Source organism: Cervus elaphus, chromosome 18, assembly GCF_910594005.1.
Source record: "Cervus elaphus chromosome 18, mCerEla1.1, whole genome shotgun sequence".
Lineage (NCBI taxonomy): Eukaryota > Metazoa > Chordata > Mammalia > Artiodactyla > Cervidae > Cervus > Cervus elaphus.
Genome location: NC_057832.1, coordinates 30,926,255 through 30,998,343, shown reverse-complemented (window position 1 = coordinate 30,998,343; position 72,089 = coordinate 30,926,255). Strand labels below are relative to the sequence as shown.

At 37.8% G+C, this 72,089-nt stretch overlaps 1 long non-coding RNA gene across 1 annotated transcript; it reads left to right on the top strand.

Moving 5' to 3' along the window:
• Window positions 1–39,709: 39,709 nt before the first annotated feature.
• Window positions 39,710–55,329, top strand: LOC122674095. Its single transcript, XR_006334896.1, has 3 exons — window positions 39,710–39,843; window positions 41,105–41,107; window positions 55,318–55,329. It is a non-coding gene; the product is annotated as an uncharacterized LOC122674095 (long non-coding RNA).
• The last annotated feature ends 16,760 nt before the right edge of the window (window positions 55,330–72,089 follow it).

The window sequence follows — 72,089 nt, the reverse complement described above, 5'->3', positions numbered from 1 at the left end:
TAGATCCCCTCCCACAGGCTTAGACTGAACACATGTGATTCAGAAGGTCAGAGTATAGTGTATTTTGAAATCTTAAGAGCTGATAAAATTTAAAAAATCCATTTGCTATCTGAAAAACAATTTACATTTTAAATACCTTTCTATTTGAATTACATTGTAACATCTTTCTTTTTCAATTACCTAGCCAGTAAAATTAAATGCAAAAACAAATTTTACTGCAACTGTAATTGTAACAGGTGGCCTGGATTTTACCTCCTACATAGTTCTAAATTTAATCAATACATCTCCAACACCAGCACTAAAATCATATTACTTTCCTTATGTAAGCCTTGTAAGATTTCAAAACTGCAACAAACTATTCTGGCTATTCATAGAAAAATGAAACCTAAATGTATTCCTTTTACTGAATTTCCCTGGAAACTATTAAATATAAAGGCACTGATTTTCTCATATTTATCTTTATATCAAAGTGGAGCCACTTACAACTTTGTAAATATGTCATTAAGCATACTGTGAGAAACTGCTGAAATGATAAGATAGACATTTGGAATCTATTTTTCCTTTTCCGTAAGAAGCAGGAGTATTAGCTAGTGATTAGTAGTTTCCATGACTAAATCCTTTCTTAACGTCAGTTATAAATTTAGTAAGCTAAAATTAATCCTACCAATATAGGTAAGGGTAGACTAAGGAAAACATGGCTTCAATTAAATGCTGAGACTTGTAAAACTTTTTTAACTTTAAAACATGATGAAGTTTAGTTATTCATTTTGGCTCAATGGTGAATGAGAAAGGAAGAATTAAAAAAAAGTTACCAACAGAATGAAAAAAATCTAAGTATCCTGAATCCTTGGTGAGTTTCCTGTTATAGCTGCAGTTGTGGTACCTGATCCTTACTCCCCCACATCCATAACATCCCCTAAAGAAATATGCATGCAAGGAACAAGTTCAGACAAATGTATACAAACTGTTATCATTAATAAGACTTTGGACCCAGAATTCAATGCAATCTCTAGGCAAGTTAGACTCAAAGTGTCACCAACTGGGCCCCTATTCAAAGAGAAAGGAAACCTAGGTCAATTTGTCATATTAGTTGAATGGAATTTCAACAGAAATAATAAGGACAGTGAAGCTGAAGAAATTTTCCTTTTGAAAACTGGAATACAAGCAGACTGCTGCCAAAGAAGAACAAATTTTGATTCTTTTACTTATCACGTGAAATTGCCCATTGCCTCAAATGTTGGACCAATGCATTTCCTGTACTGAGCCCATCTCTAGCAATACTTTTCTGTCTTGAGGGTAAAGAGTTTTGAACATCTAACGATGAAAACATAGCAATAAAAATAGAAGTAAAATTGAAGTTTTTTTAAGAAGCCTTTGAGAAGGATTGACTAGGTCTAAATAGTCAATCAGGGGGAACAATCTTATATTCTCTTAAATATAAAATTTGTATTTCTGTTCTGAAAATTTGCAAACACTCCTGTGCATCTCTGTGTGAATAAATGAGATGAGGATGTTTATTTCATATTTTTTAAAAAAAACATTTTTTTCTTTATTTTTTTGCTTGCAGCAGGTCTTCATTGCTGCACCCGCCTCTAGTTGCAGTGAATGGGGGCTACTCTTAAAAACTGCAGGGCACGGGCTTACTGCAGTGGCTTCTCTTATTGCAGAGCACAGGCCCTAGACGCATGGGCTCAGCAGTTGTGGCACACAGGCTTATTGCTTCATGCCATGTGGAATCTTCCCGGACCAAAGATCCAACCCATATACCCTGCATTGACAGGTGGAGTCTATCCATTGTGCCACCAGGGAAGTCCTCATAAACGTTTTAATGAATGTTTCTTTGATGTTTCCTCCAAAACTTACTGAAAGAGGTCAGGAAAAGTTTTTTCTTCAATTTGCTTCAGTTCAATAGAAGACCACTCTCCATGCTAAACTAAGACATCATCCGTATTCCATCTTGCATGTCAGGTTGTGTTCACATACAAGAGGCAATTACAATGAGCAGAACTCCCTGGCATCTCCCTGGTGGGTGGATATTACGGTCAAGAAACAAATATGTATTATTTTAATCCACTTAGATTTTAGAATTGCTTGTTATTCTGGATAATCTGGAATCCCTATTCTGAAGGATACACAGAGTACAAAGAGAGGGAAGTTCAATTACCCACAAGATAATGTATTCTTCATTTTTCACTTCATACAAGAATAATCATATTAGCCCCTTGGAATAAAACTCTTGATGCTAGAAAGAAATTAATTTCTCACTCAATATAGAAAAACATCACTTTAAAGCATTTCTGTCTGTTCTACTCAGATATAACCAGAGAGGTCTCATTAAGATACCCAGTTGGAATGTAAGTTTCTTTGTTAGTATATGAAGCCAGAGCTTTCTTCATCTGGAACTCATGCAGATTTTTAAGCATATCCTAACTTAGACTACTCAAACTGCAAATCTCTAACATGATCCAATTTTCCAAAGTTCCATATAGACAAAAGGAAATGCAAGAAAATCATCACACTAGTTCAACATCACCAATTCTAGAAAACACAAACATCCCAGAATCAATTCTAATGACTGCAGTTACTTACTCTCTGTAGACTTATTTGACCATTACTGAATATTTTCTAAACTAAAATAGTGTGGCCCAAAACCACTTATAATTACTACAATTCTGGGCAGCTTCTTGGCCTATCTTAAGCCACCATTGCCTTTCAAAGGAAAGCAAATTCAGCATCTTTTTGCTAAAATGATCTGAAATGAGGAAGGAGGAAGATTGTGTACTTTCATCCACAAATATTTTTCTGATTCTGGTTTTGTAATTTTATATAGTGTTTAGACTCTAGTCTCAAACAACACTGTTATTCTCTGCCACTGATATTAAGGAAGATAGTGTTTTATTTTTGTGAGAAATGGAGAGACAGAAAAAGGAAGAAGTTTTCCTGATTTCAACCCTTACTGTATGTAAATTGAGTCAGGCTTTCTATCCAAAGTTCATCCCTGTTCATAGAGACAGAAATTCTAATTATGATCCTACAATTTTCATATCTAAGGAGACAAACAAAAGACATCACTATTAAAGATTCTTCCTTATGCAAGAGCGCCAAAATATATCTTGGTCATTTTGCTTTTTTACTCTTTATACACACATGCATGATTATGAGCACACACACTCACACACATGTGTGTGTGCCCTTGCCTAAGAATCTAGAATCTTTTGCTTATGTAAAGAACAACCTTAACATGTAACAACCATGTGTTTGGGGTATCTCATTAAGACTGCACACAGGCTGAAGGGATCTCCCATTTTAGTCCCACCAGGTGTCTCTACTCAGAGCTGAATGAAATTACAAAAAGAATTCAGAAAGAGGTACAGAGGACACAGTCATGTCATCTGGGGCAGTCAGTTCTTTGCCACCCACAGCATGTAAGCATCACCAATTAAGAAGCTAGTATCCTTCCTGTTGGAGTTCTTCTCTTTTTCTTCTAAGGTTAACACAGAGCTAAATGATTTTTAGAACCTGATCCATATCGGTCCAAGGCAGCTGTGATGGTAAAAATCTCCCACATGGGGTTTTGAAGATTTAAGTGTGGCTTGCCTCTACGGGTCCCTTCTGCACATTCTACATGGAAGACTGGCTAATAAGCCAGTAACTGGCAAAGGAACCCTCTCAATAAAGAAGACATTTTTTTTTTCTCACACAAAATTTCACTCTCCAGACATCCCATTTACTGTCACATCCACTTCAGTATGCAAACTAGTGGTGGACGTTAGTTCTATCCTCAAGCTGGAGAGAGAAAAAGTTGTCCCAGATTTCAAATGACCATCAGATACTAAGAAAGAGAAGATAATATTCTGGCACAATGACCAATGCGTGTCCCATTACAGCTATTCCCTTTGTGACTCACAGGAAGTTATAAACAAATACTAGCTCTTTACCATTAGTTGCTACTTTAGCACTGAACCCATGTGAGACATTCCATTCATCATTTCTGGTGAACTGGGGTTTTCCAAGTGATGCTAGTGGTAAAGAACCCGCCTGCCAATGCAGGAGATGCAAGAGACATAGGTTTGATCCCTGGATCAAGAAGATCTCCTGGAAGAGGAAATGGCAACCCACTCCAGTATTCTTGCCTGGAGAATCCCATGGACAAAGGAGCCTGGCGGTCTATGGTCCATAGGGTTTCAAACAGTAAGACATGACTGAAGTGACTTAGCATGCAGCATGGGCTGGACCTGATTCCAGTTAAAAATAGCCTCCAAATATTTTTAATGTTAACAGAGTACAAACTGATTATTTATTGGTTAAAATGTTCAAAATGTCTTTTAATCTTGATCACTTTCAACATATTTTTCCTAACTGATATGGTAAGGTAGAAAATAAATCCATTTTTCCAACTTTAATTTAAATTCCTGCACTTGGTATCCAGACAGTCATAAACTAGGTTTATCATAGTAATAGAAAAGCAGATGAGGAATCATCAATTGATGTGAACTCTGGGGTGGGGGGAGCTAACATTTTAATCACTTATCAAAAAGACTGTTACTATTGACCAGCTTGCATATACTTCTTACCTTATAATGTCATGCTGGATTTACAGATTTTTTTTTTTTTTTTTTTTTGCACCCAAGTAGTACCCAAACCCTCTGTCAACTCTTATTCAAAAACATTCATTTGATCTTTAGAATGAGCAACAGTTTTTTCAAAAGTCATAAAGATGAATTATATGTTTGTTTTATATACATTCCATTATAACTATTCAGAGTGTTGAAATTTAATTTCTTCTTTACCACCACCCATTCAAACTAGACCTTGGGCTCCTTGTTTCAGGGAATGGACATCATAGGTAAAAGACAAAGAGAAAGAGAGGATAAATATGCTTGGCCTTTGTACTCATAAAAGTTGAGTTTCTGGTAATTTTAAAGGTTTTCAGGCATTTTCTGACCATAAAGGTTGAGTCTGACAAACCATCTTTAGCATCACTCCCCGCCAAGGTGACAAAACTGCCCTACTATAACCTTTTATCATTAGTTAGTCCAGTGATCAGTACAGCGAGGCAAAACTCTCTGGGGAAGTTGGTTTAGAGTTCCTAACTTTTATTTCACTTTGGTCGCTTGCAGGGCACAGGAACATGAAGCAATGACAGTCAAGTATACATGCCAGGAAAGGCTAATAGGCAAGGCCCTAAGAAGAGACCCAACTGCAAGCTACCAACTTCACATTTAGAAATGTGGGGAAGGCGAGTGAAGTCTGCTGAGACCTAAAACTGCTTACGACAAGAAGGCAAAAAAATGACTGGAAGAGAAAATCCATTCCCCTAACTTTTTAAAAGCACAGTCAGTCACTAACAAACATGGTTGGTTCAGCTTGAGTTTTGGATTCTTGCCAAGAGAAAAGAGCAATTTCTTTCCTTAAGAGATGAGAGCTAGAAGACAATGGAAGAAACAAACATGATTCCATGCAGACCAAATCAAGCCTTCACTCTGCCACAAGCATATCTCATCAAAATCAGTCTATAGCCTCCCTTACCACTGGCTGCACTGTATCAGTATCACTATTATTACATATTTTCATCTTCTTGTTTTGACACTGCTTTTGAATCTCTTTCCCCTACTAGCTTGAAAGCCGTAGAATGGGGAAACTTTTCTTTACAAATTCTAACTAGGGTTTACAATCCTCATGGTCTTGTCCTGAGATACTCAGATAGTGGAGAAATGGAAAGCCAAGGGTTTATTCTAAACATATATTTATCAGAGATAAGAAAATATTTCTCATAAGTACTTAAATATTTCGAATGCCTTATATTTCCTTTCATTTTCATTTCTCAGAATCTGATGGGCTGATGGAAATGAGAGAGAAGCTTTACAAAAATGTCAGAATAATACACTGGATCCCACAATAATAGTGGGAGACTTTAATTGTGACTTTTCCTATCCACTCACACCTATGGATAGATCAACTAAACAGAAAATTAACAAGGAAACACAAACTTTAAATGACACAATGGACCAGCTAGACCTAATTGATATCTATAGGACATTTCACCCCAAAACAATCAATTTCACCTTTTTCTTAAGTGCACACAGAACCTTCTCCAGAATAGATCACATCCTGGGCCATAAATCTAGCCTTGATAAATTCAAAAAAATTGAAATCATTCCAGTCATCTTTTCTGACTGCAATGCAGTAAGATTAGATCTCAATTGCAGGAAAAAAAAAAACTACTAAAAATTCAAACATATGGAGGCTAAATAACACACTTCCGAATAACCAACCAATCATAGAAGAAATCAAAAAAGAAATAAAAATATGCATAGAAACAAATGAAAATGAAAACACAACAACCCAAAACCTATGGGACACTGTAAAAGCAGTGCTAAGGGGAAGATTCATAGCATTACAGGCTTACCTCAAGAAACAAGAAAAAAGTCAAATAAATAACCTAGCTCTACACCTAAAGCAACGAGAGAAGGAAGAAATGAAGAACCCCAGGGTTAGTAGAGGAGAGAAATCTTAAAAATTAGGGCAGAAATAAATGAAAAAGAAACTAAAGAGACCATAGCAAAAATCAACAAAGCTAAAAGCTGGTTTTTTGAAAAGATAAACAAAATTGACAAACCGTTAGCCAGACTCATCAAGAAACAAAGGGAGAAGAACCAAATCAACAAAATTAGAAATGAAAATGGAGAGATCACAACAGACAACACTGAAATACAAAGGATCATAAGAGATTACTACCAGAACCTCTATGCCAATAAAATGAACAACTTGGAAGAAATGTTCAAACTCCTAGAAAAGTATAACTTTCCAAAACTGAACCAGGAAGAAATAGAAAATCTTGACAGACCCATGGAAATCGAAACTGTAATCAGAAATCTTCCAGCAAACAAAAGCCCAGGACCAGATGGCTTCACAGCTGAATTCTACCAAAAATTTAGAGAAGAGCTGACACCTATCTTACTCAAACTCTTCCAGAAAATTGCAGGAGAAGGTAAACTTCCAAACTCATTCTATGAGGCCACCATCACCCTAATTCCAAAACCAGACAAAGATGCCACAAAAAAAGAAAACTACAGGCCAATATCACTGATGAACATAGATGCAAAAATCCTTAACAAAATTCTAGCAAACAGAATCCAACAACATATTAAAAAGATCATACATAATGACTAAGTGGGCTTTATCCCAGGAATGCAAGGATTCTTCAATATCTGCAAATCAATCAATGTAATACACCACATTAACAAATTGAAAGATAAAAACCATATGATTATCTCAATAGATACAGAAAAAGCCTTTGACAAAATTCAACACTCATTTATGATAAAAACTCTCCAGAAGACAGGAATAGAAAGAACATACCTCAACATAATAAAAGCTATATATGACAAACCCACAGCAAACATTATCCTCAATGGGGAAAAATTGAAAGCATTTCCCCTAAAATCAGGAACAAGTCAAGGGTGCCCACTCTCACCACTACTATTCAACATAGTTTTGGAAGTGTTGGCCACAGCAATCAGAGCAGAAAAAGAAATAAAAGGAATCCAGATAGGAAAAGAAGAAGTGAAACTCTCGCTGTTCACAGATGACATGATCCTCTACACAGAAAATCCTAAAGACTGTACCAGAAAATTACTAGAGCTATTAATGAACATAGTAAAGTTGCAGGAAATAAAATTAACACACAGAAATCCCTTGCATTCCTATACACTAACAATGAGAAAACAGAAAGAGAAATTAAGGAAACAATACCATTCACCATTGCAACAAAAAGAATAAAATACTTAGGAGTATATCTACCTAAAGAGACAAAAGACCTATACATAGAAAACTATAAAACACTGATGAAAGAAATCAAAGAGGACACAAACAGATGGAGAAATATACCGTGTTCATGGATTGGAAGAATCAATATTGTCAAAATGGCTATTCTACCCAAAGCAATATATAGATTCAATGCAATCCCTATCAAGCTACCAATGGTATTCTTCACAGAACTAGAACAAATAATCTCACAACTTGTATGGAAATACAAAAAAACCTCGAATAGCCAAAGCAATCTTGAGAAAGAAGAATGGAACTGGAGGAATCAACCTGCCTGACTTCAGGCTCTACTACAATGCCACAGTCATCAAGAAATGTATGGCACATCAAGACAGTATGGTACTGGCACAAAGACAGAAATATAGATCAATGGAACAAAATAGAAAGCCCAGAGATAAATCCACGTACCTACAGACACCTTATCTTCGACAAAGGAGGCAAGAATATACAATGGGAAAAAGACAACCTCTTTAACAAGTGGTGCTGGGAAAACTGGTCAACCACTTGTACAAGAATGAAACTAGAACACTTTCTAGCACCATACACAAAAATAAACTCAAAATGGATTAAAGATCTAAATGTAAGACCAGAAACTATAAAACTCCTAGAGGAGAACATAGGCAAAACACTCTCTGACATAAATCACAGCAGGATCCTCTATGACACACCTCCCAGAATATTGGAAATAAAAGCAAAACTAAACAAATGGGACCTAATGAAACTTAAAAGCTTTAGCACAACAAAGGAAACTATAAGCAAATTGAAAAGACAGCCTTCAGAATGGGAGAAAATAATAGCAAATTATGAAACAGACAAAGGATTAATCTCAAAAATATACAAGCAACTCCTGAAGCTCAATTCCAGAAAAATAAATCACCCAATAAAAAATGGGCCAAAGATCTAAACAGACATTTCTCCAAAGAAGACATACAGATGGCTAACAAACACATGAAAAGATGCTCAACATCACTCATTATAAGAGAAATGCAAAACAAAACCTCAATGAGGTACCATTACACGTCAGTCAGGATGGCTGCTATCCAAAAGTCTACAAGCAATAAATGCTGGAGAGGGTGTGGAGAAAAGGGAACCCTCTTACACTGTTGGTGGGAATGCAAACTAGTACAGCCGCTATGGAGAACAGTGTGGAGATTTCTTAAAAAACTGGAAGTAGAACTGCCATATGACCCAGCAATCCCACTTCTGGGCATACACACCAAGGAGACCAGATCTGAAAGAGACACATGTACCCCAATGTTCATTGCAGCACTGTTTATAATAGCCAGGACATGGAAGCAACCTAGATGCCCATCAGCAGACGAATGGATAAGGAAGCTGTGGTACATATACACTTTGGAATATAACTCAGCCATTAAAATGAATTCATTTGAAGCAGTTCTAATGAGATGGATGAAACTGGAGCCCATTATACAGAGTGAAGTAAGCCAGAAAGATAAAGACCAATACACTATACTAACGCATATATATGGAATTTAAAAAGATGGTAACGATAACCCTATATGCAAAACAGAAAAAGAGACACAGACATACAGAACAGACTTTTAGACTTTGTGGGAGAAGGCGAGGGTGGGATGTTCAGAGAGAACAGCGTTGAAACAAGTATACTATCAAGTGTGAAACAGATCACCAGCCCAGGTTGGATGCATGAGATGCGTGCTCAGCGCTGGTGCACAGGGAAGACCCAGAGGGATGGGATGGGGAGGGAGGCGGGAGGGGGGATCGGGATGGGCAATCCCATGTAAATCCATGGCTGATTCATGTCAATGTATGGCAAAAACCACTACAATAGTGTAAAGTAATTAGCCTCCAACGAATGAAAATAAATGGAAAAAAAGAAAAACAGAAAGAAAAAAAAAAAAAAAGGAAATGGCAAATACTGTGTTGGCCAAAAAGTTCATTTGGATTTTTTTGTAGCATCTTACAGAAAAAAACTAAATAAATTTTGGCCAGCCCAACAGACGTCAAATACTTGATGTTAATTTCTAAAAATAGATTACATTATCTTCATTTCATAGTTGAAGATTCTTAAGTTGACAGAAATATGACAGAACTGGAACAAGCATATCAATATCTGAAAAGGAGACACCGATCCTATTTAAATGAAGAAGTTGGTTTTCTAAAGTCCAATACACCCTGAGGGATGGGATGAGGAGGGAGGTGGGAGGGGGTTCAGAATGGAGAATACATGTACACCCATGGCTGATTCATGTCAATGTAAGGCAAAAACCACTACAATATTGTAAAGTAATTAGCCTTCAATTAAAATTAATAAATAAAAAAATACACTGGGAAAGGTGGATACACTATTGTTTTGTTTATTTTTATTTGGTTCAAGTAGCTACTAACTAGAGATGCTCGAAATGAATCTGTTTTATTGTAAGCCTGATTGCCTACACATCCCTAAATTATTCTATCACACAAATGACAGCTTATACTTAATGAAAGGGGCCACTTATTTAACTGCTGATTATTTCTGAGAAACCATTTTAACCTACTTCCCTATTTAAATGAAAAGGGGGGGGGGATATACTTTCACAAATCTTCAAAGGAATGCATTTCTGCTTTTCATAGAAAGGAGAGTGGGATGAATATAGCAAGGCTTTCCTCCCACACACCCATGTTAGGCCTAGAGATTAAGGTATATAAGTACTAATAAAAAGCATCTTCTCCTGGGTATATATGCTGCTCCAGAGACCACCAAGAGAGCTGAGAGAGTGGTGACCAGATGTAGAAAGTCACGAGATCTCAGTACCTGTGTTGGTTTCCCTGTATCACTGCAAATGGCCCTGACTTTCCTGGGGAGGTTGTACTGTTGATGTTCAGAGAGGAAGCTCAGATACAATTCTCTGAGGAGTAAGACAGTTTTCTTCTTTTAGGGCAAGATAATAGGTTTTATCCCTTCCCATAATTCTAAGCATTCTTTGCTTATGCTATTTCTAAGTGTGGTGAAAAGCTATTTAAATATGACTTTGATAGTGATAAACTTTCCACTGACAAATATAATCATGAATCTCTCATGCTTTGTATATATAGACTGAAACTATCAACAAAATCTAAGAATTTTCTTGCTATAGGTGGATAGTGTAGATTCAGTGTTAGTCATTATTTTCTTAAAAAAAAAAAAGAGGTACTTGTTCCCGTATTAGTAATTTGCAGTTGATTATGGAGGTAATTTGTAAAATTATGGAGATCGTTTCCCTTTTTTCCCCAGTGTGTGTTTTATACTTACTTAGAGTGTATCTTAACTCACACCAGTCAGATTTCAAGTACTCAGTTGCCACATGTGGCTTAAGGCTACTATATTGGACAGTACAGCTAGTTCTATGGAGTCACAGAAGTCTGTCAAAAGAATTTGTTTGGGTTTACATTGGAGTTACGGTTCCTCATACATTTTGCTTGATCTTGAGGAACGTAAATTTATCACTTAGGCTATAAGACTGGAAGCTTTTAAAAAGTTTTCTGCATTCTTAAGTTACTTAATATCACTGAAGTCACGTTAAATCTAGGGCAGATTCAAAGATATGTGATAATCAGTGCAGGTACATTGTGTGTGTGCGCGCTCAGGTGGTTAGTCACGTCCAACTCTTTGCAACTCACCTAAGAATTATTTCCCACTGTCAGCCTGAGTCTAGATACTTGTATAGCAGTCTCTCTTATTTTGCACTAAGGTGCCTTCTAATTAGATCAGTTGGATAAAGTAACAGTCCACTCTTGATCTTTCCACCTACATTTGTTCAGCTGATTCCAAAACAAGATTTGTTCTCAGTCTTCCCCTAAATTCCTTTTTCTTAGCAATCCTAGAGGGTAACTGTCTTCCACTCCCCAGAGGAATGTCTTGGTGGAATTGATTACAAGTCAAGTTTCCTCTTAACACACAACTCATGAACCCCATCCAATCATCCTGAGCCACCATTTTTCTCCAGCAGCAGGTTCAGGCTGGTCCACGGCATAGAAGAAGCCAGCAACTATTCACTGTGTGATCTGGAGGAACCCTCAAAGCCCTGGCTGGTTCCTAACTGGGCTTCCCAGGTTAGCACTAGTGGTAGAGAACATACCTGCCAATGCAGGGGACATAGACATGCAGGTTCGATCCCTGAGTTGGGAAGATTCCTCTGAAAGAGGGCATAGCAACCCACTCCAGTATTCTTGACTGGAGAACCCCATGGACAGAGGAGCCTGGCAGACCACAATCTATAACGAGTCCTCTCATTAAAAAAAAAAAGAAAGAAAACAAACAAAAAAAACCAATTCTAATACCCACCACTCTGATCTTCTCTTCTAGATCCAGACTTTACTGAAAAGGCAAATGTGGGGTAGTATATTCAACTGATTGGTATTAAGCATCATCCAGATACTGATAGATACAGAACAATTAATTTTAGATTGAGACAGGACATTAAAAAGAAGACCACCTCTCTAAATGCTATGATTACTCTTCTTGACTAGAAGAATCAAGACAGCAATAATCATCTGGAACACATGTGTGCTAAGTCATTCAGTTGTGTACGACTCTTTTTGATCCCATGGACTGTATCTTGCAAGGCTCCTCTGTTCATGGGATCCTCCAGGCAAGAAGACTGGAGTGGGTTGCCATTTCCTTTTCCAGAGGATCTTCCTGACCCAGGGATCAAACTCACATCCCATATATCTACCTGCATTGGCAGGCAGGTTCCTTACCACCAGCGCCACTTGGGAATAACTGGGATACATGTAGGGACACAAAACAGAGTGACCAAAAAATACATGAAGGAATATCATTATCATATAATTTTTTATCGGGCTGCGTTTTCCCAGTAAATCCAATATGGGGGATGTTTTCAAAATATTGAATGTGTTTACTCATTAGGAGTATCTGTTCTACCTTACAGACTAGATTCTAATAAACTATATTCTAATATTCCTAAAGGGAAACTTATTTAAGGAATTGAATAAATAAGCTGTGGTTTAATACAGAAAAAAGTGAAATAATTCAGTCTACTTTAACCTAGTGTTACTTTGGAAACGAAGTAGCCAAATAATTTGCTATACAGAAAATTGGGCATTTCTTTCTTCTACATTTTCAGAGAAAATGCTCTGCCCTCTATTCTATTATTTTTACATTGAAAGACTGAATGCTCACTTTGGGAAAATGTTCAGAGAATCCTCTCTTAAGATATAATTTCAATGTGTCAGAAACTATAATTTGTGTCAGAGAACAAAGTGATAAGGTTCATTGCAGGATTTTAAATACATTCCTGATGGTTTCTCAGTCCTTTTTTGAACTATTTTAGTGCAAAATGTTATTTATTTAATCAAATAGAGCCATTACTCACAATGGGAAATACATAAGCCTGTCTCTGCTAAGAACAGGAAAGAGCTTCTAGGATAAAGAACAGAACAGTGCTGGTATTTATGAGTGCAGATTTGAAAAGCACTGAACTAAACCAAATGAGTCTGACTCCCTCTTCTACGATTAAGCTCACAAAATGGAATCTGTAGCCAAATGCCTTTCTAGGGAGCTCTGCTCTTCAGAAGCTCCACAGCTGCTCAAGTAAATGAATATCTGCAATGAGTTTTTTGTTGAAATCACAAAACTGCACCCCAGGCTGCTGTAGATTCTTTGCCTGTTCACTTACACAGGAGACATCAACCTGTTGGATGACATGTGGGCTGGGGGAGCATGCTTATATTGGGAAATGTGCTCAGAGCATCTTTATAGAGTGAAGGCATGGTAGTAATTAATGTTGCTTCAAAAAGGGAGTTATTATATGTATGGAGTGGTGCAACAACAGAAGGTAAGAGCTACACCAAATAAAATGATACAGTAGCTAAATCTCAGGCTCTGAAATCTGCTAGTTCAATTTCAATTTGGCCACTTGCTAACAGGATGAGAGCAGTCACAGTTCCAGGGCTGTTTTATGTATTAATCGATACAACTGTCCCAGGTAGCCCTTCAAACAGTTATTATTCTTCATTTGAATGGATGGTGAGGAAACAGATGTTGAGAATGGAACTCTCCCACAGGTAGGAAGGGGGAGCCTGGTTTTAATGTGAGTTGGCCACTGCAGAATCTGGGCTCTGAGCCAAGACGTGGTATGGGCAATGGGGACTGCTTAGTCTTATTTCTGTCAATTAGCCCTTGCTTTCTGTTTTATCACCTGTAAAACAAAAAATAAACACAAGACCATCTAATGGGGTTAAATGAGATCATGAATATAAGTGTAAAAAATAATAATAGAAAGAAATTTCAATTCGAGTTGAGAGATCAGAAGGGGGAGCTCTCACACTTAGAACAATAGATGGCAGAGCCCAACTCATAGAAGTGTGTGGGTGCTCAGTCACACCTCCCATGGACCACAACCCGCCAGGCTCTGTCCATGTAATTCCCAGCGAGAATACTGGAGTGGGTGGCATTTCCTACTCCAGAGGATCTTCCTAACCCAAGGATCAAACCTGCATCTCCTGCATTGGCAGGCAGATTCTTTACCACTGAGCCAATTGGAGAATAAAGATTCCTTTCTTCCCCGTCAAGGACTCTGGCAATGAAAAGCCATGGATTCTTTGCTATTATTGTTGTTGTTCAGTCACCAAGTCACATCTGACTCTCTGTCACCCCATGGTTTGCAGCACTCCAGGCTTCCCTGTCCTTTACTATCTCCTGGAGTTTGCTCAAACTCATGTCCATTGAGTCAATGATGCCATCCAACCATCTCCTCATCTGTCGTCCCCTTCTCCTCCTGCCCTCAATCTTTCCCAATGGGCTGGCTCTTCACATCAGGTAGCCAACGTATTTGCTATCGCCCTCCTAAATTCCTTTCTCCTCTGTAAGATTGCTCTTTTTCCCTTGCCATGGTAGGACTTGTATGTGGCTCCTCATGGTTACAGACCCTCAGTTGCAATTCTCTGGTGATCCCCAATAGATTCATCTTTGCTGGTGAAATTTCTGGCAGTCTATCTCAGATCAAGATAGTGAACCGAGCACAGTGCCTGAAACCCAATACCCAGGAAATGTAGTTTTACCAAAGGTGTGCCTCCCTCCAGTCAGGCTCTGGAGAACAATTATTTTCTAAATGTTAATTAATCAAGACAGCTAAATCTGTTTATTGGCTCAAACTTTCACTGCATCTCACCTTAACAGATTTGATCAGTATCTCAAGCAGGTGTCATTTGAGATTGCAATTGTTAATCATTATCATTCCATCTATGATGGTGAAAATATCATCATGATACATGGGGTGATTTATAATACAGCAAAGACTAAATTGCTCAGAAGCATGAGCCAAAGCCCTCAACAGGTACAATGACTACCTGGACTGATCTGCCACATTTAAATCTTATTAAAGGGCAGGATCTGCCAGGTGGCAATCTTGAAGCATGCTGATATAAGCCAGCACTCTGACTACATAAATTCCAGCAAAGGAGCTGAAGGGACTGGGTACTAGTTATGTGCACCTGCTCTTTCACCTTTAGACAAATGCTACAGAGCAGCAGAAAGAACTTGTCCAAGGAAGACATTGTGAGAGGCCATTATTAACACATACACCAGAAAGTGTTTAGTAAAAGATATTAGGTTTTCCTATTACAAATGATTTAGAAAAGAAAAAAAGTTAAGACCTGTAAATAAACAACATACACACATGGCATTCAACGAACAAGTGCAGATGATGAGAAATTACTTTATAAGATAATCCATTCCCAAATTTAGATTATCCTCTATTTAAATGATGATATAATTTTATAGACTATTTTCAGTCTTTAGGGAGGAAGGTGATTGGTGGCTAAGAGCACTGACTCTGGATCCTGAAGGCCTAGGCTCAAATATTGGCTCTGTCACTTATTACTACCTTATTTTAATTAAATTACTTAAATTCTCTTTGCCTCAATGTCAACTGTAAGTGACAATAATAATAGTACTTACTTTTAGGTTGTTATTAAGATTCAACAACTAATATACAAAACATGGAATCTAAGAAACAGAACAATACCTGGCTTTTTACAAGTTCGTTTTTAAATAAATTTATTCAACAGCTTTTAGTTTATATCTTAAAAGAAAATGTTACTAATAGGTGGTGAACTTTCTATTAGTAACATTTCCTTAAGATGTGAACTAAAAGCTGTTGAACAAATTTATTTTATTTTAAAAAAATGGTTTGTGAACTCCCTGGGCTTCCCAGGTGACCCTAGTGATAAGGAACTCACCTGCCAATGCAGGAGATGCAGGTTCAGTCCTTGGGTTGGGAAGACTCCCTGGAGGAGGGAACAGCAACCCACTCCAGTACTCTTGCCTAGGAAATCCCATGGACAGAGAAGCCTGGCAAGCTGCAGTACCTGGGGTCGCAAAGAGTTGGACACAACTGAAGCGACTTAGCACCATGAATTTACTACCGGCACATTAATACATTGATAAAAATATGTCAACCTGTCAAGGTCACCAGGGTGCTATTTACTTCTCAAATGTTATTTTGCAATTTTCTAAATAGCTTCCTCATAACAACACACACACCATTGGGGAAAAATAAATTGCCAAGTGAAACTTGAACAGAGTAAAATAGTAATCAAATTTATAGAGACAGAAAAACCATTGAAACTTTCATCTATTATTCTTTACTGATAAATCAAAGAGCAATGTAAATTACTCATATTAACAGAATCAATAAAGATAAATGTTAAGCGGTTCTTGTAGGATGTGACTATCATTAAGTAAGTATTCCATTACAAATTAAGGAATTACTATCTAGTCAGCAGTCTTGAGAAAACAATATCATTACACTTTGAAGGGAAATACAATTTAGGTTAACAACACAATGTCAGTACTAAAGAAAAGTCAAATTAGCAAGCAAAGAAAGCAACATTATTTTTCTCTTCTGTTATGTAGCTGATTTTGTTCTGAAGCAATGCATTTAGCAAAATGAAGTAATTTGGAGAGAAAGAATCTCATATGAGATATGAATTCTGATGACAAACATAATAACTTTTTAATTAATTGTTCCGCTTGAAATTGACCCATAAAAATAGCAAAGTTGCTTATTTTCATTCTAAAGACCACAGACCAAAGCAATAACTAGGATAGAAACCAATTATTTTCACATATCAACCAGACCAAAACAGGAAGTAATGATATTAAAATGAATTAGTCACAATATATCACAAATCCAACTTTGTAAAGAATGATTGTTCAATAACTGGCTTGCAAATTTCCAGAAGCTACAATTTTGTAACCATATTAGCATGCAACATTAGTACCATTTTTTTGTAATGTACATTTTATGACCTACCTGGCCTTTAAAAATCATGAAATGTGTTAATTAGTGATTCCACAAAGAAAATAATAAGATCCATTATTATAAATCCAAATTCTTGGTTTTGACAAATTTCAACAGAGAAATTTTCACTATGCTTCTTCAGTATCATAGACTGACACTTGCCATGAAGGTATACTTTTTTTACACATTGAGGTTCATGCATATTCAGTCATGTCCAACTCTTTGTGATCCCACGGACTGTAACCTGCCAGGCTCCTCTGTCCATGGAGATTCTCCAGGCAAGAATACTGGAGTGGGTTGCCATTTCTTCCGCCAGGGAATCGCCCCCACCCAGGGATTGAACCTGTATCTCCTGCATTGGCAGGCGGATTCTTTACCACTGAGCCAACTGGGAACATTAAATTTGTTTAAATCATCTTTAGCAAGACAGAATGCCAGCAGCTTTTAAAAGTTTCATCAATGAATGGAAAGTCTCCTTAAGCAGATATATTAATACCATAAAGAATCACTCTAACACTCTCATGAACTTCCCCGATGACTCAGAGGATAAAGAAACTGCCTGCAATATAGTAGACAAAGGAGACACGGGTTCAATTCCTGGATTGGGAAGACTGCCAGAAGGAAGCATGGCAGCACGCTCCAGTAGTCCTGACAGGAAAATCCCATGGACAGAGGAGCCTGGCGGGCTACAGCCCAAAGGGTCACAAAGAGTCAGACACAAATGAGTGACTAAGCATGTGGGATAGCAGCATCCATGGTTCTGGGAGAAGTGTGTAAAAAGATAATTTTTTTTTTGCCAGGATTTACCGAGAACCCCTTATTCCTTGCTTCCATGGCCTAAGCAGGTAGTAGATCAACTTGATAAGGCTCTCTGACAGTGCAGCATGAAAGTATTACATACAAATCTCTTTTGCAAGTAGAACGGGCCAATGCAACAACAGATGAAGCGAGTCTAATGAAATGATGAGGGGCAGGAACAGGACCAGACAGCTTACCCATATGTAAGACATATAAACAGAAAAAAGTATCTCTTGGCCCTGCTTGTTACAGAAACTTGAGCTGCTCAGGGAGTCACCTGTGACCACCTTATCACTGGGAAAGTGATTGGACACATGAATTGAAATATCTATAGGACAGGGGCAGAGTGAGGGGGTCAAAGAAGGGTTAACCAGAAGGCACTGTGATATAAAGAGGAGAAGCTTCACTGAGAGAAAACTGGACACTGGACTTTCACATTTACCAGGGCAAGATGATATCCTGACGATGGTGGAACCTGAGTTTTCTTCCCATCACCTCCATTAAAACAGAATCTGCCAATTCTAGATCACAGGCCGCACCAACAGCTTCTTCACCATTTGGATCAAAGGGGCGCCTCTGGTGGCTCAGTGGTAAAGAATCCACCTGCTAACGCAGGAGACGCAGGTTCAAACCCTGGGTTGGGAAGATCCCGTGGAGAAGGGAGTGGCAACCCACTCCAGTAATCTAGCCTGGGAAATCCAATGGACAGAGGAGCCTGGCGGGCTATAGTCCATGGGGTCATAAAGAGTTGGGAATGACTTAGTGACTAAATAACAACATAGGGCTGAATACATCGTACACTCTGTCCATTGTGGTACACTTTCTGGGCCCCCTTAGCACTTAAGGAGAAAATCTGATCCTGGAGGAGAAAAGATTGAATTGCATGTTATGACCAATCAGTGTGGCCTCTAGCAATGCATTCTGGGGACTGAATGAGAAATTCCATTTCACCCCACTTTTAGAGGTGGTCTTTTCCAGAGACTAACATACTATTATGACCCAAGGGCCAAGTCTGGCCTACTACCTGTTCTGTGTGGTCTGTGTGCTAAGAATGGTTTTAGTACTTATAAACAATTACATCTCAAATGGTTGTATACGTACCTACCTAATATCCTCAGATTTATCTCTTTCCTTCAAAGCCTAGAGTATTTAATACCTTGCCCTCTACAGAAAAATTCTACCAACTTGTGCCCCAGTTCCACAAAGTAATAGTTGTTATCTACTAGCAGAGTTCTTTAGTCAGTTGCTTAGGTCTAGATATTTGTGGCTTTTTATTGATTAAATTTTTTTTCTTTTTCTTTTTTTTCTGCTTTTGCAGTTATGTCTTTTTGTGTGGCTATTTTTTTTATTAGTTTGTTTATTTTAATTGGAGGCTAATTACTTTACAATATTGTAGTGGTTTATGTGATACACTGACATGACTCAGCCATGGGTGTACATGTGTCCCCCATCCTGAAACCCCACCCACCCCCCTTTCCCTCCCATCCCTCAGGGTCATCCCAGTGCACCAGCCCTGAGCACCCTGTCTCATGCATCACACCTGGACTGACGATCTATTTCACATATGATAATATACATGTTTCAATGCTATTCTCTCAAATCATCCCACCCCCGCCTTCTCCAAAACAGAGTCCAAAAGTCTGTTCTTTGTATCTGTGTCTCTTTTGCTGTCTCACATATAGGGTCATCGCTACCATATTTCTAGATTCCATATATATGCATTAATACACTGTATTGGTGTTTTTCTTTCTGACTTACTTTACTCTGTATAATAGGCTCCAGTTTCATCCACCTCATTAGAACTGATTCAAATGCATTCTTTTTAATTGCTGAGTAATATTCCATTGTGTATATGTATCACAGCTTTCTTATCCATTCGTCTGCTGATGGACATCTAGGTTGCTTCCATGTCCTAGCTATTGTAAAGAATGCTGTGATAAACATTGGGGTACACGTGTCTCTTTCAATTCATTAAATGTTTTTATCAGAAACATTATAAAACAGATCTGTACATAGATAGTATTGGAGCCTATAGCTCCTTGACTTTAAAGAAAGGAAATAATTCCTATACTGAGTAGCTTAACAGTAGCCATATTATTAATGACTCTAGGAGACACCAGTTTGAATTCTTCATGTAGCAAATATAAGAATTCAAATGACTATCTGGGTAAAGTAACTAATATTCCAATACTAAGGAGGAATGTTTTCATTTTCCTTTTAAGGTTAGCATTTTCTAACAATAACTTACAGGTCGTTATTGTCCAATGAGTTTTTAAGTTATCATATTGAGTAAAATTTGTGAAATTTTTGTATAAAAACTCAAATAGGTTTTCCTATAGGACTACTCAAGATACCTTCTGGTGAATTATATTGTGTTTTAGTTTTCTTTCCACAAATGTATCACTTCAGTTGAGGGGGCCATTCTACAACCGTTGTTCTTGAGGCTTAAGTAAAGGCCATACCCCTGAATGACAGAAAAAGACACAGGATCTGGGAATCTGGCTATCAGTGGATGGCAATACTGATTGATAACCCAAATAAGCTTGACCTGAAATGTTTTACTGAGTGGTTGGGACAAGGCAGTTTTTAAAGTTCTCTGTCTTCAATGTTCCTACCCTCATTTCTATAGAGAGCCTGGCATTCATATTTTAACAAGCACATTCTACTTAGGGAGCTTTGCCATCAGTTTTATATTTACAATTTTGTATTTGCATATTGTTTTACTGATATAAAGAAGCATTTTTGGCCAACATTGCATCCGTGTGTATTAGAGTGAATAACGTATTACTTACGGTTCAACATTCTTCATGAAACACTCAATTCACCTACCATGAACAAAACATAAATACTGTTGATGGCTTATCAAGTAGAAAAGGGGAAAAAAATGAACAGCACACAGACTTGCATCATGCCATGGACTTCAAAAATACCGTTCCCATTACACATAAATCACAGTTTACAGAATAAAACTCTCTCAAATGCTGCAGTGTAGCCCACAGGGTAGTATGTGGAAGCCAAAAAAGATAAGCAGAAGTTAGTGTGGGTGCTGCATTTACCAAAATGATAAACTGTGCAATTACTTGCTGAAGAACAAATTATGTATAAAACTGAGATGTATTCAGAAAGATTTCCTATACAGGAAATATAAAAGAGAAATTGAAAGACTTTGAGGTAATTATGATCTCAAGAATCATTGTCAAAATTTAACAAAAAGATGAACCTAATTCTGTTGCCGTGGATGCTTTGTCTTCTAAACTTGAGAGCAGACAGCCTTGTTTCATTCATCTTTGGTACTGTGTTTCTCTATCGAGGCCCTGTTTAACCATCTATTAAGTGGAATTAACAAGAATGTTGTCCTCTACCTATTTCATTCTGTGGTTGTGAGGATTAAATGAGTTAATGTATTTAAAACATTACCATCTAGGCAGTGGCAGTTGTCATTAAATGTTTAAACACTGCACCCTGGGAAGGGAGGGTGACCTGATTTGCAGTGTTTGCTGATTTCTATGATATAATTTCAAGCTACCCATGAGACATCCTGGAACCAGGAGTTGAGAAGAGGAGGAGCACAATGGTCTCTTACAAATCAGTAAAGCAGATTCTAGCACACTATTGCATCTAGCCCTTTGTTTGTTTCATTCACACAAAGATGTGTGCTTGTCAGTCAAGATGAATATACTTCACAACTTGTGAATCAGTTTATGTAGGAGTCTGTAATTAGGCTCTCAGAGTAGAATCTAGTCACAGCTAGTCGTTTCTATAATATGGGTTCGGTAATAGAACAGGCAAGCAAACTCTGTGAATGTGAAGAACAAATTACAGCATTCAACAAATACCCACAGAAGTATATTATTTGCAAAGCACTGATGTTTCTGGGATTATCAATAATGACAGGATAGTGTCCCTGCCCTCCATTAGTTTATATCCTTATTGAGGTGGTAAAGGAAAGATATACAGTAGGCTAGAAATATTAAAGGAGCAATCTACAATGCTATTTAAGAAAATGTTTGAGGATGCACCAGCCCACTCTTCATAAAATTCTAAGATACTTCTAGGAAATTTAATTATTTAAATTAATACAAGACCTTGGAGAGGTACATGTTTAAAAAGACTGAGGAAAAAAAAAACAGAAACTCAAGCACGAAAAACAAAAACCACCCTCTTCTTTCTGTAGACTTTTTTATTTTTTTAAACCAATAAAGAGCTGCATCTTAGGGATTATAAATCTGTGCTTGAAACCCCAACACTCACATTCTGTTTATGACTTTGGCCCCTATGCGGAATCCTAAGAAGTTAGTTAAGCAACCCTAAGGGTGGTCCTGATGACTCAATAATAAAATATACACATGATGAAAAGAAATATGGCATCTGTTTTGACAGCTCTAAGATATATTTACAGATTATTCATATTCACTAGGATATTATTTATAAGAGCAAAAGATTTATACAACTTAAATGTTCACATACAGGAAAGTTGTTAAAATAACAGAAAAGAATGGAATAATGAAATATGTATGTGAAGCTATATATATGAAATAGTACTCTATGTATTGATGTGGGGAAAGCTTCAAAATATATTATTAAGTGAAAGCGCGCATAGTGTAAAATAATGGACATATGTGCTATCATTTTTTTTGAAAAGAGGGAAAATAATAATTATTGCTTTGATTATGCATAAAAAAATCATCTTTGGAAGGATTAAAAAAATATACTAGTAACAGTGGCTACTTGTTGGGGTAAGGAATAGAAACAGGGAGAATGTGGAAGATATTTGAGGAGAAATATTTCATTTTGTATTGTCTTTATATTTAAGTTCACATTTTGTGAGGAAATCACCTCCCTTATGTAGATGTCCTTCTCACTCCCACAAGGACTCTGGCTCCTGCTCCAGCCCGCAGGTTTCTCCCCAACCTCACACACACACACACACACACACACACACACACACACACGGATGCCTTTCTCAGCCCCACATAATAATCAAGAACCCTGGCAATTACCAGGAAACTCTGATACAAAGAGTGCTAGCCATCTGCAGGCAGTGTCGCCATCCCACCGGTCAAGCAACAATCCTATGACCACCCATTACCACCTCTCTGAGGGCTGGAAACTGGTGTCTGGTATCTACCACAATATCCAAAAAATATTGTTTATTGGACTAATAAATGAGTAGACACTTTTTTTTCCTGATTTGGGAAGGAAGAAAATTCACAGAATTATTTACACCCTCGCTTATGCTGGAGAAAAAAATCTAATATAATATTTGGAGGAAATTATAGTAGAAGAAAAATCAAGAAGTTTAAAAAATTTCTCAAAATTAGAGAAGTAAAAAATGTGTTTATTTTTCATACAGTAGATTTGCAGGGTAGAGAAGAAAAATAATAGTAATAGTTAATGTTAGTAATGATTACCAACATATGCCAATCACTATGCTAAAAAGATTTATGTAAATTATATCATTTGATCCTTAAATCTATGCATTGAATAGAACCACTTAACTAACTCTCTTCTCTTCTCCCATTATACAACTTTCAGCAATAGTGTACAAAACTTAAAAAAAAATAAGCAAAGTTAGAAATTCCTTTTCCATTAATAGATGGGCACATACAACTTAATCTTAATTGCCCTAGGTCAGAGTTTGTAGCAAACTGTAATGGGAGACATTTAGGTCTGCATATAGGAAAGGACATTCTATTTTTCATGCCCTGATTAACTCCCTAAGTATGGGGATCATACATTTCATCACACTGCCCAATCAGTTAATAAAACTGGGGTCTCATTCTGTCTGGGTAAAGCCATGCCCTCTAAAAATGATCCCTGTGCACAAACAACTGTTGTCCACTGACTCGCTGAAGTCTGAGTCATGTACACATTTGCACATTTATGAGCCAAAGAAAGGGAGCTAGATTGACTCCCTTTTGTAAAAATGATTGGCTTAAACCACCTGTACAGTAGGCCATTGATGTTCTTGATTATCCATATGGAAGCTAGGCTCCTACCCCCCACTTCCACCCTGTTACTACATCCCCAACGAAAACTGAAAGCTAGGGGCTCTTTTAGTTATTTATTTATTTTATTCGGATGCTAGTTACTTTACAATATTGTAGTGGTTTTGCCATACACTGACATGAATCAGCCATGGGTGTACATGTGTCCCCCCTCCTGAATCCCCCTCCACCTCCCTCCCCACCCCATCCCTCAAGTTGTCCCACTGCACCGGCTTTGAGGGCCCTATTTCATGCATCCAACTTGGACCTATTTCACATATGGTAATATATACATTTTTTTTTTTAATATATACGTTTTAATGCTATTCTCTCAAATCATCCCACCCTCACCTTCTCCCACAGAGTTCAAAAGTCTGTTCTTTATTTCTGTGTCTCCTTTGCTGTCTCGCATGTAGAGTCATCATTACCATCTTTCTAAATTCCATATATATGTTTTAATATACTGTATTGGTGTTTTTCTTTCTGACTTACTTCTTGATAATTACGTTTCAAAGTGGTGACTCACAGGTCCCTGAGAAATTTGTCCCTGGGTTGTAAAGCTAGTAAGAGGCTAGAAGAAAATTTGTATCTAAAAGGGGCAGAGAAAATTTATGATTTTAAGTTTTCTAGAGTAAATGCTCTAAAATAAGAGAAGTTAAGAAACTAAAGACAGGAAGCCAGTTCTTTAAAGTTTAATCAAGCTGAGGGAAACTTTAAGGCCATCTTTGTCACTAAGAAGAGAAAACATAAAAATAAGAAAAATAAAAAACAAACAAAAAAAGCACCTAACATTATGAGACCTGTATTAACTGGACTTTTTTACCAAAAAAAAAAAAAAAAATTAGCCAGAGCTAAATCACATGATCCTTTTCACATTTACTGTGGCTCATAGAAGGCACTCCTTTGGCTTCTCCTATATATAACTGACTTCCATATCATATGGCTAATTTCTACCATCCTCTAGAGAGATTAACCTTTAAATACAACTGCCTTCTAGACCTATCCCAACGCATTTCTCCATGATTCTTCACATTAAACCTGCTCCAAATTGAACTAGCTGTCCTCGCATTTTTTCCTTCATTGCTCCATCATCTTAATAGATAAAATATAACTGAAGTACAACTAAGATTATAGATTAAAAGTATTTTGTAATAGTCCACAACCTAGAGAATTAGGTCCAATCCTTAATAGCGTGATTCTAACCTTCTTTTCTAAATGTGTTGTACTTGATAACATCTGCTGATCATAGGCTTGGGTCTTCAGTCTACCAAAATGCCCTTGGAGCTCACTGGTGCTGTTTTCATGGCTTTGTACCCTGGAAGTCTTTTTCTACTGGTCCCAAAAACTTAAATCTAACCCTCTCCTTCTTCCAAACCTCAGATATCCACCCGTAAATCATATTTCATTCCCTATCTCCTTAATACAATATTTGACCCAATCCATGTGTTTTTAAATTAATTTTTATTGGAATATAGTTGCTTTATGCTATTGTGTGAGTTTCTACTGTACAGCAAAGTGAATCATCTACATGTATACATGTATTCCCTCTTCTTTGGATTTCCCTCCCATTTAGGTCACCTCAGAGCACTGAGTAGTTTCCTGAGCTATATAGTAGGTTCTCATTATGTATCTACGTTATATTCAGTATCAATAGTGTATATATGTATCAGTCCCAATCTCCCAATTCATCTCACCCACCCCCCAGCGTTCATGTTTGTTCTCATCTGTGTCTTTATCTCTGCTTTGCAAATAAGATCATCTATACCATTTTCCTGAGTCCACATATATTCATTAAGATATGATATTTGTTTTTCTCTGATTTACTTCACTCTGTATGACCTGATATAGCCACTATGAAGAACAATATGGAGAGTCTTTAAAAAACTAAAAATACAACAACCATAGTTCCAAAAGATATATGGACTCCAATGTTTATTGCAGCACTGTTCACAATAGCCAGGACACAAAAGCAACCTAAATGTCCATCAACAGAGGAATGGATAAAGAAAATGTGCCACATATATACAATGGAATACTACTCAGCCATAAAAAGGAATGAATTTGGGTCACTTGTTTAGATTTGAATGGCCATCTTATTTTTTTAATACAAATAAATAAATAGTTCAGTCTTCCAGTATGTTTGATTTCCTTTCCAGAACTTAAATCATTATTTGCCCTATGTACCTAAATTTAAGATCTTCTGAACTATAAATTGTTTAAAATGTCTTATTTTTATAATCCCTTGTAACCTATCACAATGTCTGGCACATTTTAATTCCAAATAAATAATTGTTAAATACATTAAAAATAAGTCTTTACATTCTATTCATGAATGTAAAGGTGTTAGTCGCTTAGTTATGGCTGACTCTTTGCAACCCCATGAACTGTAACCCACCAGGCTCCTCTGTCCATAGACTTCTCCAGGCAAGAGTACTGAAGTGAATTGTTATTTTTTCCTCCAGGGGATGTCCCCAAACCAGGCATGGAAAGTGAGTCACCTGCATTAACAAGTGGGTTCTTTACCATTGAGCCACAGGGAAGCCAAAACCTCAAAAGTTTTTAGGTCAAAGCAGTAGAAAAATAATAGCTTGAATTACAGGAATTCCTCAGACTCCAAGTCACTAGGTATGGAACTGTATTCAGTTGTACATCATGTGTAGTTTGGAAGGTGAAAATGATTTCTTGATAATTTTCCAAGAATAAATATAAGCCATAGGTGAAATATATTTGAAACAAGATGTGAATCTCATTCCAGATTATTTTTAAAGAATGTTTAACTGGTTTAAGTTATTATTTCAATTACTTCCCAATGATTGGACAAAGGGTGATATTTTAAATCCAGACACATGACAAAGAACGTGACCTTTATTCTGCTGGTGTAGGACCATTTTCCATAAGATCCATAAGCTACCTCAGGTTGGTGTTCAGAGCTACATCCTTGCACAAAGCATAAAGCATATCTGCCCAGATTAAAACAAATTCAAGTTAGTTGCTTTCAACAACTTTAACTAAAGGTGTTAATGGAACTGCTATTTATCTATTTAAACAAGCATGTGGTCAATAAATCTGATTTCTTAAAAGTGTATTTTGTGTCTGACTTACTTTTAAATTAAAAATAATCAAAACTGTGGCAAATGCAATGGAAGTATATTTGAAATTCTAATGGCAGCATTTATATTTATTAAAATCAGAATTTATCATCTAGTAATTCTTCCTTGAAGTAAGATTCTCTTGCATCACGTGCTCAAGAAGCTGTGGGTCAGTCATCTCCTTGATAACTAAGTGACAAAACAATGGTCTACCTCGTGGACCATAAAGAAGGCTGAGCACCAAAGAATTGATGCTTTCAAACTGTGGTGGTGGAAGACTCTCGAGAGTCCCTTGGACAGCAAGGAGATCAAACCAGTCAATCCTAAGGAAATCGAACCTGAATATTCATTGAAAGGACTAATACTGAAGCTGGAGCTCCAAAACTTTGGCCACCTGATGCAAACAGCCAACTCATCAGAAAGACCATGGTGCTGGGAAAGATTGAGGTCAAGAGAAGTAGTGGGAAACAGAGGACCAGATGGTTGGAGGTCATTACAGACTCCATGGGCATAAGTTTGAGCAAACTCCAGGAGACAGTGATGGACAGGGAAGCCTGGTGTGCTATAGTTCATGGGGTTTCAAAGAGTTGGACACAACTTAGCAACTGAACAATGAACAACATCTTCATGTATGTACTTCCAAAATTGTAAAATCTGTCTCTACAAAAACAGGCAGAACACTCTCTAACATAAACCATAGCAAGATCCTCTATGACCGTATAATGTATATATAGTATAGTATAATGGAAATGGGACCCAATCAAACTTAAAACCTTTTGCACAACAAAGGAAACTATAAGCAAGGTAAAAAGACAACCCTCAGAATGGGAGAAATTGATAGTAAATGAAAAAACTGACAAAGAATTAACCTCCAAAATATACAAGCTGCTCATGCAACTTGGTACCAGAAAAACCAACAACCCAATCAAAAAGTGACAGAAGATCTACACAGGCATTGCTCCAAAGAAGACACACAGATAACTAATAATCACATGACTAGATGCCCAACATCATTAGTAGAGAAATGTAAGTCAAAACTACAATGAAGTTATCATCTCACACTGGTCAGAATGACCATCATCAAAAAGCCTACAAGCAGTAAATGTTGGAGAGGCTGTGGGAAAAAAGGTAACCTTCTTACACTGGTGGTGGGAATGCAAATTGATATAGCCACCATGGAGAACAGTATGGAGATTTCTTCTAAAAACCAGGAATAAAGCCACCATATGACCCAGCAGTCCCACTGCTGGGCATACACCCTGAGGAAACCAGAACTGAGAAAGACACAGGTGCCTCTGTGTTCACTGCAACACTATTTACAATAGCTGGGACATGGAAGCAACCTGGATGTCCATCAACACATGAATGTATAACGAAATTGTGGTACATATACATAATGGAATATTCCTCAGCTATAAAAAGGAGCATATTTGAGTCAGTTCTAGTGAGGAGGATGAACATAAAGCCTATTATACAGAGTGAAGTAAGTCAGAAAGAGACAAATACTGTATATTAATGCATATATATGGAATCTAGAAAAATAGAAGTGATGATCCTACTTGCAAGGTAGTAAAGGAGACACAGACATTGTGAACACATTGGGGAAAGGAGAGGGTGAGATGATATGAGAGAATAGCGCTGAAACACATACATTCAGTTCAGTTGCTCAGTCGTGTCTGACTCTTTGTGACCCCATGAATCGCTGCACGCCAGGCCTCCCTGTCCATCACTGACTCCCAGAGTCCACCCAAACCCATGTCCATTGAGTCGGTGATGCCATCCAGCCATCTCATCCTCTGTTGTCCCCTTCTCCTCCTGCCCCCAATCCTTCCCAGCATCAGGGTCTTTTCCAATGAGTCAACTCTTCACATGAGGTGGCCAAAGTATTGGAGTTTCAGCTTCAGCATCAGTCCTTCCAATTAACTCTCAGGACTGATCTCCTTTAGGATGGACTGGTTGGACCTCCTTGCAGTCCAAGGGACTCTCAAGAGTCTTCTCCAACACAACAGTTCAAAAGGTTCAATTTTTCAGCGCTCAGCTTTCTTCACAGTCCAACTCTCACATCCATACATGACTACTGGAAAAACCATAGCCTTGACCAGATGGACCTTTGTTGGTAAAGTAATGTCTCTGCTTTTTAATATGCTCTCTAGGTTGGTCATAACTTTCCTTCCAAGGAGTAAGCGTCTTTTAATATACATTACCATATGTAAAATAGATAGCCTGTGGGAATTCAGTGTATGATGCAGGGAACCAAAACCCAGGGCTTTATGACAACCTAAGGGATGAGATGGGGAGGGAGATGGAATGGGTGTTCAAGAGGGAGGGGACATATGTATACCTAATGCTGATTTATGTTGATGTATGGCAATAACCATCAAAATATAATGAGGTAATTATCCTATAGTAAAAAATCTCCCTCAACAAAATTACAGTTAAAAATGATATGCTAGCCAATCATAAATTGAATGAAATAAATCAGAAAAAAAAAGAAAAGAATCAAATTGATGGCTGATTACAGAACTAATACATCAAGATGTGAAGTCTTTTTGTTTGAAACAATGAGCTAAAGGATTCCACTTATAACAACAATGCTAAATATTAACATATTAAGAAAAATCTTAACAAAGATGTGCAGAACATATCTGGAGAAGAGTTTAAGACTCTCCAGGAAAACATGAAAAGGAAACATGAACAACTAGGCCACTATGAACATGAACAACATACAGCCACTATGGAGAACAGTATGGAGATTTCTTAAAGAAACTAGGAATAAAGTTTTTAAAAACCAGATAATGGTTTTCTCTAATGAGTTGTAATGTTCAATATGATTTCAGTAAAATCCCAACCAGAACACTTTTAAATCACCAAAATAATAGCAAAACTTATGTGGAAATTTATCTGTGTAAATGGCAGAGACCTGAAGAAGAATCTTATGTTACTTTGCTTAAAATTATTATGAAATATTTCATACATATGAAATATTCATGATATGTAAAATATAAAGCCAAATAAAACACTACCCAGCTTAATAAATTAAGCATGAGCCATAGACTTTCTCCAATATTATTCTCTCCCTTATATCCAAGAGATTTCAAAAAGTCACATGATTTGTACTTCCCAATGAACCACTCAATCCTAAAGGAAATCAACCCTGAAATTCATTGCAAGGACTGATGCTGAAGCTGAAGCTCAAATATTTTGGCCACCTGATGCAAAGAACAGACCCTTTGGAAAGACCCTGATGCCGGGAAAGATTGAAGGCAGAAGGAGAAGGGGCCAACAGAGGATCAGATGGTTGTATTGCATCACCGACTCAATGGACATGAGTTTGAGCAAGTTCCAGGAGTTGGTGATGGACAGGGAGGCCTGGCGGGCTGCAGTCCGTGGGATTGCAAAGAGTCAGACATCACTGAGCAACTGAACAGAACATTCCTTCAGACCGTCTCCATCTCCATTGCAAATCCTGTCAGGCTCGCCTCTTACTATAGCCACAGGAGGCAGACAGGACAGTGGAGGCTTTGTCAAGCTGTGTGCAGGTGTGACATTCCTGGTTGGAGTGTAAAGGGAGGCCCCTGACGATACCACCCACAGATGCAGATGTGATAATGCTTCCAAAGAGGAGAGTTTTGAAAGATGTTTTATGAGACGTCTCACAAGGCCCCATGGGATGGAGAACAAGCAAAGTGCAGTAGTAATCTGACTTGGCTGTTTCGCTCACTTGCCCACCCACACAAAGGCAACTAGGTCTTTGTCTTCATCTGAGGTCTCTGGACAAAATATACTAGGCACATAGCCTTTTTTTTTCTTTTTTAAAAAATGGCTATTTATTTATGTTTAGTTTGCCCTCGGCCTGAATTTTCCAAATGATATAAATTCTTTCAGGTGTTTTGGGACTTAATTTATCCTGCAGTGCAAGTTCAGTATTTGTAAATGTGTTATATCCTTCAAAAGAATAAACATTCTCCAATTTTTATGGAGAATATTCTATGTGGTTCTAAATCTGGTCTATAAGGTGTTTTTAACACTCACTTCTCTCACTTTTCTTAGACTCTTTTAGAGTCTGATAGTTTCCCTTCCTCTTTTGATCAGCCTTAATTTTTTTCTTAAAGAAATATATCTATATAAACATACATAGATAGGGATATACACAGATATATATATTCATCTGGTCTTCTCAGGCAGCACACTGGTAAATAATCTGACTGTCAATGTAGGAGACACAGGTTCAATCCTGGGTCTGGAAAATCCCTTGGAAAAGGAAATGCAACCCTTCTAGGCAATATTCTTGCCTAGAAATTTCCACGGGCAAAGGAACCTGGTAGGCTATAGTCTATGGGATTGCAAAGAGTTGGACACAACAGAACAACTGAGCACTTACACATATATTCACCTCACCCCGCAAGTTTAAGAACCACATGTTAAAAATGAAGCACTTTTTCCCCCCTCTCACTTTCTCAGGAAATACATAGGAGAAATGAGAGTGAGTTACACATGTTTTGAACTATTCATTTTCATTGTCAAAGATGTACATTTCATTGTAAAGTGAAAGTGAAAGTCACTCAGTAGTGTCCAATTCTTTGCAACCCCATGGACTATATAGTCCATGAAATTCTCCAGGCCAGGATACTGGAGTGGGTAGCCTTTCCCTTCAACAGGGGACCTTCCCAGCCCAGGGATCGAACCCAGGTCTCTGGCATTGCAGGCGGATTCTTTACCAGCTGAGCCACAAAGGAAGCCCTCTCAATGTGAATACAAAAGCAAACTGATAAAAACATACAGAATAATGAAGACTTACACTTCATCATAATTCCCTTTTGCTTTCCAATATATAAATACTTCCTTCACAATGAAGTATAATCACTAATTATAAACTTGCTACATCAATATTCCTTAGATATAAAGGCTAATTTTAAAATAAAATAATACATATACTAAGATGAGGATGACTGCCAGAAAAAGTAACTATCTGTTCCAAATCAATTACATTGGAGGTATGAATACAGTGACTCAAATTCTCAAGTCAGAATCAACTCTTAGACCTGGATTGTTTTCAAAATGCTCAGTTGTACCCCTCACCCTTACTCTCATCCCCAAGTATATTGCAGTTAACTACTACCATGTCAGCAGGAGTCAAGTCCCAAAGGATTACAGTACAGATTTAAAGGCAAGTAAGGAAAGAAAGAGGCTTCCCAGGCAGCTCAGAGGTAAAGAATCAGCCTGCCAATCAGGAGACAGAAGTCTGATCCCGGGCTCAGGAAGACACCCCAGAGAAGGAAACGGCAACCTGCTCCAGTCTTCTTGCCTGGAAAATCCCATGGACAGAGCAGGTGGGCTACCGACCATGGGGTCACAAAAGTGTCAAACACAGCTTAGCAAATAGACAACAACAGTGAAAGAAACACAGAATAGAAGAGAAAGGGAAAAGCCACATTTCTCAACCATTAGTCTGCACCAGAGTCACCAGGAGGACTTGCTCAACACGGGTAGCTGGGAGGGGAACCAGGCCCAGAGTTTCTGACTCAGTAGGTCTTAGAGGGGCCTAAAATGTGCATTTTTAATAAGTTCCCAGGTGATGTTGATGCTTCTGGTCTAGAAAATTAGTCTAGGCTTGAGAGTAGAACTCTTCGGGTTGTGGTCCACAGACCTGGCTCAGTTTCTGAACTGTTATTACATATCTGTGAAGAGAAAACATTCAGAGTAAGAATGTAAGAGTTTTTAACAATATGATTGAGTAATTCTGTGTCTGTTATATTTAACAATACAGTTTGAAGACATATTTTCAATGTCTTTTTGTTTTAGTTTATTTTTTCCTCTCTAGAAATTAATTTTTGTTGTATTTCATAAATGTATTGTTCCATGCTGGGTCAAAGGCAAAAACCAACTGGTTCTTCTCCACAGATAGTTTGAGGTACAGTGGGCACAGTGATAAGTGATAAAATATCTACTCAACACATAAAGTAGTACATGAGCAGACACGGAAGAAATGTCAGTAGTGAGTACCTAGACCATACATAAATGTTAAGAATGAGTCTCCCATCAGAGAAGCAATGAAAAGATAAGCACCTACAGGAGAGAACCATAACTATCAGAGTTTGAGGGATCATAAAATCACTTAATATAACTCACAATTCTCATAGACACAACTTCCACTGCACTAGTCAAGTTCAATGAGTATAAGCAAATAAAACTGGTAGGCAATGTATTGGGGCTTCCCCTGGTTCAGCTAGTAAAGAGCTCACATGCCAATGCAAGAGACACAAGAGATGTAGGTTTAATCCCTGGATTGGGAAGATCCCCTGGAGAAGGAAATGCCAGCCCTCACCAGTATCCTTGCCTGGGAAATTCCATGGATAGAGATTCCAGCAGGCTATAGTCAAATGGGGTTGCAAAAAGTCAGACACGATTTAGCACACGCTCATGCATGTGCGCGCATACACACACACACACACACACACACACACACACACAGAGGCAATGCCTTATAATCGAAAATTCTATGATGTAAGTATATTCATCCTAACTTTAAAGACTGGAAAACTGAGCTCCAGATCATTCATAGTATTTCTCAAAACTCATAAAGAACAGACCCAATTCTCATTCAAAATCTCTTTCCAGTAAACATTATAAATCCACAGTTTATATGGAATTGAACAAGTAATGGTACGACACATTAGTTTGCTGTCCCCAAAATGTTTTATGAAATTATACTGTCAGTTTATTTCCCAGTAATGTTTGCCAGTAGCAAGATTAGTTTTCACAAGTGAATCCATAATATTGTTCAGCAAAAATCAACTCCTGTGGTCAACTTAGAATGTAACAAACTGATTAGACTTCCTACTTTAGCACATTTTCTAAAGTGCAATCAGTGTATAGAAAGTATGCTATTACTTTCCAATAAACCATAGCATGTTCTTAAACAATTTTGCATTCATCATTTATCTTTTCTCTAAAAGCCTTTCCTTTCTAAAATATAGTTTATTTCTTTAAAAATTCTCCATAAGCAAGAATAAATGTCTTAGAATACATTAATATTCTATGCACATCATTTACACATATTTTTACTTTTCTTCCCTAGAATCATCTAGACAGCAATCTTTAGTGCAATGATCCAAGTAATATGTTACTGTAGTGGAGACTATAATATAAAGTTTCCTGCAATTCTGAGGCTGCAAATGTTTTGTGTAGTGATTTTCTATGATAGTGAAGTAGATTGAACAGAAATAAATAAGCATTGATCTTTCAGAATTAACCATTCAAAACTTTAAAAGATGGGGAGATCTTCACTGACCTTCATCCAGCCTTCTTTTGTGCCTTTTAGCAACCCGGAATTTAATCCTTCCTGTCTTGATTACCTAGTTCAAAAGCTCCACACAATGATGTCACAAGATCCATCCTGACTTCTTAAAATATTAGTAAGTTCATAACAGAGAACTGGCAAATAAGGAGATAAAAATGTAAATCAAATAAGGAAAATGAGATGCTTTGATGTTTACTCCATATTTTCCAATCATAGCAACTATTTTAAAGGGTCACTTTTTCTTTTTTCCCTCTTTAAATTATATTAACATGAAACTCCTTAATATATATATATATATATATAATACTAATATATATATATAATATATATAATGTAGAGTTCAAATCATCAGAAAGCACAGATGTTAAATAAAAACATATTTTTCTGATGTGGATATGGGGAAGTAGAGACAGAATTGATCTAGTGCCCATGTCAAACCACTTGGTAATTATTTTCAGTATCACCTGTATATGTCTAAATGATATAAAAAGGGCAGTTAAATCAAAACAAATAATCTACTACTGAAACTTTGTAAACCCTTTCAAGGGGATAATTTGATATTTACTAAATTTTTTAGAATACAATCTGGAAAATAAACAGAAAAGCCATAAATTCCTAACTTTTTCCAGGAAGTATTACTTAATCTTTAAGAAGATATGGCTTTAAATAATTAATTATTTAAATTGTAGCTCATTTCTACAATATTTTTAATGAACTAAATGGTTTTTAAAACAGGAGATACTAACACAAATAAGATTTCAAATAAGTGTCACATAAATATATACATATGTGATATAAAAGAGAAACACCAAAATCAACAGCAACTCTATTAAAATAGTAAAAATTTTCTCCTCACCTTTATATTTCTTGTTCCTTTCCAGCATAACTATTTCAGTACAATATGCATTTTTATTATTCATATGGTTTAATGCAAATATTCTGTTATGATTACTTAAATTTTAAAAAATTAGCTTTTCCACATTCATAAAACAAAGTGAAAATCTAATAATACAACAGATTACACATTCTAAACATGGGACAAATAACATAATTAGAAAGAATCATATCACTGTCATTGTCTTCAAATATTATCTGTTTCTGATCTAAGCTTTCATGTCTTTTACAGATCTGTAAAATTCCATCTAGTTCATACATTCATTCACTGGTGTATACCCTACAAGCACCCTCTCCAGCATAGTTAATGTCTTCTGTTCACTGATTTGTTACTTGGAAGGATTGTATTGAGGGGGATGGGATGGATGGAGCAGGGTAGTTCAGTGGAAGAGATTTTGAAAATGGCAACAGAAAGAAGAGGTAGGGGAGGCTGGAGTAAATGCTGAAGTCTTGAAAACATCACAGCTGGGAAGTGTTAAATCAACCTTTAATTTGTATCCGTGACAATAAAATGATAAACTCCAAATGTTCCCATTGTGATTTTATAATAATTTAAAGATTTTAGATGTAAAAAGTCAGGGAATACCAACTATATATTGGGGAAATTGAAACAAAGTTAAAATGAGCATTCTTAAATATTTGAAATAGGATGAATTAGTCATTTTGGGAGAGGTTACTTTAGAAAATAAGCCACTAGGAAGAGATGGTCTCAAGTTAGTGAAGTAGGAGGACCCTAAGCTCAACTCCTTCCATGAACACACCAAAATAAAGCTAGATATATAATAACTTTCCCTTTGAGAAATGACCTGAAGATTAGCGGAATGGCTCTTCTACAACTAAGGATATTAAAAAAAAAAAAAAAAACCAAAATGGGTTGGAGGTGTGGAGGTGAAGAGAAATGAACTGGTCATGACCCACAGCACCAACAGGTAAGCCAAAAGAGGATATCGAAAACTAGGGGATATCACAAACTATCCCCAAGGAGCAAAAGGTTCAATCCCCACATTGGGACACCCCAGCCCTGGGGTCTAATACTGAGGAAAAAGTGGAACTTACAACCAGGAGAACCAAAGAGTTGTAAGGGTCTTTTAAAGAATGCACATAATCCTTACTCACTCCAAGTTTCAGTGCAGTGGGAGTAAAGGGAAAAAATTCCTGGTGCTCTAGCTGGACTATCAAGACCACCCAAAATGTCCCATAGCCTGTACCAGTTTTTGACTCTAACATCCCACCCTACCTCCACCAAGACACCTGCCAGCAAACCCAAAGAGAAGTCACAGCTCACAGTGGGCTCCAGCACTAACCCCTCAGGTTCCAGGTCTGCCCCCTTTAAGGCAGCAACCACCAGTGCACCCTGGAAGACGCCCTGCCCTACCACAACTCCAGCTCACCCTTGCTAAGGTGATGGCCCAGTACATCCAGGGTGATGGCCCAGTACATCCAGTATACCCAACCCATACTGGCTTCAGATCCAGCCCTCCTACCAAAGCCACTGGCATACGCAGCCTAAACACAAGGATGCTTCCACAAAAGGATACATCTCCTAGACCAGGTAAATAATTGTTTCGTCTAATTTCATTCAGACCAAAAAAAAAAAAAAAAAAGTCAAACAAAATGAGAAGACAGGAATATATTTCAAACAAAAGAACAGGAGGAAAACCGGGTTGGCCGGGGGGGGCGGGGGGGAATAATGACATAATGAAACAGCAAGTTACCTGATGAAGAATTCTGATTAAATCAATTGTCATTAAAAAAATGAATTTAGGAAAAAACAAGAGAAAGACAGTCACAACCCCAACAAAGAATTAGAAAATGTAAAAAATAACCAGAGGTGAAGAGTACAATGACTGACATGAAAATTCAGTAGAAGGAATCAACAGGAGATTAGGTGATACAGAAGAAAGCATAAGTGACCTGAAAGAAAGAAGAGTAGAAATCACCTAAATTAGAAGAGCAAAAAGAAAAAAAAATTAATCAAGATATTTTAAGGGAATTCTGAGATGTAAGATATACCAACATTCACATTTAGGGGGTCCCAGAACGAGAAGAGAGAGAAGGACAGAAAATGTGTCTGATGAGATAATGGCTGAAATTTCCCTAATCTGAAGAAGGAAACAGATATCCCAGGCCCAAGGAGCACAAAGAATCCCAAACAGGAGAACCAATTACTAGGAATTATATTGAACCGGTAATCAATAAGCTCCCAACAAAAATCCAGGACCAGATAGCTTCATACAGGAATCCTATCAAACATTCAAAGAAGAATTAAAATACAAGCTTCTCAAATTATTTCAAAAAGTTAGAAGAGAACACACTTCCAAACTCATTCCATGAGGTCTCATTATTCAGATACTAAAACCAAACAAAAATCCTACCAAAGGAAAAAAAATTACAAGCCAACATCCTTGAATAACATAGATGCAAATATCCTCAACAAAATATTAGGTAACTGAATTCAACAATATATTAAAAGAATTATATATCAAGATCAAGTGGGATTTATTCTAAGAATGCAAGGATGGTTCAGTATCTTCAAACCAACATGACACACCACATCAACAAGACAAATGATAAATATTATATAATCACCTCAGTAGATACAGAAAAATCAATATGCTGACAAAACATATTTTTTTAAATTAATTTGTTTACTTTAATTGGAGGCTAATTACTTTACAATATTGTAGTGGTTTCTGTCATACATTGACATGAATCAGCCATGGGTGTACATGTGTTCCCCATCCTGAACACCCCCTCCCACCTTCTTCCCCATGCCATCCCTCAGGGTCGTCCCAGTGCACCAGCTTTGAGTGCCCTGTTTCATGCATTGAATTCGGACTGGTGGTCTATTTCACATATGGTAATATACATGTTTCAATGCTATTCTCTCAAATCATCCCACCCTTGCCTTCTCCCACAGAGTCCAAAAGCCTTTTCTTTGTATCTGTGTCTCTTTTGCTGTCTCACATATAGGGTCACTATTACCATCTTTCTAAATTCCACATATATATATATATATATATGTGTGTGTGTGTGTGTGTGTGTGTGTGTGTGTGTTAATATACTGTATTGGTGTTTTTCTTTCTGACTTACTTCACTCTGTACAATAGGCTCCAGTTTCATCCATCTCATTAGAACTGATTCATATATGTTCTTTTTAATAGGTGAGTAATATTCCATTGTGTATATATACCACAGCTTTCTTATCCATTCTTCTGCCAGTGGACATTTAGGCGGCTTCCATGTCCTGGCTATTATAAACAGTGCTGAAATGAACATTGGGGTACATGTGTCTCTTTCAATTCTGGTTTCCTCAGTGTGTATGCCCAGCAGTGGGATTGCTGGGTCATATGGCAGTTCTATTTCCAGTTTTTTTAAGGAATCTCCACACTGTTCTCCATAGTGGCTGTACTAGTTTGCATTCCCACCAACAGTGTAAGAGGGTTCCCTTTTCTCCACACCCTCTCCAGCATTTATTATTTGTAGAATTTTTTTTCATGGTTTATCTTTTTTTTTTCTTTTTCATTTATTTTTATTAGTTGGAGGCTAATTGCTTTACAATATTGTAGTGGGTTTTGTCATACATTGACATGAATCAGCCATGGAGTTACATGTATTCCCCATCCCGATCCCCCCTCCCACCTCCCTCTCTACCCGATTCCTCTGGGTCTTCACAGTGCACCAGGCCCGAGCACTTGTCTCATGCATCCAGCCTGGGCTGGTGATCTGTTTCACCATTCTGACCAGCATGAGATGGTACCTCATTGTGGTTTTGATTTGCATTTCTCTGATAATGAGTGATGTTGAACACGTTTTCATGTGTTTGTTAGCCATCTGTATGTCTTCTCTGGAGAAAAGTCTGTTTAGTTCTTTGACCCATTTTTTGATTGGCTCATTTATTTTTCTGGTGTTGAGTTGCATGACCTGCTTGTGTATTTTTGAGATTAATTCTTTGTCAGTTGCTTCATTTGCTATTATTTTCTCCCATTCTGAAGGCTGTCTTTTCACCTCGCTTATAGTTTCCTTCATTGGGCAAAAGCTTTTAAGTTTAATTAGTTGCCATTTATTTTTGCCTTTTTTTTTTTTTACAGCTCTATTTTATTTAGATAATAGCAGGAAAATCCATCCTCGAAGAAGAGGAGAGTGGACTAGCGCACCAGTGCATGGGGTCGGGGAGGGGGCGGGGGGGAGAGAGAGAGGGTACGCACGCGTGGGAGAGAGAGAGAAAGAGAAAGAGCGTACGCATGCATAGGAGAGAGAAAGAGAGAGCGAGCGAGAACCCTTTGGCTCCTCTTTTTATATGTTTTTTCTTCCCCCTGGGCCTGTCCTATGCAAATTGGGCTTAGGCAGGAGCGCTGTTCTACCTGAAGTCCTCACTCTGGTCCTCAGATGTTCCTTTGACCTTCCTCTGTTCTATTTTCGCAGGCTTTTCACTTCCTTGTCTTTTAGCCACTGCCATTTTGGACTCATTTTCCCCATTCTAACTACCTAACATTCCCCCCTCAAGAGATGGGAGGCCCAATTCTTTGGGAATAGGGGCGTTGAGGTCTTTCTGGCTACTTCCTGCTGAACTGGGATGGTGAGGGGTATTGGGCCTCCCCCTCTTGCTAGTCTCAAGCCTCAGAGTCCTTATAGTGGGGTCCATCTAAGGGTGAGTGATGTTTTCTGTGGTCAGCTGCAGTTTTGTATCTTTGTTGAACTGGCACTGCATGTTGTAGCTTGTTGACCTGGGCAGAGACAGGACAGGTTAGACAATTGATAATGCATGGAGGTGGGTCATAGAAAATCCTGCTCTAATTTATGTCAGAGTAAAACTCAACAACTATTCATGAAAAACTCTCAACAAAGTTGGTATAGAAACAACATATGTCAACATAATGTAAGGCATTTGTGACAAATCTACAGCTAACATCATACTCGATGGTAAAAGCTGAAAGCATTTCCTCTAGTATGAAGAACAAAACAGGATACCCCCTCTTGCCATTTCTATTCAACACAGTAAGTCCTAGTCACAAGACTTCCAATCAGATAAGAAAAAGAAACAAATGACATCCAGATTGGAAGGGAAGAGTAGAACTGTCACTATTTGCAATTGATGTGATAATATTTACAATGAATCCTAAATAACACCACCAAAAAACTGTTAGGAAAAAAAATGAATTTAGTACAGTTGCAGGATAGAAGACTAATATACAGAAGTCTGTTGCATTTCTATACTTTAATAGTGAATGATCACAAAGAGAATTCAAGAAAATAAACTCATTTACTATCAAGTCGAAAAGAACAAAATACCAAGGAATAAATTTAACTAAGGAGATGAAAGACCTGTTGTACTCTGAAAAACGTAAGACACTGATGAAAAAAGTTGAAGACAATGTAAATAAATGGAAAGCTATTTCATGTTATTGGATTGAAAGAATTAGTACTTTTTAAATGTCTATACTGCCCAAAGCAATCTACAGATTCAACAAAATCCCATGCAATTCAAGAAAAATACCCATGGCATATTTCACAGAACTAGAACATATGATCCTAAAATGTATATAGAAACACAAAAGGCCCTGAGTAGCCAAAGCAATCGAATAAAGGACAAATCTGACAGCATCATGCTCTCTGACTTCTAACCATCCTACAAACTATATAATTCAAAACAGTATGATACTGGCACAAAAACATACACATATATCAATGGAACAAAACAGAGTACAGAAGTAAACCCATGCACATATAATCATTTCAACAGAGACAAGAATATACAATAGGTAAAAGAGTGTCTCTTTAATAAGTGGTGTTAGGGAAACTGAACAACTACACATAAAAAAATAAAACTTAAACATTTTCTCATACCATATATAAAAATAAACCAAAATTGATTACAGACTGAAATGTAAGACAGAAAAACTAAAACCATAATGCTCCTGGGGGGTGAGGGTGGGGGGAACATAGACAGTATACTCTTTTACCCTGGAGTAAGAAAATTTTTTATGGGTCTGTCCCTTGAGGCAAGAGAAATAAAAGCAAAAATAAACAAATGGAACCTAATCAAACTTAAGAGCTTTGGCATAGTGAAGGAAACCATTAAACCATTAACTAAACAAAAGGCCACTTACTGACTGGGAAAAATCTACCTACAATATGTCCAAAAAAGGGGTTACTAACCAAAATATTTAAAGCAGGGAGTCCCAGATTCAGGGATATAATGTCTGATGATGTGAGGTGGGGTTGATGTAATAATAACAGAAACAAGGTGCACAATAAATGTAATACATTTGAATTATTCTGAAGCCACTCCCATCCCCTGATCCACAGAAAAACTGTCTTCCATGACACCAGTCCCTGGTGCCAAAAATGTCTGGTAACAGCTGATATAAAGAATCCAGACAACTCACTATGAAAAAAAAAGTACAATAGTCCATTTAAACAATGAGTAGAACAACTTCCCCGGTGGTGCAGTGGAATCCGCCTACCAATGAAGGAAACAAGGGTTCAGTCCCTGGTCCAGGAAGATTCCACGTGCTGTGGAGTGACTAAGCCTCTGTGATACAACTGCTGAACTGACACTCCAGGGCCCGCAAGCCCCGAGTACTGAGCTCTGGTTTCACCTTCACTGTGCTCCACAACAGGAGAAGCCGCTGCAATGAGAAGCTCCTGCACCACAGTGAAGAGTAGCCTCCCCTCACCGCAAGTAGAAAAAACCCCACTCAAAGCAACGAGGACCCAGCCCAGCCAAAAAGTAATTAATTAATTTTAAAAAGGAGCAGAAGACATTAATAGGCAATTTTTTCCCCAAAATAATACATACAGATGGCCAACAGGCACACGACAAGATGCTCAATATCACTAAAACTATAAGGAAATATTACCTCACACCTGTCAGAATGGCTATTATCAAAAACACAAAAAATAACAAGAGTTGGTGAGGATGTAGAGAAAAACAAAACAACATCCTCCTACACTGTTGGTAGGAATGTAAATTGGCACAGTTACTGTGGAAAACAATATGGAGGTTCCTCAAAACACTGAAAATATGACTACCATACAATCTACTCCTGTGTATTTATCTGAAGAAAACAGAAATTCTAATTTGAAAAGATATCTGTACCCCAATGTTCATAGCACCATTATTTACTATACCCAAGATATGGAAACAACCTATTTGTCCATTAATGGATGAATGGATAAAGAAGAAGTGATATATAACAAAATATTATTCAGTGAGAAATAAGACATCTTGCTATTTACAACATGGACGGACCTGGAGAGTAATAAGTTTAGCGAAATAAGTCAGATAGAGGAAAGACAATTACTGAATGTTTTCACAAAAGTATAGCATTTAAAAAAGCAAAACAAATAAATGTAACAAAAGAGAAATAGTCACAGATACAGAGAACTGTGGTTATCAGAGGAGACACGGGTGGGGTGGGGGGTGTCAAAATACGTGAAGGGGATTTGGAAGTACAAAATACCAATTAGAAAATAAGTCATGGGGATGTAAAGTACAACTCAGAAAATATACCCAATATTTTATAATAAATTTGGATAGTATATAATCTACCAAAATGTTTAATACTATATTGTACACATGAAACTAATATAGTACTGTAAATCATCTATCTTTCAAAAAATACAGCCATTCACTTAGCACCACATGACCAAGAAGTTTCAAAAGCACTATACACAGAAAATAAGGGTGAAATACCCAGGCATCTTCTTTAATAGGGGGATAGGCCTAAAGATGTACTTATTTTGTAGTTATTAATGAAAGATAAGAAGACCCTCTTTGAAAGTTTTGTTTGAAGGTCAATAATTAAATGTATGCTCTGAAAGCAGGTCAAGAATGACCAAACTAATCATTTTTTAATATTAATTTTAGAACCAGTGAAGAGAAACCAGTTCTTAATGAAGTACAAAGAAAAAATATCAATGATGTTTATTCTACTTGCCCATCCACTTCTGGGCAACAATTCCCCAAGAAACATTTCTTTCAATGTGTTCATTTTATTTCAAAGAAGGGATACAGGAAAGAAGAGGCTTTATTTTGCCTGTAGCACTGACTAACAAAATAAGAAACAATCCTCTCTGTTTTGTCAGTGGGTTGCAAAGAGCCCACATGTCTGAAGAGATTCAGCATTCACGCATGACAAAGAACATCCTTGAGGGCATGGGGTTGGTGACCACAAAGTGTGTCTCAGCGTATACATCCATGATGACCGTGGAGCTGAGCTCCTGTCATTCCCCAGAAGGAAAGTGCTATGTGCTAAGTCGCTTCAACCATGTCTGGCTCTCTGCAGACCCTATGAACTGTAGCCCACAAGGCTCCTCTGTCCATGCCCTTCTCCAGAGGATCTTCCCAATCCAGGGATGGAACCCACCTCTCTTGAGTCTCCTGCATCAGCAGGCGGGTTCTTTACCTCTAGTGCCACCTGGGAAGCCCAGAAGGAAGGTGGAAGTGACAAATGGAAATCTGAGAATAGATATAATGAAGATAAAATATTACAGTTGCTTCTGAGGCTCCAAATGAGGCTTCACTACTTGGGAAAATGAAGATTTTAATGTTGCCAACCATAGCTACCCATATTTCAAATCGCAGCAGTCTGATAATCCAGTAAGTCACATTTTGGGGGCATCCACCAAAATATACACAAAATTACTGACTTATGTGGATGACATAGCATTTCAAAAAACAGGTCAGTAATAGAGACTCAGATGTAGAGAATGGACTTGAAGACACAGGGCAGGAAGGGATAGGAGTACAGGACGAATCGAGAGAGTGGCACTGGCCTATATACACTATCCCAGGTAAAACGGATAGCTCGTGAGGACCGGCCGTTTACCACAGGGAGCTCAGCTGAGCGCTCCGTGATGACCTAGAGAGCTGGGATGAGGGGGAGTGAGGGGGGGCTCAACAGGGAGTGGACATATGTATACTATAGCTGATTCTCAATAATGACTTTTCAAAATTAAATCAGCACTAGGACTTTTAAGTAATGTTCTGATCATGGGATATTCAAGATGAAGCACTGTTTGCATACCATTTAATTATGGAGGATTAAAAACCTAACCATGTACTTTCTCAGAACCCAAGCTCATAAACCTCACAGAACTTAAGGATTTTTTAAATTGCACTTATACTCCTGAATGGAGGAGGGAATGGTGACCCACTCCAGTAATCTTGCTGGAGAATCCCATGGACAGAGGAGCCTAACAGGCTACATACAGTCCATAGGGTCCAAAGAGTCAGACACGACTGAGTGACTAACACTGTAACTGATTCACTTTGTTGTATGGCAGAAACTAACACAATATTGTAAAGCAATTATACTCAATTAAAAAAACAGCTTTACCAGAACAGGGCCTTGTTATAAATCGATTTTATCAATTAGTGTATAGTTTTATATAAGTAGGTTGCATAGTATAATTTTTTCAAAAACTCCCTGCACATTAATATATTAATCTCTGCAGGCAGAATCACTACAGGCAGATTCTTCACCATCTGAGACACCAGGGTAAGCCCATATGCCATAAGTGTACAACTAAAAGTGAACTTCTGTAATCTGCCCAAGCATAAACATTGTAATGAAATGTGGGTGTGAATATTTTACAGTGATATTATTAATCAGCTTCCCCTCATTTTCCCTATCACCTAGATTTTAAAATTACTTTCATCTTTTGCTATTATTACCCAATTTCCTTCAGAAGAGAATGGTCTTGTTTCTTTATGCCTACATTTTATGGTGACCTTGACGACATATAAAGGGAATGACCTACTCACAGGTGAAGAAAGGTTATGAAGAACTTTATTCCTTAGTTTTCTCCTCCCTGCCTCTGACTGATTTCTTGGAAGAAATATAAATTGGTTTTATACTACTGGGAGAAGACTCATATGAGCATGCTATAAAGCAAACACACAAGTTTTTCCAATAAGCACTACCTAAGCACTGTGGTAATAATTTATTAATTCGTGTATTCAGTCTGTCAGCCAATAAGCATTAGGTGCTTACTGTATTACAGGCTTTGTGCTGGATTCTAAAAATAAAGGATAAATCCAACATAGTTTAATAAAGAAATAAATGAATGAATTAAGAAAAATAGTCAATGAATGATTGATTTGAGATGGGATCGCCTATTTATTCAACAGCATTAAATAGGTAACTCTGAGGGCTGAACAAACGTTTTTCAGTAGGTGGATCAAAGGAAGGAAGAAAACACTGCCTCCAAGTGCAATTTCCATTCATCCAGAGAGATGTTTGACCACAGACATCTGCTTTCATTTGGGGTCCATATTAGAAAGGTAAAGAGGTAGGTGGCTCTTGTTACCTTGTTAAACTGACAAGGTGCTAATTCGTGATTTTCCAATTAAAATGTGCTATTTGTATGTTATCTTTTGCTGCTAAGATGTCTTTTACTTCCAAAGATTCCCTGAACACCTGAAGATTCACCTGAAGTTTTTCTGTTGATGTTGCTGTTCAATCACTCGGTTGTGTCTGACTCTTTGCGACCCCGTGGACTGCAGCACGCCAGGCTTCCCTGTCCTTCACCATCTCCTGGAGCTTGCTCAAACTCATGTCCATTGAGTCAATGATGCCATCCAAGTATCTCGTCCTCTGTTGTTCGCTTCTCCTCTTGCTGTCAATCTTTCCCAGCTTCAGGGTCTTCTCCAATGAGCCATCTCTTTGCATCAGGAGGCCAAAGTATAGAAGCTTCAGCATCAGTCCCTCCAATGAATATTCACAATTTATTTCCTGTTTTTCTGAACAATAACAGAACCTCAAGACAGGGTAAAAGTTAAAAACATACTCGTTATTACGTTGATGGAATAGTAGAAATTGCCCAAGAATTTCCAACCTCAGCATCATTTTACGTGTGTGTGTGTGCTTATGCATGTATATGAATATATACATGTATGTGTATGTATATATATACAGCTTCCCTGGTAGTTCCATGGTAAAGAATCTGACAGCAATGCAATGCAGAGACACAGTTTTGATCCCTGGGATGGGAAGATAACCCTGGAGAAGGAAATGGCAAGCCACTCCAGTATTCTTGCCTGGGAATTCACAAGGACAGAGGAGGCTGGAGGGCTACAGTTCATGGAGTCCCAAAGAGTCAAGCATGAGTGAAGTGACTGTGCATGAATGCATACACATGTATACATCAGTTCAGTTGCTCAGTAGTGTCCAGCTCTTTGTGACCCCATGGAATGCAGCATGCCAGGCTTCCCTATCACCAACTTGTGGAGGCTGCTCAAACTCATGTCCATTGAGTCGGTGATGCCACCCAACCATTTCAACCTCATCCCCTTCTCCTCCTGCCTTCAGTCTTTCCCAGCATCCGGGTCTTTTCCAATGAGTCAGTTCTTGGCATCAGGTGGCCAAAGTATTGGAGCTTCAGCACCAGTCCCTCCAATGAATGTTCAGGAATGACTTCCTTGAGGATTGACTGATTTGATCTCCTTGTAGTCCAAGAGACTCTCAAGAGTCTTCTCCAACACCACAGTTCAAAAGCATCAAATCTTGGGCACTCAGCTTTATAGTCCAACTCTCACATCCCTACATGACTACTGGAAAAACCATAGCTTTAACTAGATGGAACTTTGTGAGAACATGTATATATGTGTGTGTGTGAATATATATGTATATTCCAACAACACAAGAGAAGACTCTACACATGGAAATCACCAGGTAGTCAATACTGAAATCATACTGATTATATTCTTTGCAGCCAAAAATGGAGAAGCTCTATAGAGTCAGCAAAAACAAAACTGGGAGCTGATTGTGGCTCAGATTATGAACTTCTTATTGGAAAATTAAGACTTAAATTGAAGAAAGTAGGGAAAACATGGATTAGGATCTAGGGAATCCCTAGATCAAGTAGGGAAACACTAGATCATTCAGGTGTGACCTAAATGAAATCCCATATGATGATGCAGTGGAAATGACAAATAGATTCAAAGGATTAGATTGATAGAGTGCCTGAAGAACTATGGATAGAGGTTCGTGACATTGTACAGGAGGCAGTGATCAAGACCATCCCCAAGAAAAAGAAATGCAAAAAGGAAAAATAGTTGTCCGAGGAGGCCTTAAAAATAACTGAGTAAAGAAGAGAAGTTAAAGGCAATGGAGAAAATGAAAGATATACCGATATGAATGCAGAGTTGCAAAGAATAGCAAGGAAAGATAAGAAAGTTTTCCTCAGAGGTCAATGCAAAGAAATAGAGGAAAACAATAGAATGGGAAAGTCTACAGATCTCTTTAAGAAAATTAGAGATACCAAGGGAATATTTCATACAAAGATGGACACAATAAAGGACAGAAATGGTATGGACTTAACAGAAGTAGGAGATATTAAGAAAAGGTGGCAGGAATACACAGAAGAACTATCCAAAAAAGATCTTCATGACCTAGATAACCACAATGGTGTGATCACTCACCTAGAGCCAGACATCCTGGAATGTGAAGTCAAGTGGGCCTTAGGAAGCATCACTATGAACAAAACTAGTGGCAGTGATGGAATTACAGTTGAGTTATCTGAAATCCTAAAGATGATGCTATGGAAGTGCTGCACTCAATATGCCAGCAAATCTGGAAAACTCAGCCATAGCCACAGGGCTGGAAAAGGTCACTTTTCATTCCAATCCCAAAGAAAGGCAATGCCAAAGAATGTTCAAACTACCACACTATTGCACTCATCTCACACGATAGCAAAGTAATGCTCAAAATTCTCCAAGCCAGGCTTCAACAGTATGTGAACCATGAATATCCAGATGTTCAAGCTGGATTTAGAAAACACAGAGGAACCAGAGATCAAATTGTAAACATCTGTTGCATTATCGAAAAAGCAAGAGAATTCCAGAAAAAACATCTATTTCTGCTTTACTGACTATGCCAAAGCCTTTGACTGTGTGGATCACAATAAACTGTGGAAAATTCTGAAAGAGATGGGAATACCAGACCACCTGACCTGACTCCTGAGAAATCTGTATGCAGGTCAGGAAGCAATAGTTAGAACTGGACATCAAACAACAGACTGGTCCCAAATAGGAAAAGGAGTACGTCAAAGCTGTATATTGTCACCCTGCTTAATTTATATGCAGAGTACATCATGCCAGGCTGGATGAAGCACAAGCTGGAATCAAGATTGCCAGGGAGAAATATTGATAATTTTAGATACTCGGATGACACACCCTTATGCCAGAAAGAGAAGAGGAACTAAAGAGCCTCTTGAATGAAAGTGAAAAAGGAGAGTGAAAAAGTTGACTTAAAACTCAACATTCAGAAAACTAAGATCATGTCATCTGGTCTCATCACTTCATGGCACAGAGAGGGGGAAACAATGGAAACAGTGACAGACTTTATTTTTCTGGGCTCCAAAATCATTGCAGATGGTTACTTTAGCTATGAAATTAAAAGATGCTTCCACTTTGGAAGAGAAGCTATGACCAAACTAGATATCATATTAAAAAAGCAGAAACATTACTTTGCCGACAAAGGTCCGTCTAGTCAAATGGATGTACTTTATGGAATACATCCATACAGTAGTCACGTATGGATGTGAGAGTTGGATTACAAAGAAAGCTGGGAGCCCAAGAATTGATGCTTTTGAACTGTGGTGCTGGAGAAGACTCTTGAGAGTCTCTTGGACTGCAATGAGATCAAACCAGTCCATTGAAAAGGAAACCAGTCCTGAATATTCATTGGAAGGACTAGTGCTGAAGCTGAAACTCCAATACTTTGGCCACCTAATGCACGGAACTGACTCATTGGAAAAGACCCTGATGCTGGGAAAGATTAAAGGCAGGAGGAGAAGGGGATGAAGAGGATGAGATGGTTGGTTGGCATCACCAACTCGAGGGATATGAGTTTGAGCAAGTTCCATGAGTTGGTGATGAACAGGAAAGCCTGGAGTGCTGCATCCTTGGGGTCGCAAAGAGTAGCACATGACTGAGTGACTGAACTGAATTTATATATATATATGTGTGTGCATATATATACAGCCTCCAGCCTCCTCTGTCCATGGGATTTCCCAGGCAAGAATACTAGAGTGGGTTGCCACTGTCCAGGGTATCTTCCCAACCTAGGGATCAAACCCACGTGTCTGCATTGCATTGCAGGCAGATTCTTTACCATGGAGCTACTGGGGAAGATTATATATATATATATATATATATATATATATATACACCCATGCATATATATTAATATACATACATAGATAAATACATACACACACATAAAATGACATGGAGGTTGGAAATTCTTGGGCAATTTTTATTACTCCATCAGCTTAATAATGAATAGAGTATATATACATATACATACAAATACATATATATGTAAGAATATTTATTGGATTTCCAATTTGTCAATGGCTCTTTAAATCAACTGATTTCCAACTAGATTGACAATTCTTATGTATCAGACTGGCAAAAATTACAAAGCTTTCCAATACACTTTGATGGAAAGTTTGCGGAGAATGTCTCATAAATGGACAGCAACATATAAATATCTATTAACTTTAAAAATCCACTTGCCCTTCTCTATAACAATTCTCCCTGAGGGTGTTTAACCCTCAAGTACACTCCACACATAAAAGAAATGATGTTTGTAAGATTATTTTCATAAACAAAGAGTGGACACAGCTAAGAGTCCTCTACATACCATGCATACCATGCAACTCTGAAAGGGTTGGAAGATGTAATCTGGAACACGCTCCAGGATATGTTATGAAACAAAAAGAGCAAAGTTAAGGAAAATAAATGTAGCACATTAAATTTTGTGTAAGAAAGGAAGAGACACAAAAAATATAAAATATGTAAAAATATTAGCTTGTATTTGCAGACATACTGAAAAGATACAGAAAAGTCTAGTAAAAATGGTTACTGTGGGGGCAGAGATAGAAATAAAGGTCAATGTAAAAATGAAACTGACCAATGCATGCCTTTTTAATCTCATTTTTTAAATATCTTGAACATATGAATATATCACTAGTCAACAATCAATTGAAAATGTATAAATAAATTATTGTTTAATTTTAATTTTTACCTTTACCATCTTGACTGAGTAAAGTGATATTCTTTCTGGTCAATCAATGTTCAGAAATCTCAGTAGCACAATTACCTTGTCATATCTATGAATTTTTCTTAGGTTTTATGATGGCAAAGATTAATATAATCATTTAATATTCTTAAAGATCCACTCTGATATTTGTGCCAGTCATTAGGGGTATCCATCAATATTATGATTCTCCTTCCTCCACATCTATAAAAGGACCATATTTTTGCTGCTTTTATTGAAATTAGGTGATATTATGTGTCTTTATTTGACTAAGGAAATATGCATGGAAGCAATATGCCACTTCTAGACAAAGACATTTAATTGCCAGAGCCACAGTTCCTTTATCCTGCTGAGGTTATTTTGGAAGACTATATTAAGAAGATGGAGAAGGAAATGGCAACTTACTTCAGTATTCTTGCCTGGAGAATAAGAATCTTCCAACAGCCAGAACTTTAAAGTGTCTGGGAAAGCAAATTTCCCTACTGATCCATATTCAATGTGAAAAATGAGAAGAAAAAGGAAAAGACAAGAGACTGAAGAGCATTTATTTGCAAAGGGGCCTTTAGCCTTGACCAAAGAATAATATTCTCTTTTCTGAAGACTCAGGGTTTACCCTATACTGCATATACATAAAGCGTTCTCATCATGATTTGATGATACTAACCTTTTAATTTTAACTTCAAACAAAAATTGTCTGGGAAGATATGCAGACTTGGAAAAGATAAAGGACTGATAAGGGAACTTGAGAGCCTAATTCCTCATCAGTCATTTTTTCTCAGTCATTTTTCTCATTTTTTCTTAGTGATCAATTATTAACCAATCACCTAGAAGACAACGTTAGTCAGACCCTCCTTGGAAGCCAGATAACCTGTAAGTACAAACCAAAAGAAGAGAGAGGCAGGGGATGAGATGGTTGGATAGCATAACCCACTCAGTGGATATGAACTTGAGCAAACTCCGGGAGATGAGGACCAGGGAGGCCTAGCATGCTGCAGTCCATGGGGTCACAAAGAATCGGACACGCTTAATGACTGAACCATAACACAAGGGAAACATCTAGGTTCCAGGTCTACAGATCTCAAAGTTAGACTTGGAATCACATGATCTTGTCTGAACAATGTTAGCATCTTGCAATGAATCCTTGGGCTCACCCTTGAACCACAGCTCTTGGGATGACACCTACAATCCAGTTTTGAGGGAATACAGATTGTTATCCTCAAATCATCATTATTGTTCATATTAATAAAAAATGTCAAAATCCAGCCTATCAAAATCTACATGCCTATCAAATAACTATAAAATTTTGTTATGCTGTTTTACATGCTGTTATGGTTTATTCAACCAAGCCATGTCTGACTCTTTTGCAACTCTATGGGCCAGACTCTTCTGTTCATGGTATTTCCCAGGCAGAATTCTGGAAAGGGTTGCCATTTCATTCTCCAGGGGATCTTCCTGACCGAGGGATCAAACTCATGTCTCCTCCAATGGTAGGTAAATCCTTTACAACTGAGCCACCAGGGAAGCCCACTATTTTACATATCTTATAGGAAAAGAGCAGAAATGCAAACTGTCAAGGTGTATGATCAATAAGCATATCAGAACAAATCACTAAATAATTCAGTTCTATTCAGGGTGAACATTGACTAAGTCTCAATAGAATTCACTGGCCAATGTGGCTTTTAAAGGTTTACAGGTGAAAAAAAGTTCAGATGTGAAAAGGTTTACAAGTGAAAACAGTTCTATAAAATCTCCAACCTAATAAAAGCACACAAAAGTGCTGCTCGTTTTGTTATCACATTCATACAGTTCAATTACATTGTCAAAATTAAAATGAGGTTTAACACAAGTCAAATTTCCTCCTTTCAAGGTAACACTCAACATTTTTCTTTGAATTTTATAAGTTGTTGCTGACAAAGAGAGCACAGATAAAGAGCTGAATTGGAACATTCAAGGAATCACATATTCATAAAGTTAAAACCTTTTCCTGAAGTCTTCTTTCAAAAAAAAAAAAGCAGTGTTAGATAAGTGAACTTCACTCAAAATGTAATACAAGCTTGGAATTTACATTGCGTGAGTGAAAGTTGCTCAGTCATGTCCGATTGTTTGTGACCCCACAGACTGCCAGGCTCCTCTGTCCATGGAATTATCCAGGCCAGAATACTGGAGTGGGTAGCCATTCCCTTCTCCAGGGGATCTTCTCAACTCAGGGATCGAACCCAGGTCTCCCACATTGCAGGTGGATTCTTTACCATCTCAATCACCAGAGAAGCCATTAGCTAGCTGTAGGCTAATTTCTTAAATCACTGTGCCCACTCTAAAAGATGTAATGTACTTCTAGTCTTATGACATATCCATTCAGTCTTTTTTTTCAGCTTATAATTTTAACATTTAGAAATACTTTTATCAGAAAGAAAAGGAGAGATTTAAATCAGTCTTTGAACAAAACCAACAAAGCCAATTCTCTAAATATGTCATTTCTGTCTTGGATGAACATGTGAAACACTTTAATGATTCTCAGGCTCTTCCTCACTTTTCTCCTGCTCCAGTTTTTCTCCCTCATTTTCCTTCTTCTTCCTCCCCCTTCTCCCCTCTCCATTCTCTCTTCTTCCTCATCCTTCTCCTCATATTTTCCTTCTCCTCCTCCTCACCCTTCACTTTCTCCTTCTCCGCAATTTCAGCCTTCTTTTCACCATTAAGCCAGACGTGTAATGCCTGCTTTGGTGACAGTATTAACAGTTATGTAATGGAAAAAGAAAACGTTTGATTTGAGCTCTGATGAGAGATCTGCACATGAACCAACATGGTTTATTTAGACTCTCATTTATAGTTTGTAATAACCAATATCAAGTATAAATATAGCAAAGATCTCTTATGTACATGTGGGGAGTGTATTTACAAGTACATGTCTCTGTTCAGATAGCTTGAAATTCATACAGGAAAGTATTAGCAGTTTTACACTTAATGTCTTCCAGATGAAAAAGATGACTGTCTGATAACTGAAAGGTATAAAGAGGAATTGTCACATGAAATTCATGATTTGGGAGATGGTAAACATTAACATCACATACGGTGACCATACAACTGTGCTGAACTAAGTACCTGCTTTTCACTTTATTGTTAAAGTTTTATTCCCAGAGTAGAGAGCTGCTAAAGCTGTCCACAGCTGCAAAACCACTGTTCTCATTTCATTTAAGAATAGCGGCACATTGAAGCCTCCTTCATAAACACTCTGAGGGCTTGAAAGAACGTGAAATTCTAACTTCCTAACCCGAAGTGTGAGCTTTCCTGGTGGCTCAGTGGTTGAGAATCCACCGGCCAGTGCACTCTAGCAAAGGAATGCTCAAAATTCTCCAAACCGGGCTTCAACAGCACATGAACCATGAACTTCCAGATGTTCAAGCTGGATTTAGAAGAGGCAGAGGAACCAGAGAACAAATTGCCCACATCTGTTGGATCATTGAAAAAGCAACAGAGTTACACAAAAACATCTACTTCTGCTTTATTGACTATGCCAAAGCCTTTGACTGTATGGATCACAACAAACTGTGGAAAAATCTTAAAGAGGGAGGAATACCAGACAACCTTATCAGCCTCCTGAGAAATCTGTATGCAAGTCAAGAAGCAAAAGTTATAACTGGACATGGAACAACAGACTGGTTCCAAATCAGGAAAGGAATATGTCAAGGTTGTATATTGTCACCCTGCTTATTTAACTTATATGCAGAGGACATCATGCAAAATGCCAGGCTGGATGAAGCAAAAACTGGAATCAAGATTGCAGGAGAAATATCAATCACCTCAGATATGCAGATGACACCACCCTTATGGCAAAAAGTGAAGAACTAAAGAGCCTCTTGATGAAAATAAAAGAGGAGAGTGAAAAAGTTGGCTTAAAACTCAACATTCAGAAAAATAAGATCGTGGCATCTGGTCCCTTCACTTCATGGCAAATAGATGGGGAAACAATGGAAACAGTGATAGACTTTATTTTGGGGGGCTCAAAAATCACTGCAGATGGTGACTGCAGCCATGAAATTAAAAGATGCTTCCTCCTTGGAAGAAAAGTTATGACCAACCTAAACAGCATATTAGAAAGTAGAGACATTACTTTGCCAACAAAGGTCCACGTAGTCACGGCTATGGTTTTTCCAGTGGTCATGTATGGATGTGAAAGTTGGACTATAAAGAAAGCTGAGCATCAAAGAATTGATGCTTTTGAAATATGGTGTTGGAGAAAACTCTTGAGAGTCCCTTGGACTGCAAGGAGATCAAACTAGTCAATCCTAAGGGAAATCAGTCCTGAATATTCATTGGAAGGACTGATGCTGAAGCTGAAACTTCAATACTTTGGCCACCTGATGTGAAGAAGTGACTCACTGGAAAAGACCCTGATGCTGGGAAGGATTGAAGGCAGGAGGAGAAGGGGACAACAGAGGATGAGATGGTTGGATGCTATCACCAGCTCAATGGACATGAGTTTGAGCAAGCTCCAGGTGTTGGTGATGAACAGGGAAGCCTGGCGTGCTGCAGTCCATGGGGCTGCAAATAGTCGGACATGACTGAGAGACTGAACTGAACTGCCAGTGCAGGAGACGCAAGTTTGATTCCTAGGCCAGGAAATCTTCTGTAAGAGAAAATGGCAACCCACTCCAATAGCCTTGCCTTGAAAATCCCATGGACAGAGGGGCCTGGAGGGCCACAGTCTATGGGGTCACCAAGAGTCAGACCCAACTTCCTGACTGAGCACACAACCCTAACTATAAGCTAGTAGCTTATAACTACTAGTTATAACTATAGTTATAGTTACTTATAACTTATAACTACTAGTTATAACTACTAGTAGCTTATGACTATAAACTAATAGCTAATGCTATTAAGTCCAGTGATTTTGAATCTCTGTTGATTTCTTTTCACACATTTTAGAAGAAATTTTGTTTTAAAAATTTGCCAAAGGCATTTGATGAAAAAATTAAACTAAAAAACACAACTCAATAAAACACCAAAATATAAAACAAAGACATGATGGCTATAGTAGCTCACCTCTAAGTCATCACTAATATCTGTGACTGCCTCTGTGTAGGTGGGACACAGTCCCCTTGACTCCAGTGTATTCACACATAACCCTAGCAACTAGTGACAGCAGCCGAGAGTCCCCACACCATGAGGAAGAAAAAACCGCAAAAGAGGAGCAAAGAAATGCAATTTCTGCTGTGTAGAGCTTGCGAGAAACCATGCTTATATCTTTTCTCAGCTTTTGAAACTTTGGACAGTGAAACCTTACCTCAGCTTCCAAAATATTCAGTCAGTTCAGTTCAGTTGCTCAGTCGTGTCCAACTCTTTGCGACCCCACAAATCGCAGCACGCCAGGCCTCCCTGTCCATCACCAACTCCAAAATATTAACTCTTGTTAATTATAAAATTAAAATGATATGAACAAAGAAGTCGCTTTAGAAAGCTGTTTCTCTGAGGAACTGAGGAAATCATTTATTCACTCGTGCCATGTATCATTACATACTAAAGGACATTGAGGTAAGTGCTAAAAAGAGATGTGAAGAAGCCCAAGATAGCACTGGTTAAAATACAGCACAGGAGGAAGATCCCCGGGAGTAGGAAATGGCAACCCATTCCAGTATTCTTGCCTAGAGAATCCCATGGACAGAACAGCCTGGCAGGGTACAGTCCATGGGGTCAAGAGAGTCTGAAATGACTGCGTGACTAAATGATGATAAGAGAAAGAAGATGAATACAAAGATAAAGATTATTGTGAATTACTTGGTTAAGAATCAGCAATTGACCTCTCATCTGACACGGTACAGTGGCAAGAAGACAGACTTGAAGTTAGATGAACGAGGTTCTGAATATCAATTTCGATATTTGTATGAGTAGAGGAGTTATTTAAACTTAGGTATTAAATAGGGTAACACTCAATTTGCAATACACAGTGCACATGTTGACTTAATAACACACTGTGTGTAAGGAGCCTTCTATACTGCTTGTCCTGTAGAGGGTATTCTGTTTGTGTCAGGAATCATTTGTGATTAAAGCAGTGTTGTGCCACTAGTAACATTTAATGAAAAGAATTAAATAAATAAAAATATATTTATTTAACGTCTATAGATGTCACTGTTACTTTGACAGTCTAAAAATACTTTAATATTTATTTTTTAACATATTTAAGTTCAGATAACTTTTTTTTTTTTTACAAATTAGATCTTGAGAAGTTGGTATTTAAATTTCAAAATTGTGTCCTTTGGAATACACCTGCTGACCACCATCCGACTTCTACAATAGTGCTGCCCACACTGTCATCATTATAGTGAGGCATTCACAGGAACATTCTTTTATAGCAGTTACTCACATATACCAGTATTACCAATACAATATTACCAATATTAATATGATAAGCACTAAAGGAAAAGCTGTTGTTTTTCTTAAACACAATATTTCATATTTTTAGCAGAAGTTCATGTGAATTAGCTCATAAATTTAAATATGTTACTTACACTAAATGTCACTGTTCACAAAGGTAATACATTATAAGTGGAATAGATAATAAACAGCATACGTGAGTTCAGATGAAGACAGTTATGAGAAGGCAGAGAATGATGCTGATTGGAAATGCTACTCCAGGTCTAATTTTAATCAACAAGAGTGATGGATGGATGATATTTCTTAGCCTCCCATCTGCTCTTCTGTATTATGCTCTATAATTTTTTTAATCCTGAAAATTACATTTCTCTGACTCCTTTCCTAGTTGTCTTTCTCTTGCTTCCTCCCAGTAGGAGTCAATGGCGGGAGATAGAAAGATAGGAGGAAGGGAGGAGCATTGGGTCAGGCTTCTCTAGGGTCTGGTTACTCAGGTACCAGTGATTCAGAACAACAGGTTGGTAGCCTACAGACCAAAGGCACTATCAACTTGTTAATTTTAAGATGGCACAGGATCTTCCTGTTGGTTCCTTCAATACTTTTATAACAAATACCTTGTATTTATTCCCCTTTGTCTGAAGCATCAGAATGGTTCCTGATAGTTTTTTATTGACATCTATGAAATACAGTTGATGAGCCTGTATATTCTAATCATTGCCAACTTAGAGAATATTCGAAGCACAACAATAACCAGGAAAAACAAGTCTGGGAAAGTCAGATCCGGTTGTCATACTCAGCTTGACGCAGACAAATTCCACAGAGGTCAGAAAAATAAAAGCTAACCTCAAACTCTTAAAATGAATACACTACCAGACCACTGGGCTTTTCTCAAGAAGAAATCACTAGTGGATATTTATACCTGTTGCAAACTGAACAATTGCTCTGAATATTACAATTTGATCTGAACTAGTTTGGTCAAGCACAATGCTAATGTTCTTTCTGTTCATAATGAAAGTGAAAGTGAAAATGTTACTCACTTAGTCCTGTTCCACTCTTTGGGATCTCATGGACTGTAGCCCACCAGGCTCCTTTGTCCATGGAACTCTCCAGGCAAGAATACTGGAGTGGGTTGCCATTTCCCTCTCCAGGGGATCTTCTTGACCCTGGGATCAAATCCAGGTCTCCTGCATTCCAAGCAGATTCTTTACTGTCTGGGCCACTGCTTCTGTCCATAGTAATAGCTGCCAAATAGATTGTGGGGTGGGATTAAATAACCACGTGCAATTTTGTTCCCAGGATATAATGAAAGCAAGACTCACAATATTTGTATACAAAGCATTTATCAGGCAAGCCCTAAACAGTTTATATAGTCTGATCTGTAAACTCCATGAATTCTACTATCTTGAGACAGACCAAGATAGTCCAAAAGTCTTGACAGTTAGTCCAACACAGTCCAACAATCTTCCTGAGACAGGATTCTAAGACCCTTGGGATCTGTTAGTAAGAAACCCTCCAGAAACCAAGTTCTTATTTCAAGATCCCTAAGGGATACCATCCTAAAAGTGCCAGCTACTGACCTTGCTAGATTTTTATATTTTAGTCCATCATATATTAAATGTCTTTAATTTCACCAGTGAGAGCTATCACGCTAATAATTCAGTATACTCAATGTATTAACTCACTGCGCCCGTTAGCAAAAGCTTCAAATGTTGTCAAAAGCACAGAGCACAAAAGTGCTTCCATTATGTATTTCAGGAGGGTAGCCATTCTGAAATACTACTAACAGAGTAAGAAGTGGATTTGCTGATGAGACAACCCACAGAAGTGAAATCTCAACTGACCCATTGCTCATACTGAAACATTTTAAAGTAACAGTTTCTATATCAATATACTTTTGATTGTCTTTTGGCTTCTTTCTACTCTAAATATCATTATATTGTTCAGTTTTCAGTATCTGTGTCCCAAAGTATCAGCTGTTACAGGGGAAAAAGTTTAAATATGTGGGTGGATTCATGTAAACTTCATTTTTATGGAATACTTGTCATCATACAAAGAGAATTTACTTAGTAGTTCAAAGGAACATTTACCCAGACTGGTCTGGGATCCCATATAAAAATGCATTTTGTCATTGATGTTGTTTTAGAATGGGATATTTTAGAATAGTATTTCCAGATGGGGCATGGCTGTTAAAGAGAAGAAAACTTAAAATATTGAGGAAAAATCTTATTTCAAACACAAGTTAAGGGTTTCATTAACTTATTGAAAATCTTTAACATTTCCAAAGTGTATGTGAGGAAGAAAGAGAGTGAATATATGGGTTTGATGATATCTATACAAATTTGATAGTCAGTGCTTATCTTGGACATTTTACTTCCTTTTATGATATCTTTAATTTACACATGACAAAATGCAAATTAACTATCACTCAAAAATTGCTACTGAAAATGTAGTCTGTGGCCCATCTGGGTTCTTGTTAGAAAGACAAATTCTGGGGTTTCCCCTCAGTCTCAAGGAATCAGAACATCTTGAGGGACAGCCAGCAATGTGAGCTTTATCCTGACCCTCAAGATGACTCATGCTTGATGAAGTGTGAAAAATACTGATCTAAAAGTTATCAAGTATCTCCAAAGTCACTTCTTAGTATTCATATCAAATCTATTAAAGTAAAAGCTAGCCATTTAAGATCTTGTTTGATAAATCCTCTCTTACTGTGTGATTAAAAGCATAAACCTTGCAACGGTTCTTGTTGTTATTCAGTTACTAAGTCATCCAACTTTTTGTGACTCCCTTAATTGCAGCACGCCAGGCTTCCCTGTCCTTCACTATCTCCCTGAGTTTGCTCAAATTCATGGCCACTGAGTCGGTGATGCCATCCAATCATCTCATCCTCTGTTGACCCCTTCTCCTCATGCCCTCAATCTTTCCCATCATCAGGGTCTTTTCCAATGAGTCAGCTCTTTGCATCAGGTGGCCAAAAAATTGGAGCTTTAACTTCAGCATCCATTTTTCCAATGAACATTCAGGGTTGATTTCCTTTGGATTATAGCCTTTCCAAGAAGGCAGCACTCTGGCCCTTGCCCACTTGGGAATGGGGATTTATTGTGAGCTGTTATTAAACTATGCCAGCCCCAGTGGGACTCCTTTCTGAAGCTTAGAAGAAGTGACCTGGCCAAAGTTAACTCCATACACATTCTATTCAGAGTTTCTTGGATCATATGGTATACCTAGTCTTAAAGGTAGTACACTTAATTTTTATATCAATCAGCTTGAAATATAATTAGAAAAGAAACTGGGAAAAATTCTTGGCCAAATGATTAAATCCATAATTTAATACTGTTTTTGTTCATTTCATTTTACTCTGAGGCATTCAATTAAAGTGTCTGCAATAAAAGCTGCTGCTACACTGGAATCCTAAATCTTAAAAAAAAAAAAAAAAGGAGGAGGAGGGGGAGGAGGAGGCAGTACTCATGTAGTTTGTGTTATTTATATAAAAAGTACTGGGGGAGCTCACTTGAGAGAGAAATGGGCATTTCTCCTCATACGAGATGTTACCCTAGAAGATCTTATAAAAGTGAGAGAAGTAGAAGTGTTAATCACTCAGTCATGTCTGGCTCTTTGCGACCCCATAGACTGCAGCCCACCAGGCTCCTCTGTCCGTGGAATTCTCCAGGCAAGAATACTGGAGTGGGTAGCCATTCCCTTCTCCAAGGGATCTTCGTAACCCAGGGATCAAACCCAGATCTCCCACATTGCATGCAGATTCTTTACTGTCTGAGCTTCCTAGAAGGGCTTATACTTGATTTTACCTTAGATGCTCATGGGTGTGTTCCACATTTTCCCCATCCTTGATCACTGAATCCTGAGCTTTGTAAGAACTTATAATAGGAACAGAAGTTTCAACAATAACTTTAAAAAGTAAAACCAAGTCAGTTAAATCAATTTTTAGAGACTCAGAAAGATCCATGATTTATTATATTAATATATGATCATGTAAGTATGTGAGACATTTACATTGATAACAATGGGATCTAAAATAAACAAACCAATCCATATGTGATTACACTTTCTGGCATTTAAGTGGATTCATAAAATTAGATTATATTGTTAAGTATAAGTGTACATTATGGCCTAAGACTGGTCTTTTAAGTAGTTTGAATATTAATCAAGACAGCAGAGGAAGCACTATATTTCTAGAAGAAAACAGGGTTTGGAATAAAATCAAATTATAAATGTTTTTCTTTTATTGATTCCAAGGTTACTCTACTGAAGAACTTATAATTACTAGCCTTTTAGTTTAATGTGAAATACTCAAAGCTTGCCAATAATTATTTAAAATTATAATATTTATTAATATAGAATTTTATAGCAAAAATGATAAAATTTTATGAAGTCAAAAGACTGAATTTAAATAATAATGAAATCAATTAAACAAAAATTATGCGACTTTCTCAGTAATTAAAGTTATAAAATGCTATCAATAGTAACTTACCTTAGCTATATATGTTGAGTGTCTGTGTTTACATTATGTTATAGCTATCTTATATACTAGAAGGTTATCTTAATCTTGAATTTTTAAGGCAATGGAGGTTTATTTCAAAGACCACCAATAATCAATTTCTAACTATAAAGCTGAATGGAAAGTTTTTATAAAAACAAATTACATTTTTAATTAGCTATTAGTTATGAAGTAGTTATGAATGGGTGATAAGAATACATACATACTTTTGAGGCACTTTCAAATAATTTGTCTAAAATAAAATCAATTACACAATATTTTAAAATTCAAAAATAGTTGTGGTTCCTTGTGACAGGAAAGGCTCCCCTGACTATTTAATCTGCTATTTAAATTATTCAGTATCAATCATTGTGAATTTTGAGCAGGTTATCAGAGAGGGTTAACGATGCCAAAAGCATGGGATAACTCTTAGTTACTCCTGCTATAACTGCCTTAATTTACAGTTCACGATTCATAGGAATTGATGTATTTAGAGGAATATCACCATTCTGCTGCTACTGCTGCTGCTAAGTCACGTCAGTCGTGTCCGACTCTGTGCGACCCCATAGACGGCAGCCCACCAGGCTCCCCCGTCCCTGGGATTCTCCAGGCAAGAATACTGGAGTGGGTTGCCATTTCCTTCTCCAAAGCATGAAACTGAAAACTGAAAGTGAAGTCGCTCAGTCATGTCCAACTCTTAGCGACCCCATGGACTGTAGCCCACCAGGCTCCTCTGTCCATGGGATTCTCCAGGCAAGAGTACTGGAGTGGAGTGCCATTGCCTTCTCTGATCACCATTCTAAATGTTATTATTTGTTTTCACTCCTCTGGGTACTAATGTCATATTGGTGCCAAAGATTCCATTACCTTCTCAAAGGGCACACATTCTTCTGTAAGTACTATTTTGATTCTTCTGACTTGTGAACAATACATTATCCAGGTATATGAGCCTGAGGGCAGTTTCCAGACATATGCGTGTTAAGTTGTTCAGTCGTGTCTGACTCTGCGCCAATCCATGGACTGTAGCCTGTCAGGCTCCTCTCTCCATGGGATTCTCCAGGCAAGAACACTGGAGTGGGTTGCCATTTCCTTCTCCAGTGGATCTTCCTGACCCAGGGATTGAACCTGCATCTCTTACATCCCCTTCATTGGCAGGTGGGTTCTTTACCACTAGTGCCACCTCCCGATGTATATGGAGATGTAATTGATTAGCTCTATGTCACAGTTCCTTGGAGAAGAGCATGACAACCCACTCCAGTATTTGTGCCTGGAGAATCCCATGGACAGAGGAATCTGGTGGGCTGCAGTCCATGGGGTTGCAAAGAGCCACACAGGACTGAAGTGACTTAGCAAGCAAGCAAGCAATGTCTCACTTCCTTACTGCACTTTGGTACACAGCCTGGCTTTATTAAGCTGGGCTTTGGGGTTTTATGTGGCACTTATAGTAAGACATGATATTCTACATGACTTCCTGGGAGAAGTAGTTGCATACATAGAAGTGCTAGAAACTGTGAAATCAAATAAAACTTGATTCAAATACTTGATTCAGATCTTTGCTAGTTTCAACCCTTAGATAAGTTATTAAGCTTTCTGGGATTTTAAACCCATGGTATTTATAATTTGTACAGATTCAGTTGTGTGAGTCACTTGGTAAAATGCCTAACATGTAATATGGGCTCACTGCATAACTAAGTCGCTTCAGTTGTGTCCGACTCTGCGACCCTGTAGGCTGTAGCCCTCCAGGCTCCTCTGTCCATGGGATTCTCCAGGCAAGAATACTGGAGTCAGTTACCACGCCCTTCTCCAGGGGATCTTCCCAACCCAGGAATTGAACTCACATCTCTTACATCTCCTGAACTGGCAAACGGGTTCTTCACCACTAGTGCCATTTAAATAACATTTAGTACATTATTATTCTTGATTATAGCATAATGTCACATTACTCAGTGGACATAATTTTGATACCTTTTTAAAACTTCCTTGGCTACATTAGTAAATGCTGGAATAATAGTGTAACACTGTCTTTAAAATCCTTTAGGAGTTCCCAACTAGGCCTACATGAAGCAAGAACATCCAGACTCATGGCTTCATCACTTTCAAGTGTTTCAGCAATTCGTTTGCCTATCTGATAACATGAATCCATAAGTACAATGCATCAATTGCCTCTGGGAGGAAGGTTCAAGAGGGAGGGGACATATGTATACCTATGGTTGATTCATGTTGATGTTTGGCAGAAACCAACACAATACTGTAGAGCAATTATCCTTCAACTAAAAATAAGTAAATATTAAAAATTTATAAAACAAACAAAAAAACCTCTGGAGATACCAAGACTGAGGATACCTCCAATGAAGTCCTCATCACTTGTTTAGGCCCTCAATGAAGACATTTTATTCTTAATAGTCTCATATCACCTCTCTCTCTAAAAAAAATTAGAATTATGCTCATAAAACAGTAGGTACATGATTCCAAACCTCACTGAAAGTATATAGTCTTATAAACATTAATTTTATCTTGTAATGTTTATTATCTGAGTTGATCAAATCATGGAGCCATATGAAGACCAATTAGAAAATTCATATTATTCACGCATGTGCCTTATTATTTTTTCATGAGTTATCTGTCAATGGATAAACATATTTAAAGCAAAATATCAGTCATAAAGCATGAGAAGGAATCTATAAGCAATTACAGTTTGGTGTAGAACAACTCATAACTCAAAATAGTGTCTATCATGTGCATTTCAAGAAGAGCTCTTGAGACAAACAAGAATGTCTCTGAAAGAAAATTATAAAAACCAAAACATTATGTTTAATTGCTTTAATAAAGATTTTGAAAAAATTACATTCTTAAGTTGGGCCTTCCCAGGTGGTACTAGTGGTAAAGAACCCGCCTGCCAGTGTAGGAGACTAAAGAGACACGGGTTTGATTCCTGAGTCAGGAAGACCCTGGAGAAGGAAATGGCAACCCACTCCAGGATTCTTGCCTGGAGAATCCCCATGGACAGAGAAGCCTGGCAGGCTACATACAATCCATGGGGTCGCATAGAGTCAGACACTACTGAAGCAACTTAGAGTGTACATTGTCAAATACAAACTGGCATAATGTTCTTTACTTCAAGAAAGGGAAGCTTTATTCAAAACAAAAGCTTAGTGATTATTGAGTGATTATACCTCATAGAAGTACAAAATGTCTCTGAAACCATAGCTGTTTACAAGGCTAGACTTTTTGGCACATATTTTGTTGAAACCTGCCAAATAGGTGTTTTCAAAACATGTTCCATTCTGAATGCAGCCAGGAACCATATTTGGTTTATGGCTTATATTTGAAAGCAAATGTTATACCAAGCAAGAGCAGTGTTTATATCTTTTCCATGTCGTAACTCTTCAGTAATCAACACTGTCAAGAACTTTCCCTTTTCTGACCAAAGCAACTGAGAGTAATTTGTGAAGCCCAGTGATCAGAACACCATGTCAGTTACATAGAAGATGGGTCCTTAGAACTACCAGCATCCTTTGGCAAAGAGGGCTGAGAAGTCATTACAAATGATTTCTAGTCACATTACGCCCCTGGAGACAGAGGAGAGGGAAAAAAGGAGTAGTTGAAAATACAGACTGGAGTGGATATAAAATAGAATAACTAGCAATCACCAACTCAGAATAGTCACTCTTTTCTGTTAAAGTTAATGTAATTTACATGTATTTGATCTACTCATTTGCTTATTTTTCTTCATGCTATTTCTACTAGAATGGTTATTAAAAGTTAATACAGCAAAACTCAGAGGCAGAAAAGGCCACCTCACACTATGTAATGGACTGCACTATATTTTAATATATATTGAAACTCTTTATAACATTATTTGTACATGGTACATAACGTTTGATTATGAAAACTGCTAAGAAACTTGGTCAAAATCAGACAAACTTTATCTTCTCTCACGTATTTCCTAACCCTGTTCAAAGTTAATTTCTTGCAATTAAAATTCTGTTGAATGTAAAACTTAAGGGGAAAAATTCAAATAATTTATATTGCAACATATTAATATTTTATAGGGTTTTGTGAAAAATATTTAATTTTTCATAAATATGAATGACAACATTTGTCCTTTTTATTGATGAGAATACTTTTTAACTATTCTAGAGACCTTTAACTCTAACATAGTTAAGAAAGGATTGTTTTTCCAACTCTTACTGAGAACTACAGACCTTTTTCAATGCAAATCTAACTGAAAATAATTCACTGTTAACTTCAGTATGTGTTTATAAGAAGGTATTACTGGCACTTTGAAGGAAGCTGGTCTTCCAATTCTCTGGGAGAAATTAGCACATTAACTTTCTTCAGAAGTTAACATAATTTCATTTTTTAATCAAAGAATCTCTTACATACAAAACATGTTAGTGACTTTGCTCCTGCTACCCAGAGCTCTTATCCCTCTTTCGTGTTGCCTCTTCACAGCTCCTGTGTAAACACACACGTTGCTTATACACACTTACTAAGTGCACAAACTGACCCATGTCAGTGGTTTCCACCATCAACTGAATACTGATGACCCTATAATCAACTCCTGTAGAGTCCCCCTCTCTCTCGCACTTGTCTGCCTACTGATAACAGTAGCTCTGGGTCTAGTTCCCACTCCAGGCCACCACCCGTGCAAGCTCTCAAAATCACACATCCCTCCAGTTCACTTGCCTTCTTTAAATCCTTTAATGATGTTGGTGATGAAAGAACAACAGTAATATTGAAAAGGCCTGCAGGCTACCACATAACAAATTTTAAACAAGACAGATGTTCACATGTAGTCAAGGACCTTGCAAATGAGGGCAAATACGATTTGATTTTTTTGCCCAGTTTCTACTCCATATCCCCTGAAAGGTCATAATCTTACGTCTGAGGTTCTGTATCCATAAATGCTTTCTTTGATTCACCCTCTATCTACTCTAATAAAAATTCAGTCCCTTCATTGTTTCATACACCCACACATTAATACACACACATGCATACACCCACACATACAAGACTGAAGAGGCACCTGCCCTGTGACTGGCTTTCTCCCATCCATCTTCTCTCTGCTCCCCCAGCTACACCTCTTCAGAACAAATTCCACTCCTAGTCTCTCTAAGATTATTGATAACAGTACATTTTCACTCTTGAGCGTGATTGTTCACTCTTATTCCCCACTCCAAGCACATTTAACAATGTATTTTCTAAACAAAGAAAATTCTAGTGAATAACATTTTTAACTTTATTACCTTATTCTAAATATTGAGAAAGAATGTAAGAAGCAGAAATAATACAATATAACGAAGAGAAAATAAGAGGACAGTTTTGATGAAGGAGAAAAAAAGACCTGAAAATTCTAAGAGAACAAGAACAATATTTGTCCACAAAGATTTTCCACACTAGATAACTTTAAATTGTGGTCCTTTGCTGGAAATAAACATTTCTAAATTATCAACCCTGATTTAAGCTTAAGTCATCGCACCATAAAGAAGAATATTGAAAAATCATTGCATTAACAAATAGCCAGTGAGAGTTCAATGAATACTTATTGCAGTACACTGAATTAAGGCTATAGAGAAGATTCTGGCCACAACTTACTTATTCCTGGAAAGAGTTTTTGCCTTAAATCACAATGCACTCTCCTTTTCTCTCTGTGTGTGGGGAGGGGGGTGTTAATGGTTACCTTGGATCCCTCCCACTCACCCTTCTCCTCTGATACTCACAAGAGAGAAAGCCCTAAGTAGCCTGTACATTATTTTCTTTTCCCATGAGCCCCACCCCAACCCCAATCAAGGTATAATAGTGAATGTTGTTGTTTAGTCACTAAATCGTGTCCAACTCTTTTGAGACCCCATGACTACAGCCAACCAGGCTCCTCTAACCATGGGATTTCCCAGCCAAGAAGGGGTTGCCATTTCCTTCCTTCCTTGATCTCTGGTGGGGACCTTCCCCACCCAGGGATCAAACCCACATCTTCTGCATTGCCACGTGGGTTCTTTACCACTGAACTGTCAAGGAAGCCTATAATAGTGAACAGCACATTCCAAAGAGAAAAATCCTTAAATTCCACCCTTTAGGGCTTCCCTTTTGGCTCAGCTGGTAAAGAATCTGCCTGCAATGCCGGAGACCTGGATTCGATCCCTGGGTTGGGAAGACCCCCTGGAGAAGGGAAAGGCTACCCACTCCAGTATTCTGGCCTGGAGAATTCCATGGACTATACAGTCCATGGGGTCTCAAAGAGTCGGACACGACTGACCGACTTTCACTTCACTTAGGTCTCAAGGGACCTGAGAGAAAAATAAACAGAAAGAGAAAAGGCAATGTGCTTTTCTGTCCACACCAAGAGTTTCACTGTACACACAGTTCTAGGGGCTTGTCACAGTCCATAAGTATGGTTAGAAAAACAAGATGGATAGCCATAAAATTATCTTCATTTATAGTTCATCAAGAAAAGGGGAAAAAACCTATAAAACGCTGAGAAATTTCACTATTTGATATTTTCAACTTAAAAAAATTATTCAGGTAAAATAGCTTGCTTTCACCAAAATATAGTTATTCTAACTAGCTGTAAATTAACGATTTTTTACATAGAAGACTCTTAAGAACCACAAAGAACCCCTCCCCCTCAGATGTGAGCATTTCACAAGAACCTGATGGTTCACTGACCCATAATAAATAACATGCAACTTGGCTAAGGCATTAGTCAGATTCATGGGGAGAAGCACTCCTTCAGTGAGTGGCTGACAGCATAGTATCTCTAATACAATAAGGCTTTGTACAAGACTTTGCATATCAGCAGGCAGTGGGAGCGCATGTGTGACAATAGCTTGTAAAAGACTTTCATAGTGTTTACATCACAGGGGAACATTCTGGTGAGCACCTTGGTGCAATCTGGAACTCAGCTGCCTGGGTGAACCATCACCACTGGAACCATCACCACTAAGGAACCATCGAGGGTGAATTACTCAGCCTCTCTGTACTTCAGTTTTCTCAACTTCAAAATAAGAAAAATAATAATATCATCCACTTCACTGGGTTGCTGCGAGGATTTGGAAAGGCTTGACATGATGCATGGTGTGTTATAGTGATCTATACACTATACATATATATAGCATATAGGCTATACATGTATGATATATATACTATATATATATAGTATATATGTATAGATCTATATACATATATCATATGTAATATAATTTTATAAGTAAAAATAATGATGAGCCCTCAAAGGTTATACATAGACAACTATTTTCTGCTGCATTTTATTGGGAAAATATTATGCATCCTTCTATTTGGAAATATCAGACTCCAGAAGTTCTTGGGAACAATGGGTCCCAAGTGTCCACTCTATTCTTCCATATTGCCTGTGGTTGCTGGGATTCTAGGAAGAGACTAACTCCTGTTGTTTTGATGTATAGACTATATATTAATACGGTAATAAAATAATTATATTTTTATGTTTCAGACATAAGGAAAATGGAAATCTAAGAGTCAGGAAGAGGGTGATCATTGGTAACATGGCTTCCTTTGTTACTTTTCACTTTTTAGGCATTAATTTTTTTCCTTTCTTCATACAATTGATAATTTGAAAGAATAATATTGAGTACAGATATATATTAGGATTTTTTTTCACTGATAGAATTTTTTCAAGGTAATGCTGAGGACCTAACAGCTGACCATTGTGTAAAAATAGGTAATAAATTCTCATTGTGAGAATCTAATGTCAAATCCCTTTGGAATCATCACAACTTTTCATAGTTCCTCGAGATATCATATGGTGATTCAAATATGAATGAATTTTTAATAGCTTAATTTCAGGTGGGCCATCTCCATTGATAGTGCATGCTCTAATACCTTCTTGAATGGTCAGCTTTGTGGATGCTAATGTAGTATTTATGATGATAACTAATAATGAATGAGAGGCTTCCCCAGTGGCTCAGTAGTAAAGAATCTGCCTGCAATGCAGGAGACACAGGAGATGCATGTTCAATTCCTGGGTTGAGAAGATCCTCCGGAGGAGGAAATGGCAACCAACTCCAGTATTCTTGCCTGGAAAACTCCATGTACAGAGGAGCCTGCAGGGCTATGGTCCATGGGGTCCCAAGGAGTTGGACACAACTGAAGCGACAGAGCACTCATGCAACCAACACTAGGGCTTCCCTGGTGGCTCAATGGCAAAGAATCTGCCTCCAATGTAGGAGATGTGGTCTGATCCCTGAGTCAAGAAGATCCCCTGGAGCAGGAAATGGTAACCCACTCCAGTACTTTTGCCTGGGAAATCCCATAGACAGAGGAACCTGGCGGGCAACAGCCCATAGGGTCACAGAGAGTCAGACACAACTTAGCAAATAAATAACACCAATAAACCAAAACCAAGAGAGGATGAGAGCAAATGGTCTCCTTCAATTAATTTAGTCCTTGTTCTCATAAATTACCTGAGAAGAAATTAGGGTGCTGGATTTCAGAGATGTTGAGAGTTTGTCCAAGATGATAGGGATTTTAACGCAGAAACATTCGCACTTGTAGCCAGATTTTTTCTCACTATCTCCCAGCTTTCTAGTATGCATGCCTTCTCCTCAGATGACAATAATCAAATGCTCATATTTTATGACTAGTCCTAGCATTTTTCTTTGATTTAGTCATTGAGATCTGGGCACACAATGTACAGCTGCTGCTTCCTAAAGACCTGAGCCCCTTTCTGACCTTGGCAATGTAATTCAAGCAGAGGGAAATTCAACCATGAATGTTTATCCATCTGCCCAATTCCTTATTCATTCCCCCTGGGCTCTGACTCCCTGGACACCCACAGTTTCCCTGTAGGCCTCATATGTATCTTTCCAGAACAAGCTGAATATTTAGAATTTAAATCAGAAACTGATCTTTTCTGTGTATCGATTACATCATAAAAATCAAACAAGTTCTTGTCATTAAACATAATTTTATGTGCTGCCTCCCTCTATTTTGGTTACCATTTCTCTTCATTTGTAAATTTTCATGTTCTTCTCAATTTTCTCCACGCTATTAACACTTTGAGGTTATTTGTAGGATACATGTTTACCCTAAAATCACTCAACAAAACCATTCTCAAAAAAGCACTAGGCACAATAGCAAGGGCATGGGAGCAACCTAAATTTCCATCAACAAAGGGATGGACAAAGAAGATGTGGTACATATATGCAAAGGAATATTACTCAGGCTTTAAAAAGAATTAACAATGCCATCTGCAACATGAGGCCACAAAGAGTCAAACACAGCTGAAGTGACTTAGCACGCACACATGCACGAATGGACCAAGAGATTGTCACACTTACTGAAGTAAGCCAGACACAGAAAGAGAAATTTTGGATGACATCCCTTATATGTGGAATCAAAGAAGAAATTATACAAATGGCTTATTTATGAAACAGAAACAGCCTCACAGACTTGGAGAACGAACCTGTGGTTGCAAGTGAGGAGGCCTGGGGAGAAGATATAGTTAGGGAGTGTGAGATCAACATGCAACTCTGCTATATTTGAAATGGATAACCAACAAGGACCTACTGTATAGCATAGACTACTCAAAGTTATGTGGCAACCTGGAGATGAGATTGGGGAGGATGAACACATGTATGTGTACAGCCGAGCCCCTTTGCTGCCCACCTGAAACCATCACAATATGGCTAACTGGCTATACCATAATAAAATACAAAATGTTAAGTTTCATAAAAACATTTTATTTTTCCCCATTATTAATTATGACTGACATGGCCCTCTCCTATTTTAAAACCCCTCCAAATTCACTTAAACTCAGCTTTCCCATTCCTAGTCATATTCATTCTAATACAGCAAGTGTCACAGCAAAATATTCAGCTTCTTGAAAAAGAGCAAGCATAAACAGATGGAAACACACTTTCAGTATCAGGTTTATATGGGGTCCCATAACATAATGTCACAACATTCCAATTTTTCAAGGATATGAAAGTGTGCAAGCATCTATCATTTTTAAAATAGTTTTTATCTCTATTTATCAAGATTCTGTGTGTATGTAAGTTTCAGGACCATGAGCTTTGCCCTGTATATTCCACACTACTTTCTGTTCAGTTTAGCCAACTAAGTGCTTCTGAAACAATAAATGATACTACATTTCACATTTTTGTAATGAACTCTCAGGCTAACAGAGTAGATACTTCAAACAGTAAAAGCGCCAAACAACGCACTGCATTTATAGTGATTGAATTATATATTGTTGTTATTCAAACACTAAGTTGTGTCCAGCTATTTGTGACCCCATGGACTGCAGCATGCCAAGCTCCTCTATCCTTCACTATCTCCCAGAATTTGCTCAAATTCATGTCCTGTTGAGTCAGTGATACTAACTAACCATCTCATCCTCAGCAGCCCCTTCCCCTCCTGCCTTCAAGCTTTCCCAGCATCAGGGTGTTTTTCAAGTGTCAGCTCTTTGCATCAGGTGATCAAAATATTGGAGCTTCAGCTTCAGCAAAAGCCCTTCCAGTGAACATTCAGGGTTGATTTCCTTTAAGATTGACGGGTTTGATTTGCGTACAGTCCAGGGACTCTCAAGAGTCTCTTTTCCAGCCCCATAATTTGAAAGCATCAATTCTTCAGTTTTCAACCTTCTTTATTATATGTAAATTCTAATAAATGATCATTTGTAAATATTTAGGAATCAAGGAGGGGATGTCTTAAGATTCCTTTTTACAGCACTGCCAAAATATAAAAGGATGATAACCATGACAATGGGTGGGGTTCTCTGCCTTCTAAATCTAAATCTGAAAGGGAGCTATGCATTGTTATTGTTAACTATGGAGCCAAACTGAGAGGACTGGTATCTACATCTGTGACCAAAGAGCTGCACAGGTGTGCTTAGGACCTGATCAGAGTCCACACGTGGGGCATACTCTGTCTATACCCAGCCTGACAAAGGGTTCCTGAGCCAAGGAATTCCTCTGTCTCCCAAGGCCTTGGCAAAAGAGATTTACAGTGCAGAAAGAATAAAACAAAAAAAATTGACATG